This window comes from Argentina silus (genome assembly GCF_951799395.1).
Source record: "Argentina silus genome assembly, chromosome: 12".
In the NCBI taxonomy this organism is placed as follows: domain Eukaryota; kingdom Metazoa; phylum Chordata; class Actinopteri; order Argentiniformes; family Argentinidae; genus Argentina; species Argentina silus.
The window spans coordinates 20,485,242-20,557,330 of NC_139666.1; the positions used below are offsets into that span (position 1 = coordinate 20,485,242).

At 45.6% G+C, this 72,089-nt stretch overlaps 4 protein-coding genes across 4 annotated transcripts in view; all 4 read right to left on the reverse strand.

Moving 5' to 3' along the window:
- tnfaip6 (tumor necrosis factor, alpha-induced protein 6) overlaps window positions 1-4,063 on the reverse strand; it is a gene marked incomplete at both ends in the record, with an annotated part of 7,076 nt that extends 3,013 nt beyond the window's left edge. Inside the window, 3 exons of the mRNA XM_083682642.1 lie at window positions 904-1,065; window positions 2,153-2,290; window positions 3,964-4,063. Of these exons, the coding sequence (XP_083538768.1) occupies window positions 904-1,065; window positions 2,153-2,290; window positions 3,964-4,063 (400 nt within the window). The remainder of the gene's footprint in view (window positions 1-903; window positions 1,066-2,152; window positions 2,291-3,963) is intronic.
- An 8,378-nt stretch (window positions 4,064-12,441) lies between these two features.
- On the reverse strand, window positions 12,442-50,632 carry itgb5 (integrin, beta 5). Its single transcript, XM_083682486.1, has 15 exons — window positions 50,059-50,632; window positions 49,342-49,427; window positions 48,577-48,784; window positions 47,681-47,930; window positions 46,729-46,897; window positions 45,474-45,635; window positions 43,888-43,983; window positions 43,692-43,781; window positions 40,927-41,061; window positions 35,038-35,464; window positions 18,060-18,282; window positions 17,080-17,180; window positions 15,543-15,662; window positions 15,044-15,210; window positions 12,442-14,320 (listed from the first exon to the last, which is right to left on the reverse strand). The coding sequence occupies exons 1-15, from the start codon at window positions 50,135-50,137 to the stop codon at window positions 14,225-14,227; spliced, it is 2,409 nt and encodes an 802-aa protein (XP_083538612.1). The 5' UTR covers window positions 50,138-50,632; the 3' UTR covers window positions 12,442-14,224.
- Window positions 50,633-52,712: 2,080 nt separating this feature from the next.
- On the reverse strand, window positions 52,713-59,697 carry rbm44 (RNA binding motif protein 44; the record flags this gene model as incomplete). The annotated part of the gene is made up of 12 exons (XM_083682643.1): window positions 52,713-53,009; window positions 53,176-53,443; window positions 53,665-53,738; window positions 53,844-53,917; window positions 54,035-54,154; window positions 54,262-54,376; window positions 55,340-55,505; window positions 55,895-56,065; window positions 56,572-56,633; window positions 56,731-57,920; window positions 58,695-58,769; window positions 59,568-59,697. The coding sequence occupies 12 exons, from the start codon at window positions 59,695-59,697 to the stop codon at window positions 52,713-52,715; spliced, it is 2,742 nt and encodes a 913-aa protein (XP_083538769.1).
- A 5,646-nt stretch (window positions 59,698-65,343) lies between these two features.
- The window catches only part of etv5a (ETS variant transcription factor 5a), a 13,896-nt gene continuing 7,150 nt past the window's right edge, over window positions 65,344-72,089 (reverse strand). The window contains exons 8-13 of the mRNA XM_083682487.1: window positions 71,354-71,640; window positions 69,307-69,372; window positions 68,618-68,686; window positions 68,090-68,259; window positions 67,656-67,757; window positions 65,344-67,432 (exon numbers count right to left, since the gene is read on the reverse strand). Of these exons, the coding sequence (XP_083538613.1) occupies window positions 67,202-67,432; window positions 67,656-67,757; window positions 68,090-68,259; window positions 68,618-68,686; window positions 69,307-69,372; window positions 71,354-71,640 (925 nt within the window). The 3' untranslated portion in view covers window positions 65,344-67,201. The remainder of the gene's footprint in view (window positions 67,433-67,655; window positions 67,758-68,089; window positions 68,260-68,617; window positions 68,687-69,306; window positions 69,373-71,353; window positions 71,641-72,089) is intronic.

Consider the following 72,089-nt stretch of genomic DNA (forward strand, 5'->3'; position numbering starts at 1 on the left):
CCAGCCTCCACTGCTTTGTATAATACTAAGTTTCAAGAAAAAAGAGCCATTAGTTCTACAATTCATTTCTCATTGGCTTTTCACCTCAAGGTGTTGCTCTTTGTTTGGTTTGGCTCTCCAGCAGCGCTTTGGCAGGGCTGCACCAATTTAGAACCCCTCCTAAACCTTGATCTCTTAAAAATTTCACAGGCAGTTTAGTTGGGTGTTATATAAATAATATTGCTTTTGACCACTTTTCAGATGTGCTAAGAGGGATTGGAATGTAAATATCTTTAAACGACAGAAAACGTGTTGAATGTGCCCTGTACAAAGGAATCTTGGTGAAATGAATCAACATTGGCCTTTGGTGTAACTTCCCCCCCTGACAGCTTGAAGGCGTTGAGTTTTCGCTCCATCTGCAAGGCTTTGGTGAATCATCGGAGTGCTGAGGTTTGCAGCTGTACGTCACCCCCTCCCATAGACCACCCTCTATTTCAGTTATGACGTCTCCAGTCTCCTTACTCATGGAATGACTGACTCCTTATTCAGACCTCAACGCCCAGCCCACATACAGTAGACCAATGGCCCTCTACACCAGGGGAGGCTGGTGGAGGTAGAAATCACAGGACGGGCTCATTGTAATGCATGGAATGGAATGAGGAATGGTATCGAACCCTACCTCTACCTCCACCAGCCTCCCCTGCTCTACACTACCATGAACCACAAGTAACTCTCTCTCATTCTGACCATGTGTGTCTCATTGAATGTGTCTCATTCTACCCTGGTGTGCCTCAACCTCGCCCATTGGGACCAATGGCTTTCTGACTTAGTCTAATGTACTCATCTCTCATGGAGACTCATGGTCAATTAAGGCCCTGCCCAGGATTGCCTAAGCAGCCATTTGTCATGCTTTCTACTACTCACTGTGTGGGTTGTAGCAGTAGACGTCCCATCTCTCACTCTTGTTCAGTCTGTACCCGTAGTCAATGATGCCAACCTTCCCAAAGCCACAGTTGGCACCAGCTTTGACAATGGGGTAGCCAACACGCCCTTTGTCGAACCATCCAGCTGCACACACGTGAAAGCCTATGAGAGAGAGAGGGAGAGAGAGTGACATGTTGGTCAAAGAATAAGAGGGTGATCTGAACTGGCTCTAAACAACTTGGTTTCAAGAGCTTATATACAGTATGTCCCTGTTATAGTCACAGATAAAGCACTCTCGCAATGGTCCATTCACTATTGGAGTCTTATAACAAAACTCTGTCTTTGGAAATGTCTGACAAAAATATGCCCTCTAGGAATAAACGATCACAAGCAAGTCATTAATGTGGGGATAGGGGTGGGGGTGGGGGAGCGGCATATGGACCATATATGCCATTAGTGGAGACTGGTGGATGCAGAAATCAGAGGATTGTAATGCATTGAATGGAATGAGGAATAGTGTGTTTGATACCATTTTATATGTGTCTTTGATACCATTTCTCATTCCATTCCATGCATTACAAGTAGCCTGTCCTCTGATTTCTACCTCCGCCAGCCTCCTCTGACTGCCATGTATCTAAGCCTCCAGTTCCAATCAGCAGCCAAACAGCCATGAGAGGGGAGATAAAAACAGACCTCCTAGGATGATTGCTGCTAGCTCTAACCACCACAGAAGAGGTTCTCAGACGCAGGGCCTGTATTCAATCTGTGTAACTTTACTGAGCAACTTTACTGAGCAGGTCAGGTGTTCTGGTTCTTGCAATACTCCTGAGACTCCATTTGAGATGCAGTCCCACAGCACACAGCAGTCCCACAGCACACATACAGGCCTGGCAGTACATCTTTGATGGAGTTCATGGGAGAAAGGCAAGGTAAACACACCCCTTCCTGTCACTGCTTGAACACATGGTTGGCTGCTATAAACTGTTTGTTATAGGCATCATTAATCAAACGGTATATGGTCTTGCCTGAACTCGTGGGGCCCAATCTCTAACCAACTTATATTGCTTATGCTTATATTAAAGTCAGCATTGACAGAATCCAATTGGAAACATTGTGCATTGCTTGTGAGTTATGGTACAGTGCAGAGACGTTTCCTGAAGTAAATTCCCACTGGCACCAGCCTGGAGAGAAAGAGGCTGGGGCTAGGGGTAGGGCTGTGGGGGGGGTGGAGATGGAGGTGATTATAGACCTATTTGACGAGCAGCCTCCAGTTGGTCGTAAGTGGCCAGGTTTCCTCCTTCGTATTTGCACACGGCTATGGCCTCCTTATAATTCAGCTGGTATCTCCCTTTACGCGACTCCCTGTGGTAGACTCCAGCGGCTTGTTCTGTCCAGGAAAAAAAAAAAAAAAAAAAAACATCTCAGGGAGCTAAAACAGACAAGCAACCAAAATGGCATTCATTCAGAAAAAAGGGAGAAAATGCTGAATCCAAGAAACACAAAACACACATGCAGTGGGTAGACCTATCATGTGTAGTGTGCTGTGCTTGGATTTGGAACATTACACAACAGTAGCTAACTGTTTGGCATCTTCCTCTTGGCAGTGGTCATATTCCTGTGCTTCCCAATGGGGAGTACCTATTTGAGCCTGTTTTGATGTCACGCATGCATGACCGTGTTGAACTTCCAGAGTCCATTCCAAATTAGCCACAAGCCAATGTTTTCAACTCCTTAACCTCTCCCTCTGAGGTGCCTCAGCCTCATTAGGGTCCTATAGTGTGTGTGTGTGTGTGTGTGTGTGTGCGTGTGTGTGTGTGTGTGTGTGTGTGTGTGTGTGTGTGTGTGTGTGTGTGTGTGTGTGTGTGTGTGTGCGTGCGTGTGTGTGTGTGTGTGTTTCCCTGTTGGTGCAACCAAGCGATATGGGGGGTCATGTGACACAATACTGTAAACATGCAGTTTATGTGTTCCAGATGTCTGTTGGTATGTACAGGCCAGCCTCACTCATTATCTCTATCAGAAGTCCTACCTCACTGCTACCACACATCCCATTCAAATAGGTTGTGGCAGATTCAGTCTTCTTTTTCACTTTATTAAAAAACAAACTTTGGTCCATAATCAAAGACCTGTTACAAAGCCGAGGAAGAGACAGTGGAGGTTATACAAGAAGTGGTGTCTGGGTTGTACAAGAAAGTAAGCTTGTTCATGTGTGTTTAAAATCCCTCAGACAAAATGAAGTAATTCTCCAATGTTTACATGCCAGCTTCATGCCGTGCTCATTCGTAAATGTGTCTTCCACTGTGTGTACCCACTCTCAGACACACACACACACACACACACACACACACACACACACACACACACACACACACACACTATCACAGACATGCACCATTTGTTATAGGCTACACATGCAAATGTTTGATTTGGGAACAATCCCTTGGGCCAGTCATGCTAATTATACAATTGTATCCAATCAATCAATCTCTGTTGTGCACTATTGTGCCAATGAGTGATAAACCTATATGTGGAGCAGGAGAGGCTAGTGGAGGTAGAAATCGGAGGATACGCTCATTGTAATGCATGGAATGGAATGAGGAACACGTCCACTGATTTCTACCTCCACCAGCCTCCCCTGATGTGGAGGTTAAGAGATGTTAAAGTACAAGTGAACAAGTATTGTTTTGTATGTAATTAATCAAGTAGTAGAAGTTAGTGAGTCAGTAAAAACTTTGGGCTCAGTCAAACCGCCCCCCTGGCTACCACTGATTATTACAGCTCTAGCACTACACATCAGACAGAATGAAACAATACAAACAGCACGCATTCAGCATTTCTTGTTTTAGATAATCAGCATAAAGTGACAAATATTTAATATGCCATGGATACATAGCTTTCCAAAGACACAGATTACTTTAACCATTATTTTAAACCACTAACTAAAAACGTTCAGGGCTTTGCCAACGGTCGTCGACATGCGCGCCGGCACTGGCAAAACCTTGTTGAAAATAATGGTTTTAACCGCCAATACCTGATTACCAATTACAAAACCACGTAATTTACCCAGCCATATGGAGTTATGCAATATTCCATTCCGGAATCCCCACGCTTGCGCCTCCGTCAAGAGGAAGCCGATGGTACAGATGACAGCAAAGAAGCGCATCCTTCTGAACGGTATTTCTCGTGCGCTCCGTGCGCTTGTGTCCTCTCGCCAGCTGCTACCGCGGGGGTTGTGCTTGTTGCTCATCTGGCGACCCGCCTTAAATAGCTGCCCAGTGTCTCCAAGTGTGCGTGTCATTGACGTTGCTCAACTCAGCGAATTACTTAGTCCTTTTGGGTTATCTGGAAGTACAGGGACGTGGTATATGGTATTGTGCCAACATGATTTCAGCATGAACCGTTTTACAGATGTTTGCTTTTACATGGTACCTAAAAATTAGTTACTGGGATAGAGCAAATTTGTTTTCTTCACAGTGTTGCCTGGCTATTGGCAACACAATGACAATATCCTCAAATGCTCTTCTCATCCTAAAAATGTGACACTGAACTCAAAAACGTTATAGGAACCTTTGGCGTGGAAGTAAGGCTTTCTCATCTCCTTTGCCCTATCATGTCCTATAAATATTCACCAACTAATTGTATGTTTTTCTAGAAGGTCAAGTGAAAAATACTATACTGTGAAAATGTCATTCCAGCTTTCCTCCCAGAATAATACCATCTTAAAAAGGTTGACATATGGGCCATTGGTACTGACCAAGAAGGATTCTGATATCTTGGGGATATAGTATACAAATCTTCTGTTTTACTGTGGCAGAGCGTCTGAACAGAAGGGGCTGTGAGGTTGTGGAGTTATAGTTTGTGGACCTATTTGTTTTCTATTTGTATTGCCGGCCATAATGAGTTGTGTCCACCAATGTATGGTTGCTTAGCAAAGCAGTTTCCCACGAACTACGGAATAATTCAAGTTCAATCAACTGGCCAGCCAGTAGGGGAGATCAGGGACAAATGTAACAGCGGTCAACACCTCACTTTTCTCCAATCAGAAACAAGTTAGAGAGATGAAACTCACTCAGTACATCCACAGTTAGGTTTACGTCCTGCATGTATGAAAACAAATCAATCAAATATCTCACCATCTGGTTTTATTAGGAAATAGGCTGTATTGTGTGTTTGAGAGGTAAATGTAACTTTTTTGATGTACAGTATTTTCTTCTACTCTCTTAAGGTTTAATATCTATGAATCCTAACTCGTATCAACATGATTACCTTTCTGTTGGCTACAAATTTACATGATTCACATTTCAACATAATTGAACAGTGTTCTTGCCAAATACTTGTCCTTGGGGAATATGTCTTCTCCGTCTCTAGTGAAACTTACGCCCATATGATCATACAGATGTACGTTTCTGATATAAAAAAAACTGGTCTAGGTTGAGTGGGCTCTTAGTATTCGAGTTAATTGCAGATAATGTTACAATTGCCACCGGTCTCCCCTATTTTCCCACAAAGCCAGGTCTTGAACGCAGGCCTAAAACATGACAATAAAAGTAGGCTTCTATAATACCAAGGGCCGGTTTCACAGACAAGGCTTAAGCCTAGTCCTAGACTAAAAAGCATCCTATGTGGCAATTTGCCATTGAAAGTGTGAATTAGTCCATGTTACAAATCAGAGCTAGTGAACCCAAATGCAGAGCACAGAGTCTGGACACAGGTATAAAATAATAGAGTATTTAATGAAGGAATTGGGGGAAAGGGGAAGGCAGGGTAGACTGGGCATGCAGGTAGGCAGGGCAGGCAGGCAGGCAGGCAGGGAGGCAAGCAGGCAGGCAAGCAAGATAGCGGGTAGTCCAGGCATGGGTCAATACACAGGTAGACAGTTCTAAGAAAGGCATATAATCCGACAGGGAAATCCAGGCAGGGGTTGAGACACAGGCAGGCAGTTCTAGGGAAGGCAGATAATCCGACAGGGGTTAGGCAGAAGCACAGTCCAGAAAACACTTGTAGATCCGAAACCACGAATCAACACACTAGAAATGCTAGGACATATAGGTAGGAAGTACTATGACAAACTGGCGGAGAATTAATGAAAAACCAGAGTATAAATCACAGAAGGGTGATGAGGAGACGAGTCACAGGCGTGTAGATGATGACGTTACTATTGGCAGCCACACACACACACACACACCAAACACCCAGGCTGGGAAGAGGGAGAGAGACTGACACTAGGTGGAAGTGGAGGGTGTGACAGTCCAGGACTAGGCTTAAGCCTTGTCTGTGAAACCGGCCCCAAGTCTGCTTAGGGTCTTTCTGGTTCATGTGGTGACACTCCAATTGGTCACTTTTAGGTCTAATTGAGTCTCATTGTAATGTATATCAGGGGAGGCTGGTGGAGGATGGGCTCATTGTAAAGCATGGAATGGAAGAAGGAATGGTATGAAACACGTTTTCTATTCCATTGCATGCATTACAATGGGCCTGTCCTGATTTCTACCTCCACCAGCATGGTGTAGAGGGCCATTAGTCTATGTGGGCAGGGGGTTGTGGTCTGGGTAAGGAGTCAGTCTTACCATGAGGTTTATATCTTGACCAACCTCCTCTCGTGTGGACAGTATATATGGTTCTGAGATCTGTGTGATGACTGTTCTGACTTGGTTCCAGAACTGAAAGGAAATGAGCTGTACCTTCTTAACTCCCTCCGTGTGTCTCCCATTTCAACCCACACATGGAAACTCTGGCTCAGACAGTCTCTTGTTGTGCAGGCTACTCCTGTAATTTTATAGGATATTAATCATCATGACAGTATACGATATGACGTTTCAAACGCATAATTGCTTGCACCGTGGACGATGATAATAAAGTCTATGCTACATGACCTGCTCTGTTGACATCATTCATGGCATATTGTGAATATTGTAATATTCCCATCTTGTATGGTGAAATAGTTTCCCTCTAAAAGAGAAAGGTCCAGATTGTGTCGGAACAGTTGTAGATATTTCCATGTTTTGATCTCTGATGTCCCCCTGCTGGTCCTGCCTCTCCCTGCCTGCAGACCTTTGTGTTCTCTTCATCTCAGTGTTTCAACAGTGTTTCAACTGTGTCAATCAACCATCATTCTGTGTCCGCCTACTAGAGTGTATGTCAGGGGAGGCTGGTGGAGGTAGAAATCGGAGGACAGGCTCATTGTAATGCATGGAATGGAATGAGGAATGGTATCATGTTTGATACCATTCCTCATTCCGTTCCATGCATTACAATGAGCCTGTCCTCGGATTTCTACCTCCATCAGCCTCCCCTGGTACAGTGATTGCTTTGATATTTCCCTTAGTAATGTCAGCTGTTGTACAGTAAATAGAGGCTATACTGCACTGTAATTACATCCACCCACAAGTCAAACACATTCTTGGACTTGTGTTCTGTTCACTGTCCAGTGTCACTCTGTGGAACACAGTAGGGGTGGAGAGAGGGAGTGATGGAGAGAGGGAGACAGAAGGAGAGAGGGGATAAGGGAGTCTTTGTTCCAGGGCCGTTTTTACTGTGCCCACTGGCTGCCACTCCCTGACTTAACATCCTGCCATTGGCGCGTGCCAAAGTGGAGGTGGTGGTGGTGGTGGGGGGGGTGGTAGGTGGTGGGACTTTCCCTCTGTTGGTCCACACCACACAGTCTGATTGCAGCAGAGCTGGGGCAAGGCCACATATGGCACGGACACTGTGAGTCAAATCAGGGGAGGCTGGTGGAGGTAGAAATTGGAGGATGGGCTTGCATTGTAATGCATGGAGTGGAATAAGGAATGGTATCAAACACACTCCGTTCCATGAATTACAATGAGCCCATCCTCTGATATTATTCCTAATTCCATTCCATGCAGGGCAGCCCCAACAGAGAGTTAATGTGACACACAGGGAAGACTAGTGGGGGTAGAAATTGGAGGGCAGGCTCATTGTAATGAATGGAACGAGATAAATAATGGTATCAAATGTGAGGAATGGTATCATTCCTCATTCCATTCCACGCATTACAATTAACTTGTCCTCCAATTTCTACCTCCACCAGCCTCCCCTGATGATACATCACATAGGCCTACTGTACTACCATCTAAAAAGATCACAATGATATTTACTCCTCTTTTTATTTATTTAAATACATAGAATAACTATAATGGGGCAAAGGTTGTATAAGGTCTTCCTCAAACCTGTCCTTTAAAGCTTATTCCCTTGACCATTCATACTGTAACACTCAATTAGTGTTACACAGACATCAAAGATATTAGATGTCAAGCCTACTGCAACAAAAGTGGATATTCTTGATAATGACTATTCTCCAGCAGATGGCGACGAAAGCCAATATATGGGAGAGAGGAGTAGCACTCCTGATACCCCCAACTCATCAATGTATGTAGAACACTAGTATCTGTGTAAAATGTTGCTTACAAAACATGTGGCGTCTTTCTCCTTGAAATGTAATTTGTCTAGTGGATGATTAACATGTATACTCTTGACACTATTGCTGTGACTGCAGGGGAGGCTCGTAGAGGTAGAAAACGGAGGATGTGGTCATTGTAATACATGGAATGGAATGAGGAATGGTATAAAACACATACCATTTCTCATTATGTTTCATACATTCATACAATTAACCCTGTCCTTCGCTTTCTGCCTCCACCAGCCTCCCCTGTGTGACTGTCACCAGAAGCCTTCAGGGTTGGCCGAGGATGTCCCCCCCTATAATGTCCAGCTGGTGGAGCCACATGATAAAAGATGACTGCAGATCAGGAAGAACAAAACACACATGGTTTCATCAGGGGAGGCTGGTGGAGGCAGAAATCGGAGGATGGGCTCATTGTAATGCATGGAAAGGATCAAGGAATGGTGTGTGTTGGATACCATTCCTCATTACATTCCATTCCATTCCATGCATTACAATGAGCCCGTCCTCCGATTTCTACCTCCACCAGCCTCTCCTGGTTCTCATCTAGTTCTCCATCTTGTCTCTTGTACAGTATCTATCTCACTCTTTCTTTGCTCTCCCATTACAGATAAAACATGTCAGCTCATTTAGTGTACAAATTCTTCACCCTTAACCTCCTTAACCCCCTCATGAACTGGTATAAAAGAGAGGTGATTGAAACCAATTGTGCACACTAGCATACTACTTCGGATACTTGGTCAATACATTGCTTTATTCTTTGTAGTATGCTCGTGTGGATTTGGAGCTCAGCCCAAGCCGAGTGGGGAAGTGCACAAGTACACACTTCAGATAAAGGTGGGTGAATTAGGACACAGCTGAGACTCAGGAGGTCAGCAAGGACAACATCATCCTACCCAAGGTCAAAGGTTATGGTGATGTTTCCTGGTCTATGTGCTTAACTGATTCTGCATGTACATCAGGGGAGGCTGGTGGAGGTAGAAATCAGAGGACGGGCTCATTGTAATGCATGGAATGAAATAAGGAATGCTATCAAAATGGTATCAAATAGTATCACACATGTTTGATACCATTCCTTATTCCGTTCCATGCATTACAATGTACTGTACTACTATCTAAAAGGATCACAAAGATATCTACTCCTCTTTTATCATTTAAAATACATAGAATAACTATAATGGGGCAAAGGTTATGTATGGTATTCCTCAAATGTATGCCTTAAAGCTTATTCCCTTGACCATTTCATACCTCCCCTGACGCATTGGTATATTTTTATATAGTGTGTATGCAAATGAAAGATCAATATACATATTTGATGCTGTGAAGCACACGTCCACATCTAGAATGACGCAAGTAAACAATACAAGCATTCAAAAACACAAGGTCAGGAGAAGTCAATCACAATAGCATCACTAATGAGGTTGTGATGGATCACAGGGCTTAGTGAGGGAAACTGGTAGCATGCTCTGTTGAACACGGCACAACACAGAGTTGGCATGGAGGAGAGCATGGGCATGGGAGCACAGCGTGATACGCATGGAAGCGTGTGGATGCCAATGGAGAGGCCTGGTGATGGGCAAGCCAGTGACACATACACACACACACACACACACACACACACACACACACAGACACACACCCAAAGAAACACGGGCCTGTGTGAATGCCTCCCGTTGCCCATATTGTCTGTGGATCGGGACATGGGAACTAGGCCATAGTTTACACAAAGCATTTGCATCACAAAGAGATGTTAATCCTGCGATGAAAAACTAGTTGCTGCACTTTCTTCTCTCCGCTGCCCCTCAGAGGGATAAATTGGCTTCATTACGTTTTAATGGAAGCATTGGCTTCATGTGGGGTCACATACTGTTAACAATGTATAAAAGCATGAAAAGGCAATGAGTGTTTAGAGCTGGTATGACAATAGAAGCGTTGGAGCTCAATAAGAGTGTTAAACTTGGGAGAGAGAGAGGGAAAGAGAGAGCCATAGAGAGACACATAGAGAGAGAGAGAGAGAGAGAGAGAGAGAGAGAGAGAGAGATACTGGGACAGGCTGTGAGTGAAAAGTGAGTGTTTTTGCGGAGTGGAATTTCCCTCAGAGGAATACAATGGCAGTGTCTCGCTAGTGAAGCTCATTTTAACATTCCCCCAATTTCAACTGTGTCAGTGATTGTCAGTTATTGAATTTCCCCGTCGAAGAGGGAGGGCAGTTAGAAACGGTAATGAAAGTGAACGCATCCAGATGGCAAATTGCATACGCTGCAGGCCTATACTTTCTCTCTTTCTTGAACTGAGTGACACTTGCTTAAAATGATTGTGCAATGGACTGCGTTAACGTGAAACCTCTGATTTAAGAGAGAAGAAGTAGCACAGAACTAAAATGAGAGAGTAGGGACAGAAAGAGGATGTCTACCAAGTGGAAAGAGGAAATTAAGAAAAGGACAGGGAAACGAGGGGGAAAGCAGAAGGACGAGGAACAGAGACAGGGTGAAAGGGTGAAGATGTGATGGCAGCTGTCACATGGGAGCAGGTTTATCATGGGAGTGTGATGAGAGGTGACAGGGTCCAGAGAGAAAGCACTTTCACACCAGCCTGTCACTCTCCTCCAAAACACACACACACACACACACATGTGCAACACACATGCACGCAACACACACGCACGCGTGTGCACACACACACACACAGCTCTCATAAGGCTTGCATTACGGTGTGTGTGTGGCATCAGTCAGTCAGAGTTTGAGATATTTAGTGGCACTAACCGCTGACCTCTACTCTTTACAGCAGCCCCATTCATTCCCAGCTCATTTCCCCCCAGACCCTCAGTCAGCTTGAGTTTGCATCACAGTCCAGGCCAGTCGATGGTGGTTCATTAAAGTATTGATTGCGTTAATGAGTGTAGACTTCCTCACAGCAAGACTGGTGATTGGGCTTAATGATTCACAAGCTCTGTATTGTTCAGTACACTGCACGCATGTGTGTGTGTGTGTGTGTGTGTGTGTGTGTGTGTGTGTGTGTGTGTGTGTATGCGTGTGTGTGTGTGTGTGTGTGTGTGTGTGTGTCTGTGTGTATAGTCAACCGCCAGTCCTCCTCCATTTTAACCATGCTCTGTAAGTCCCTGTGCTGTTCGGCACGCTAACCTACTTTTCCCCCCAGCTGAAACCTGGGCCCCGCCCAGAGCCAATGACTTCACATCTGTCTGAGCTGTGCAGGCTCGCAAGGGAAGAGAAGAGGCCCCCACCAAAACACCAGGAGGGAGGGGGGGGGGATTTATGACCTCACTCCAGGCTGAAATAACAGCCCATCCAGTCCCACAGACCTGTTCCATGTCCCAGCATTAGTCCACCCCTGTAAGAACTTGGTATCTTCCCCCACACCATGCAGTTAGCAGTGGACAAATAACATGCATTTTCAGGCTTATAGAACAAAATGTGAACGCACGCCCTCTGAACTGAGTTAATATTAAGTGCCCAACAATATGTGTACTTATATTGGCATTGCCTTCTGCCTTTGTCATTCTGTAAGCCTTAATTGAAGTTCAGGCAATGATATTGAACACATGCAACTGAGGACGCTGTTGAACTAAGGTAACTGTTGAATTAAGAACGCTGTTGAATTAAGGAAGCTGTTGAATCCAAATCTAAAGTAGCTAAGGAAAGATGCATGTGGCAGGGGGGTCTTCATGGGCGACAGGGTGGGTGTTGACCAGGGAGGTGTAAATTACATCATCAAAAGGAGACAGGGAGACCACCCTTCCTGCCTGGGTGTGTGTGTTCAGAGGATATACATACATGTGTATGTGTGGGTGGTGGACTGATGCTTATTAGTGGGACAGATGTGTTTGAACACATGCACACACAACTGTAGGTGGAAGGGCTGTTGCAGAGAAACAGACCACCACCAAGTCGTACCTCCCTCTTAACATTGACTGATAGCTTCACACACACACACACACACACACACACACACACACACACACACACACACACACACACACACGCACACACACACACGCACACACACACATGCACACACACACGCACACTCCCCTCTGTCCCTGCAGAAACAAACCAATGCGTTGATACACATCTAAACAAGTCAAATAAGTGGGCTCTATTTGCTTTGAAGTCATCCATTTATTGATATTTTGTATATCTGTGGTGTGTACAGTATTACATATACAAGTAGTAGTGTTGTAAATCCATTGGTGGACTAAAGGTCAATACTGTACAGGAAGAATGCTGGAGCATTTCATTACTGTTGAACTCACACAGGTCTGGGCCAATGCATTTCCTCACACGGTGCCAAGCCACACAAGTAAGCACAAGGCAACAGTGAGAGTTTTATGTGATTCTTATTACTTTTGGCAGTGCACACTCACAAAATCACACACACTCACACACTCACAACTTGCTTCCCTACCAGCCACTTAAGACCATGACAGAAAAGGCGACGGAAGACATGTCACCCTCCCCCAGGCACCCCCTCCCATCTCAAACTGTCCTCCTCTCCTAATCCCTCCGCCATTCCCTGTCTTCCTCTTCCCGTGGGAGTGGGTAAGGGAGAGTTATATTGCTTGTCAACACCCCTCAGAGACTCTTTAGTCTCCCCCACCCCTGACCCCTCCCAGGAAAGGCAGGGCGGAATGGTGCCATGCCAGAGGAGGGTTATTGCGGTCCTACTGTATGCAATCCCATCTCTCCACCCTTATATCCTGAAGTATGGACTTGTGCACTTCCTACACATAGATTTAAAAGCATTAGATTGGTATAAACTTGGGATTTCACATCAATTCATTCCTTTTAAACTCATTTAGTGGTGAGGGTGAATAAAGTCAACCTTTATTTTCTTTATTCACAAAAAATGCATAAATGATGATGCTTGACGTTGATGGTGATGACGTTGCTAGATAAATACCACAAAACACTTGGCACCCTAGGTGTTGAGTGTTCCGGAATTCTTTGGCAGTTAGTGAGTTTTAAATCCTTGTAGAGAAGTGCACAAGTCCATACTTCAGGAGAAGGGTGGAGAAATGGGACACAGCAATACTGAACTAGAGTGGAAGTGTACATGTACAACAAACACAATGACAATAGAGTGAGATTCTTTAAGTCACTTTATGAGACTGACTCCTAATATCTTATCTGCTGTGCAAAACAAGGGTAAGAAATGTATCACTCTTTTAACTGTTAGTACCACGACATCAGTCATCATCACCAAAAATATGTGCTTTTTATAAATCTTATAAATCTGGAAGACTCTCGTTGTTGTTGTTGTAACTTGTCTCTGTATGAATGTCTGTTTGTTAAAAGAGGATGCATAGTTTGCAGTGGGGGAAGGCATTTTTTCAGTTTAAAAAAATATACATACAAATATAAGTTGATGCCTTGCTTGTCTGTCTGTAACAATGTACATTGCTGCTCATGGTGGAGGAGTTATGGTTTATGTAAGGTTGGCAAATTCACTCAAATTGTCAGAGATGGACAGTGTTCCATTGTTCTGTTGACGAGTTCGCCCGGCTTATATAACATCCGCTTGTTACTGGAGGAAGACATGGAGCACAGATGATCTCTGTCCTCTTCTAAACAAGCCCCATGAGTCCATGGGTCGTTGCTCATCATCCGTTGGGCTGTCCTGACATCAGCAGATCACTCAGACCAGAGCACAAGTCACATCACATCATGGTGGTCACTTGGCTTCACCTCAGGAAGAGAGAAACAAGGCCACAGGTTCCCCAGAAACAAACTCCACTATTTTCACTTCTGTATCAGCCCTCCTTGGTGGTTGGATGGTTGTGTTCATTCCCACCCACCCTCCTCCAGGTTCTCTCTTTGGACCGGTCCTGCCGTGCCCCCCCTGACCCCACCCCCAGCCACCCATCCCCTCAGGGTGGGGGGGGGATCAGTGGACATCTCCGTTGTAAGACTTGCCGTACATGTTGAAGTCTGTCTCAACGGGGTGGCTGGAGATGGGCTGCTTGTAGAGGGGGTTGGAGGCCTGGAGAGAGAGAAAGAGAGGGAGAGAGAGAGACAGAGACACAGAGAAATGGAAGGAGGGAGAAAGGGAAAGAAAGAGAGAAAGAAGTGGGTCAGGCAGTTCATTAGAATGCACACCCTGAAGGGTGGACGAGTCACAGCCTTGGGACAGTCCCTGGAAGCTAAATGGTTCTCCAACAACTGACAGCCTTGTGGTTTCTATGGTTCTCCAACAACTGACAGCCCTGTCATCTCTATGGTTCTCCAACAACTGACAGCCCTGTGGTTTCTATGGGTCTGATGGTTTCAATCAGCACATGATGTTTGTGTTCCAGCGGATGCGTCCATTAAGGCTAACGACAGCTCACACTGATCATATTTAAGCTGTCATACAGAACCCATCATACACACAACAGCTCTACTCTCACATGATGGTTTATTTTACTAGCCAAGTGGAGATATGGAAACGGTTCAGACTGTACATTAAAAGGAACCACAATAGGTTTTATGCCCTTGGAACTCCAATTCCACAATTCTACATCTCAGACATAAAAGCGTACTGTAACTTGTAGGTTTGGCCCAAAAACAACCAGTCACAGTCATATGGTCAGAAGTCATATGGTTGAGATTATAATAAATAAGCACCCCCCTCCCCTTTCACTCACTCACTCACTCACTCACTCACTCACTCACTCACTCACACACACACACACACACACACACACACACACACACACACACACACCATCTCGTATCGTGCCCGGGAGCGGGCGCTCTGGAAGCGGGCAAACTCTCGCCGGTCGTGGAAAGTAATGACCAGCTTCCAGATGGCCAGCAGCACGATGCCCACTAGCAGGATGCTGCCCACCACCGCCAGTAGCACCGTCATGGCATCCGGCGCTGCGCCACACTCTGAGAGGAGAGGGAGAGAGAGAGAGAGAGAGGGGGGGGGGGCAAGAGACAGAGAGAGAGAAGGGGAGAGTCAAAATCAGGCCATGTTAACGTGGACATTAAACAGTTTTCAGTTCTCACACCTGTAAAACAGTGTGTCGAAAGCATCTACAGTATAGCTTTTAATCAATCAATCAATCAATCAGTGATACAGTCCATGGCCTCCTCTATGACGGTGCGTATTACAGTGTAATGTTCTCCCTGTGTTCCTCTCCATTGGACTGACAGTGTGAGCAGCAGCAGCAGCCGGTGCAGAAGTGTTTACTATGGAGGCGTGTGACCGGGCCACTGACCTGGCTCTTTGAGTGCCGTCAGGACAGACTGCCCGTTGGCGTGCTCCGAGTAGGTGAACTTCATCACACAGTCGTTGTCAGTCTTGTACAGGCAGAGGACAGCGTTGGGGTCCTCCGTTTCTGGAGGAGGAGAAAAAGAGAGAGAAAGAGATGCACGGAGTCAGTCTCAAGCAATAAAACAGCTGCCTAGATGACTGCTTAGGGGAGAGAGGGAGGAGAGGGGGATAGAGAGAGGGAAAACAAGAAGGAGAGAATAGCCTGCGCTCCCAAAAAACCAAACACTTTGCATAACGTCAAGCTGCATCGCTTTGTTGTGAAATCAGGTCTTGGACGTGGGACCACATTCCACAATAAGGATGGTGAGGCTTTGCTTGTCCTAATTTTTTTTGGAAAATCATTATGATTCAAATATTCTAACTACCATGGGGGACTGAGCAGGCCAACCAGTCCCAGCCCTGGCCCCTTCCCCCCCTCCCTCCACCCTCCTAGCCTTAAGCAAGAACTTTCCAGAATGTACATATGGTGTCCATTATGGACAGTCAGATGGCTGAAATAGCAGAGAATGCTATGAAAGAGCAGAGATCTGGAACAGGCGGGGTGTGTGTGTGTGTGGGGGGGGGGGGGGGGTGACACGGAAGAGCATTTAAATAATTTAACAACAAGATTCAACAAAAAATTATTTTCAAAAAATAAACCCGAGTGTCTCCTTCGCCTCCATGCACGCCAGCATCACTATGCCCCTGCAACATTAACTTATTAATACATTCCTAGACACAAGTTAAATATCTCCCTCAAGGCTTGGGTGAAGTAAAAAAGCTTTTAGGAGAGGAGCCCAAACACTGGGTTCTACTTACTGGCCCTCGCTCTTAAAAATACAGCACATGGCGAACGGCAGCGCTTTATGGGAGCAGGTAGAGTTACATGTTTGTTTAGAGGGTGGGTGGGTGTGTGTGTGTGTGTGTGGTTGAGAGTGTCATATTTTAGTGGGCTGCGTTTTTTTAACCAAATGAGAGGTTCCAGTGGCGCTGGCTGCCCGTTATGACACGCTATGTTTGGGGAGTGAAGATGTCCGCTCTGCTGTGCCACGAGAGGACCAGACTCACACCCGCCAGATAATTACATAAACAGAGATGCCCACTCTGGAGAAGGGATATTATCATGTGTAATGACAGTAATGACAGACATATGACACATGTGCTGTTTTAGTACAGAGTTTGAGTGTGTGTGTGTGTGAGTGAGTGTGAGTGTGAGTGTGTGTGTATATATGTGAGATAACCTGTCAGAGGGGCTGGGGTATGTCACGTCAGCCCAAACAGTTGTACGGTGTGCTTCGGGGAAAAGCCCTGCTAATCAGGAACGGGAGAGAGCTAATAAACAACGGCGATGGCGAGGAGGTGCCGGACGTAACGCACGTGAGTGAACCGAGAGTGAAATAAAACTGTTACAGACACCCCAGATGTTAACACTCCTCTCTGCATGCCAGCCCAGCTGATGATGATGTCGACGCTGGGGGAAACGTGAGCGTGTGTTTACTCACTAAGGGTTTCCACGGTGATGATCTCGTCCTTGCAGAGGCGCTGGCAGGTCTGGTTATCGGAGAGCCTTCCGGAGTTGAAGAGCCGGCACTCGATGCATTCCCTGGAGGGCAGAGCGGAGGGGGATTAGGGTTAGAGAGAGAGTGAGTCAAAATCAGAATCATGTCAATATGGACATAAAAAAAACATTTTCACACCTAGAGAGAGAGAGAGAGAGAGAGAGAGAGAGAGAGAGAGAGAGGGCAAGAGAGAGAGAGAAGTAGCGGGAGAAAGAGAGAGAGGGTGAGAAAGCACGACATGAGGTGTTTTAACACACAGCAGTACAGTGATGCGGTCCTCAGGTTAAGGTTGGGTCAGAGACAGGGTGTCGCCTTTTACCTCTCCTAATGGGAGCCATGTGTGTCTATGGGAGCCTGTTGTGAAGGTACCACCCACAGTTTAGACTGAAAGCAGAACATTCCCTGGGATGTATTGCACTGATACGCACTGGGCCCCATCTTCAAGTGACCTAGGATGAGTGATGAGAACGTGGACATAACCCCCATTCCATTCATGACCCGCATAGATGAAAGGTTACGAAAGGTTATCTTTCTCATGGCTTGCGTCTTTCAGAGTGATTGATACGGAGGCTTGTTCTTTGACCTTCTCCGCACTGGGGTAAATGGGACCTCTTATCATGGGAGCTCACAATGTGCCAATCAATCAGACAACCATGGTGTCTTGGGACATGGCTGCCACACAGCTCTGAGCACTTTCAGAATCTTCCTAATTGTGCTGATCTGGTGTCAGTTTTACATTACTCGCTTTAATAGTTAAAGTGAAGATTTGGGGGAAGGTCTGATCTGATCCCAGATCAGAGCAGAGGGGGCAACATCAACATTTCTCTGCCTCTGGCCCATGTTGAGGTTCAGAGCCAACAATGGGATATTTAATGATAATATTAACAGCCAATCAAAAATGCTGTCCGTCTCTGTCTCCATACCTCTTGGTGCCACAGGCGTCAGGGCAGGTGGGGCATTTCTCACAGGTGTCCCCGAAGGCCCCAGGCTCAGTACACTGGCACCGCCCACATGCGCAGACGCCCCTCCCGCTGCAGATCTGCCCGTCGTCAGACACACAAGAGGACGTCTCCGTGGAACAGTTGCAGTTGTCTCCGATGTAGCCCGCGTGGCACTTACACTCTCCACAGTGGCATTCTCCATGACCTGGGGAAGGAAGAGAGAGAGAGGGGAGACATGAGTACAGGTCATTGTGTAGACATAAGAGATTCATGTAATAGTACCAACATGAAGCCATATGTTAGCGCAACGGGGCTTTGACACGATACACAAGACACATACTGTATGTCATTCTTAGACAACAGGAAATGAGCATGCACGCAGGCACACTTCCTTCAACAAAACTAACCATTATACATAGGTCAATAAAGTCCAGTCCATGCAATCCCACTAAAATACACACTTCCTAATCCATTTAGAACAAGTGGTTATGGATCAGAATCAGAATTCTTTTATTTGGCCAAGTATATTTGCACATACAGGAAATTGACTTGGTGAGGTTGGTGCATGGGACATAAAAAACAAGGGCAAATATAATATTGACAAAATAGCTAAATAGATCAGAGAGGCTGTCCTTGGAGAAAGGCCCAATCACAGCCCTCCCCCAGTGGTGAACAACTGGACCGGAGCACACTCAGGCCTTCCAGCTGGAGAGCTCTGGCCGGGGGGCCTCTGGTGCCGCCAACAACCCAACCCAGAGTATGAAAGACTGGGACAAACCCCCAGGAGGACGAAGCTTATCGACATGGGAGGGACGCAGGCCAAGGGCAGCGGTGAGGCCCAGGAAGTGTGAGGTCACAGTGGCGAAGATAAACACTGTTCAAACACTGATTTGTCCCAGAGGTCCACATGGCAGATATCACAACACACTGGCTGCTTGTGGACGAGAGACAGGCCTTAATGTGGAACTGAGCAGCTGTAATTAGGGGATCATCAATGTGCCAAGCATATTTTACACCAGTTGTTCACGGCTGCACAATGAACACATTCATAGTTAGACGACTTCGCTATTCTCAGCTGAAGAAAGCCAAGAAGCATTGAGATATGACCAAAGCCTCATCAATGTAACAATACATTCATTTATCTTCCTTTTGATTGGCTGTTTAATATAACATTAAATATCCCTTCAACCTGACTAATATGAAATAAAATAAGCTAACTTATTGTGGAAAATTGCTTAAAAACGGCCACAGTTTGACTGTGAACTCCAACTTGGGCCAGAGGAAGAGAGCCAGGAGGACTGACCCAGAAGAGCAGGAGCCCAGCTTCAGCCTGCTTCTGAGGAGCTCCACCACAGCTGGTAGCACTATGGGGGGGGGGGGGGGTGTCACTGAGTTGGGGGGCTGCTGCTGTAGAGGAGCAAACAAGGTAGACGGCTCTCAGATAAGCCCCGACAGACAATAACCCTGTGCTATTGAAATAGGAGCTCCAGTAAAAGGAAGGATGTCTTCTTTATAGAGAACGTGACCTCAAGGTTCTGCACCTGCGATGCTCATCTCACTCAGACAGTTAACCTTGGAAAGTGGACACTGGGTCTCTTTCTTGCATGACAACTTTTCTTAAGCCCCTCTAAATATATATATATATATATATTAAAAAAAGGCCGGTCTTGTCTAATCTTCCATAACGCTAATGCAGTCCAGGTGTTAGTCTGCCCCATAATAGCAAGAGAATTCCACTAGGCTGAGGTATTAGGACTAGAGGAGCCTTACCTCATTTGGTTTATGATGGACTTCGTGGAATAGACAACAGGGGTCTACCGGCATTAATGCTATAGGACAGAAACTACGCCAGAACGCGAGCGGTCGGCTGTTTCATCTTTAAGGCAGCATTGAATTCCTTTTCTTAAAGTTGTCCTTGAGGGGGATAAAAACAGTACTTTTCTGTTTTGGTGGAGATGCCTACTGACAGGAGAATGTTGGGCCGCTCACAAACTGAATTACTGCCGTCTATCTGGGAGAGGATGTGCACTTTTGTTTTACAGACATATGTTTCAATCAGGGATAATAGGTTCCAGGTTGAAATGCCCAGTGGAAACACGACTGAGGGGACCAATAAACAGACAGAGCCCTGTTGTCTACAAAAAAAAGGACACTCTGTTAAAACACTCAATTTGATCATAAACAAACTTGTGGGTAATTAGATATAATATTTGTATCATATTCAATTGGTATGTTTTGATTTATATTCATAGATACCCTGAATGCCTACAAAACACTGGTACAGTATAGTACTTTATAAACAAGTGCCCCATGCATGAAGCAAAAGATTTATGCACAAAGGCCATGATTTAAAGGCTGTTGGGGAACATGTTTTTTAAGAGGTGGAAAAGTTGAGACTGGTCAGATCTGGTAATCCCTGTGGTCTGCAGTGAAAACGCCACTCCCAGAGACAGTCCCTGGAGGCAGGAGCCAATACCACCATGGCGGGGGCCTCCTGGCTGAGTCACAGGCCTGGTAAAGTATCCTTAAGCTGGGGCCCTGCTGGGAAGTTCACAGGGTGCGAGGCAACATCCATCTTGATGGTGTGGTGTGGTTAACGCTCACTTGACCGTCTATACAACACTGCTGCTGCGTTGTCAGTACCCCTATGAGATGTGAGATTGTTTTCAAACTCGACAAGTCCTGATGCGTTTTGCCATCACACCTGTTTCCTCAATCCCCCTCCGCTCAATGTGTGTGTGTGTGTGTGAGTGTCTGTCTGTGTGTGTCTGTCTGTGCGTGTGTGTACACACTACAGACAGCGCAAGCATTTCCTCCTCTGATACTATCAGGTCTATTTACCTCCTGATTAAGAGATCAGTGCTGGAACTGGATCACGGCCAGAGGGCCTGACTAACGCTTGTCCCTGTGTGACCTATCCATCCCATTACATGACCAGTTACATATGATGACTGATGTATAGTTGATTTACTTATTTTCAACAAATATACTTATCATAAGTCGCTTTGGATCTAAAGTGTCTGCTAAATGATTTAAATGTCAATGTAATTTACCTAATGCATGGGAGACAATCATCATCCTTATAATGCAGTCACATTACAGATATAAAGCAGAAATATGGGTCATTCCATGTCAAATCAACAAACAAAAGAGGATTTCGACACCCACCACCTCAGATTGTTCAGAAATGGTTTAAAGATACAATCAGTATTCCTGCATCACTAAAGAGTGACATAAATAAACGGTTCTAACTTAGTAGGCCAACAACCATGGCCTTTGGATTTAGCTGCACATTCGCTGTGTGTTCAAAAATAAAGAATTAAACACCATCCCCAATAACATGTAAGCACACATTCCATAATCATCACCAAATTCTCCACGCACCCTAAAACAGATGTTTGGCACATTGGGTACTTCTAATGTTATTTATCACGCCGTGTGGTTATCCAGCAGTTATTTCTCTTATCAGATTTGGCTAATTAACTTGGTCATAATGATCAAACATGGCCGCCAGATAAACAGAGCAGTAATGAGACTTGATCCCAGACATGCTTGGCATGCTGCAGCCCTTCCTCCCCGGCCGCGCTGCGCAGCTACAAGCTAGCGTTCCTCCCTCCTCCTCCTCTCCTCTGTGAGGATGTAGGTCACTGAGTTAATGCACATCTCGCATCGCTGCCACTCTGACTGGCCAAACAACATCTCCCTCAGAGAGCTGCATAGAGGAGGCAGGAAAAGGACCAAATACAGCACATCCTCTTTCAGAGAGCTAAAGCCCAGCCCAGTTTGACTCAGGCCAAGTAAAACCCACCACATCACCGAGGGAGATACGCAGGGCAGGAAATGGCAGGAAAAGGACCCACAACATCCATCCTTTTTAAGAGTTTACACCCAGCTTGGCTTCGCCCAGGCCAAATAAAGTAAAACCCACATCACCCTCTCTGAGGGAGGTACAGTACCTAGGGGAGGCAATGACAGGAAAGGACACACAACATCCATCGTCTTGAGATTGAGCCCAGACCAGCCTAGCCTGGCCTGGGCCAAGTAAAACCCACCCTATCACACGTGGGAGTCCAGATCCAGAGAGTGACACACAGAGAGAGGTAATTAAAGCAGAGCCAAAGTGGCAGCTTGGTCCGAGAGGGCTGCCTCCCTCAGTGCTGTGGTTAGCATCTTCTGCTAGCGAAAACTAGCTCTCAGAACATATGAGACAGGGTGAAATACAGAGCTCAAGTGTTGTGTACTGAGTAAGGCAGAGTGGAACACTAAGGCTTGAGGGTGTCGAGTATGAGCCTGTGTGATTGGCTGACTTCAGGCGAGGATAAAAATGGCATCTTAAAGTGTTAGAGGGGTTGGAATGTAGGGTAAATGTGTCCAAGAGTGGGGGATCCACTGTTTGAATGTGTCGAATGAAGTGAGATTGGGCTTTTAAAACAAACAGGAGAAAGGTAAACATCCATCCAGCCGGTTTCATAAGAGGCCCCCAAAATAAACAAAATGTTTCCTAGACGAGTTATTTCTGAAGTCTGGACCGCTGCTGCATTTCGAAATATTTCCTGTCTGTTGCCTGAGAGTGTCCAAAGTGTGCATGCTTGACTCACGATTCTCTGTCCTTCTCACGAGAGGGAGAGGAAAAAAAAAAAAAAAAAGCGAGCAAGAGTCATACAACTGATTGCACTCAGCTGCCATGTCTGTTCCACGGCCCACAACACTTAACAGCTGCAGAAACTCATGAAAACATCAACACTAGCCCTCTGCTTTTGATATCTTCAAGCCTCTGCTGTTGATGTTCCACTTATGGCAAAGCAACTCTTTTATGAAAACATCAAAGTTTTTTTTTTTTTTAATTTGGGTCAATTTAAATCTGCCCATTAAAAGGGGCAAAGGGAATTTAAATATCACCAGTAAAAAAAAAACAGTACAGGGGACACACGTGTGGTCTCATTTTGACAAGACAAAAGTAGCACGAGTTTCAAAAGAAACTGCATCCCTGTCAAGTGTCTGTTGCAGCATTTTTCATAACCTGTCGTTGTGTGACGTCCATGAGAAGATTACAATCATGTGGGTTTAAAAACTAAACAGTCCAGATACACAACACAAATCATGTATCGTTTGCATTCCAAACAAAAGGGCAAGTGATAAGATCCATCTTCACTACAGCTTTTTTCACATCACCACAGAGTCTATGAGGTCAGTAGAATGACCTTGCGAACTCAACAACCCTGGTTCCATATCAACTTCCTGGTATGCAGAGGCTGCAGAGGGAGGCTGCAGAGGGAGGCTGGTGGAGGAGGCTGGAGGGGGAGGCTGGAGGAGGAGGCTGGAGGAGGAGGCTGGTGGGGGAGGCTGGAGCACTCAACATGGTGACACAGAGATATTTCTTCCAGAAGCAGGCAGACCACTGACCCTGCCTTCCTGTAGAACACACACCCTCAGGCCTCCTTGGCTTGCGTGTCCAACAGGAAACACTTCCTGCCTGAGCAGCAGCGTGGTGTAGGATAGTGCCTGTCCTAAGGGAGAAACCACATCTTCACATGATGTCAGGGCTCAGCAAAGGGTGGTAGGGCTGATCCATGCAGCAGAGATGGAGGGAAGAGGAGGTAAAGAAGAAGAGGAGGATGAGAAGATGTAAAGAGGGGAGCAGAGCCCTGCTACTGTACGTCCTCCAGTGTCGAAGGCTTTGGCTGCACACACACACACGGGGGGGGGGGGGGAACTGAAGAAATAAGCTCCTGTTTAAAGCCAAGCCTTTAAGCTCCTTTTATGATCTGTTCGCTAGATATGGAACAACTCATCATCATGAATATTGCTGGGAGCATCATGGTGCAGTCTCTTATGTACAGCAGATGAAAGAGCGTTTCTAATACGTCTCTTCAAAGGGCATTTCAAGTGTGTGTGGAGTCTCTCATGCAATCCTATTCAATCCAGTTTGAATGCCAACATGCGAAACTGGCTACTGGCTTTGAAAATCATTTTCAAAGGGGTTAGATAAATCTATTATTGCACCCTGCCACTCCCTGTGCTTGGGAAGTCTGCGCAACACTGCCTCTAATGAAAGATTTGACAGCAGAACAATATCGCGAAGCCGCACAACTTAATTATATGTTTTTGAATTAGATTATATATATGTGTCGCAGAGGCCTTTGGTTGCAACAAAGAGCTGGCTCCCGGGGTGCGTCTTTTTTTATTTTTGTTGTCGTAGAATGAAGATAAACAGGGCTTCTTCCATGCCTAGCGTGTGACCTCAGTTGTGCTATGACCCTGGGTTACATCACAGTGGTTTGTGGTTATGCCATTTCTTTTTGATGGTTGCTTTAAAATCAGTGGAGGCTGGCGGAGGTAGAAATCGAATGAGCCCGTCCTCCGATTTCTACTGCCACCAGCCTCCACTGCTTTAAATAGGCCCTGCAGTGGAAACGCAAACAATCTGCCTGTCTACAAGTGTTTTGAGCATTGGAGGATAGAGAGCTTATTTATATGACCCAGGGCTAGGGGTTCCTGGCTGCTGTACACACACACCAAAAGAAACCATCAAGGGGTGGGAGGGGGAAGAACACTCAGCTGCTATGCTCAACCAAAGAGATATTCGTTGTTCCCCATCAGACCACACCACCATCAGCCAAATAACCACAGTCAGCATTCTGTCAAAGAGCAGAGAGATAGTTTCATGAAAGGGTGAAAACCACAAAAACAAACTGACAGTGCAAAATCGCAACACAGTGACATTAGCTTCTGTTAACACATCCACAGCCTTTGACCCTCTTCTCCTTTAGCAAAGGACTACACTGAAGATAAAGTTGAGGGGAGGCAATTTCGACTAGAACTTGTCAGGGTGGATACTTAAAGCATCCTCTTTGACCTCCAGCCTTAGAAATCACCAACATAAATCTTCCCACACTGGAAAAGAGATTTATCCCATCGTAACAAATTATATAATGATGACTTAGAAAAGTCAACACCGCATCTGGTCTGACACGCAGTATGAGGGTCACAGTGCAATATTGTTGTGAAATAGAAATCTCTTTCTTTTGGGGAACCTTCGGTACATTTAAAAGACCTGCCTCAGAGGACCAGAAGGCTCGTGAGGGGACATAGGACACCAAGGATTCCAAGGGTGCTAAGCCATTAAGAGCCTTAAAAACAAGTAAAATAATTTTAAAATCAACTCTAAAAGACACAAGGAGCCAGTGCAGTGCAGCCAGGACAAGGGTTATATGCTCTCTCTTCTGAGCTGCAGAGTTCTGAACCAGCTGTAGCTTCTCAATTGTCTTTTTAGGAAGGCCAGTAAAAAGAGCATTACAATAATCAAGTCTGCTTGGTATAAAAGCATGAATTAGCATCTCAGCATCCTGCTGGGTTAAAAACGAACATACCTTGGATATATTTTTCAGGTGAAAGAACGCTGTCTTGGTCACCCTATTTATGTGGGGTTCAAAACTCAGGTCAGAGTGCAAAACTACACTGAGGCTTGTTACCTTCCTAGCCTTTTTGACAGTATATCTCTTTTGTTCTTGGGGCCAACCAAGAGAATCTCTGTCTTATCCTCATGTAGTTTCAGAAAGTTATTATTCATCCATTGATTGATTGCAGATAAACAGGCAGTCAGGAAACAAAAGGCAGTCAGATTGTTCGGCTCCATGGAAATGGACAGTTGCGTATCGTCAGCATAACTATGAAAGCTGACATTATGTTCTCTGATGATATTACGTAGGGACAGCATATACAATGAAAAAAAGAAGGGGACCAAGACAGGCTCCTTGTGTAACCCCAAAAGAGACGTCATATCTCTCTGACTCGTAGTCTCCTAGACTAATATAGAATTGCCTCTCTGTACAGTGTCTGTCTGTCTGTCTGTCTGTAGCAGCTGCTAATCCATCTTCATTGCTGCAGGCCACAGCAGAGATACAGTCCTGTAGATTACAGAGAAAGAGAGCGAGAGAGACACAACAAACAGCCTCTTTGTACTACTGACTCCCAAGGTCACCACTACTGGCCATTGTGGGGGGGGGGTGGGGTGATAATAAATGTCATCCAGTTTTAGCTCAGGATAAAACATCAAATAAGATTAACTGAGTCAGAGGACGGGAGCAGCAAACCCTGCACTGACCTACTGTGTGTGTATAAAAGGCAGAAGCCACAGCTGAAGAATCACAGAGTAAAAGCTTACTGGCCCTTTAGAAACAGCCTGGAGAGAGACGCTGGGTGATGTGGCTCAAGGACAAAGAGGAGAAATAGAAGCTTACTGGCCCTTTGGAAACAGCTTGGGGATGATGATGATGATGTGGCTCGAGGAGAAGGACAGAGCCGCAGGAATGCTGAGAGGAATGTGTGATGTCCTCAGTGTTATGACAGGGCTGTGAGTGAGCGAGCTGCCCTGGCCTAGTTACACAGAGAGGAAGGCCTGCTGGACCCGGGAGAGAGACGTTTGTGGTCTCTCTGTCAGTGAGGGAAAGGGTTGGGGGAGTGTGTGTGTGTGTGTGTGTGTGTGTGTGTGTGTGTGTGTGCGTTCATCGTGCGCACGTGTGCGTGTGTTCATCCATGCGTTTGTTCGTCTGTGTGAGAGAGAGACAGGCCTGTGGTGCTCTGCTCGGCTCCTCTCAGCAAGGCGGCGTCAGCAGCAGCAGTCCAACCCACGGAAAAACATCTGCTCCCACCATCCAGTCGTTGGGCGGAGCTCCTACACCTCCCTGGACACCAGAGGAGCACAGGCGGTGCCGAGGCGGACAGAGGGCCCTCGCAAGTGACTGTATAAAAACGCAGAGGCTAAGATGTAAACAAAGGCTGAAATAGCTCTAATGAAGGCCCAGGAGGGAGGCCTCTAGCCCTCGCTGGAGTTAGCGTGGACAGGCTTCCTCAGTGGCCATGGAGGACACTGTGAACCTAGCTGTGACACACAGGGGGGCAAGCATGGAGGTGGTGAAGGAGGAGGAGGAGGTCTGGTCTGGTCTGTACCACACACTTGGCTCCACTCAGCCGTTTTATATACCTCCCAAACTGTTCCCATATGTTGCTGCCGTGCTGCTCCAACCGTTGTATTTGAGTCTGCTCTGATGTGTGAGCCATATAGTATGAGTTATTAGACGCGAGCGATATGTTAGCCTTCCAGGCTTCCCTACCCACAACAACTGTTCCATCTCCCAATGTGGTTGGTTGGTTCTCTTTGTCTTCCTTGTTGGGGGGAGAACACAGAACACAGACGAGTGCTCTCTCTCACGCTCTCTCTTCTCTCATGTGTTCATCGGAAATAATACGAAAAGAACTTAACGTTGAGGAGGTCTTAAATTAGTCTCTCTGTCTCTCTCTCTCTCTCAAAAAAAAAAAAACATTTGTATACACTGTTCATTGATGGCAGATCACTGGCAACAAAGTTTTTGCCTTCAAACAGCCATTGTGGAGAGCTCTTAAAATCTATAACCACACAGGAGGGTGACACTGGATGTAACTACCGGTACTTACAACATTGTTCTTAGTTAGCACACACACATGACAAACATCACATGGCCCAACAGACAACAGCAATTACAGACCGATAAAGAATCAGCACAAAGGGCAAATACACCTCTGCAACCTTGCATTACCACAAATGCCTGACTGCTGTGTGAAAACATACTGAAGTAACCGGGGTATTAACACAGACAGACTTCTGACTCTCATCATCATCATCTATCATTTACCTGCACTGGTTGATGCTTATACTGCTGAGTGGGCATGTTGGCACATTCCCGTGTGCCTGTGTGTGTGTGTGTGTGCCTGTGTGTGTGTGTGTGTGTGTGTGTGTGTGTGTGTGTGTGTGTGTGTGTGCGTGCCTGTGTGTGTGTGCTGAGACATCATTCTACTGACTCTCAAACAGTTAAACAAGTGGTACTTCATATAACTCTGATAAAAAAAACTATATTTCTTCTCAGGTCCCAACACATCAGTTATAACTTAATCCCTTCTGTCGAGCACCTGATCATGAACAGGCATGTATGATACTACAACTCATCTCGCGTCGCTGATCACTGATTTACAGTAAACGGCACAGAAAGAGAGTGAGTAGGAGATGTAGTGCATCCTCCAGCCCCAACCTGACCCCACAGAGCTCAGGCAGTCAATCAGCACCGTGTTTGGAGCTACTCGCCCTCACCTCTGAGACGAGGAAGACAAACAGGCACATTCATCCATTCTAACACAGACTAAAGACATCTAAAAACAGACTAGGAACGATACCCAGGCCTGCACTCTTTCTGTGGGTAAACACTGGCAGAGGAGGGTGTTCCTCCTACTCTCAGAGCCCCATTCCTCAGTTAAGACTTAAAAGCCACAAGAGTCTCCTGTTTTGATTTGCTTGGTGGAGGTGCCTCAGGCCAGGGCTGTGAACACGAACATGAACACGAACACACACACACACACACACACGAAAGAGTGCCTCCAATTCTAATAGTAAGAAGCATTTTTACAGCTGTTGCTTTTTATCTTGTAGAAGCAATTACAGTCGTGTTTTATAGGCCCAAACCCACTGGCTTGACCCTTGACCTCCAGGACTCATGAAGCTGGAATTAATGCACGATAACGAATAAAAAAGTAATGCCTACTTTGAGTTACCATTCAGCTCTACTGGCTGGAGACCTGCCCATAGAGTCTGACCAAAAATAATAATGTAGGACCAGGAAATATCCTGGATACGCTAATTACAGAGAACTTTTATAGTCAAAGTAATCAAAGCTGGATACATGCATCTACAAAAAGTTTAAGGCAGCAGCCAGCGCTGCGCTATTAGCTGGATCTGGAGAAGGGAGTATGGATTACTACAGCTACACTAGAAATGGTTTCTGCCCTGAGGGGAGTAACCTCAGATCACTGCCTGGACTAGGAAGTACATGCCTGTGTTTCAAGTTTATTTCGTTTTAAAGTGCTTTTTTTTTTTTTTTCCAACAAGGTCTCAACACACTACTGTACATCATATTAAAACCCAAACACATTCACAAAACACATAACATAAATAAAAGCATATCGGTACACAATAATCTTGACATGGGGAATGCGGAAAGGCAAAGGCCCCCTAAGGAGGGCTTGAAGTTCACAGTGCAGCCCTGCAGCTACCCCGCCTCCACTGCTCTACAATGGGGGTCTTACTGAATATTTCAGATGTCTCCATCTCCGGGAAGCTCAGCAGGACAGGCTGGGTGTACTATACTACACCACCACCACTCCTAAAAGGCATCCAGATGGTGCAGACAGAGCTGTATGTTAGCAGCAGCAACACCTGCAGGGCTGCACGCCACTTTACTACTCTGAACAAGGCAGGCATGGGAGGGTGGGGGGATGGGGGTGGAGAGAGCTGAGAATCCACCATCTAGACAGTAGAGTAGGTCAGGTCTTTATCATGGTCAGGTTCCATCAGGTTAGAGGGGGAGGGGAGGTGGCGTGTGTGTGTGTCTACAGTATTTGGGGCATGGGGGGAGGTGTGGTCCTTGTAGTATTTCACACAGGAGAGAGCTGATAAACTACCATCCAGAGAGAGAGTAGGTCAGGTCATTATCATAGTCAGGTTCAGTCAGTTTAAAGGGAGAGGGGAGGTGGTGTGTGTGTGTGTGCTCTGTGCGTGTGTGTGTCTCCTTGTGTGCGTAGGTCTCCTTGTATCTACAGTACAGGAGAGCTGAGAGTCTCAGATGTCTTTGTGGTGGTCAGGTTCAGTCAGGTTCGAGGAGGGAGGTGTCACTGTGTGTTTGCTTTAGCTCCAGGGCTCGGTGCAGGACTGGGAGCCCAGGTGCTGCTGAGGTAGCCACTGCCCCTTTGGGGAGGAGGGGGAGGGAGGGAGGAATGTGGTGAGGGACAAACCATCAAAGAAATGTGTGTTAGGTAGGCCTGACTTTGTTCCAACACACTGCTGGAAGCCCTATGGTAGTGAGAACATGTCGGGCCGTCTGCCAACCGCTAACCCAGAACAGGTTTACTAATTGCTGGGTGTTCGGCTTACAACAAATAAAATGCTAATCTATTCCACAACAGCCATGCCAAAATGTTAAATGAACTGAGCTGAACCGCTCAGCCTGATAGAAGCTGAGATACTGTGATTACTCAGTATCAATCAAAAACTACAGCTAGAATATGGCTTTGTTTGGACTTGTCCATGTTCCTGTTTTTAGGCCTATCAACTTGCACTTGGCGTGTCTGCTAATCCTAGTGTCTATCACTGCAGGCTAGGTTTTAATACAAAGACTAAGTACATCAGTATAGCAACCCAACTTTCAACTTTGCCTATGGGCACCTGAACGTTCGCCCTCATTCCTCTTCCATGAGTCACAACCTGGGAGATTATCCTTAGTTTGCAGTGTTATTTGTTAAATGTGTCTAGGAGGAAAGAGGGCGAAACTCACAAACAAACAGACAAAGGCCTCGCCTTTAACAATTGGTAAGTCAAAACCCATAAAACGCTCAAAGTTCTCTCGATGTTTTAGACAAACTGAACTGAAGAACTAACAGGGTCCATTTTCAATAACAGAGCAGCCATAGGGGAGACGTTGAAGGCCTGACAACAGCTCTCACTTCAAGCCAAGGCCTGGTCACAGTCATGCCAGGGACACACGCATTCATAAACACACATGTTCCCATTTACCCTTTCAATCCACCATCTCCACACACACACACACACACACACGCTCTGAGGCTGCAGATTTATGGGGCAAAAGGGTTTGTGGGAAACGTGCGAGTCTGGAAAAAGAAACCCACGCTATTTCTGGCATTTTGTGGTATGGAACAGTTAGATTGTTACTCAGGACCAGCTGCAGATGTGTGACAGGAGACTACAAAGTCAAGGTTTACTACTGAGGCCTCGTCAAGAGCAGCCCGTTGCTCATACACACAGGACTTACACACAGGTCTCCCACCACCACACCCACACACACACACACACACACACCTAAAATCACCCTACTGTAGGTTACGTGACAGAGACTAATTCTATCCATATAGTACCCATCTGTCTACACTTACTTCACCCTGCAGCCATCATAACAGTCCTAGGCAGCATGGGCCTCAGGGTTGAGAGGCCGGCCTGGCTACACACTGAGGAGGATAAGATTGCAGGAGAACACAGAGACAGAGAGTCTGAACACAGGGTCAGCTGACACAGCCCCCCTCCCCACCACTCAGCCCCCCCCATCCCTCAGCCTCGCCTCTTGGGTAGCGATACCTCCCCCCATCTCCCCTGTCAGACCTGCTAACTTTAGCAGCTGATTAATGATCCTGACCTCCCCTTACATCCCTGCACTCATGTAAAGTTGCACAGAACTGCAGAGTCATTGAAGGTTCTTTGCCCAGAGGGCCTTCTCTCTGGGGCACCAATTTTGACGCTATGACCGTTCCACACTGACTACGCACGCGCACGTGCATGTGCACACACACACACACACTACACACCCGCATTCATAGCCCTGCATGCCAAGCCAGCTGTGGAAGATAAGACCAGTGAGTTTACCTAAAGCGGAAAAGAGATAGCTTTCAGTGCAGATCATCACAACAAAAGCTAATCTGAGAAAGGTGTGCGAGAAGACAAACATACACAGCCCTCACAAACCAACACATCTTTGTACAGGGACTATACTACAGGGTGTGAGCGGTTTCGGACGATAGGAGTACAATTCCAGAGCCAGCGATTCTATTCCATGACATATGACCAACACTAGCTGATTTAAGCCTGTGTGAAGTTCTGTGTGGGTGTAATTGGTTGAGACGTGTGGAGCTGGGTGACAGTGCCGCTGGACCAGAGAGGACTGTGTAGGCGCTAGGCTCTGTGGAGGTTTGGCTTGCTGCTGCCTTCCGTTGCCACAGCCACAGAGCAGACATGACCAACAGTTGGGTGTGGAGCGTGGCCCGTATCCTCACACTCAATGTCTGCGCAAACAAGAGCACGGCTGCTAAAGACATCAAAGACCTCTCTTCCCAGAGGCAGCAAGCAGACCGTAACAGAGCTACACCCCAACACAACAAAACAGGGTAAATATAAGGTCAATATGCAGTAAATGATAGTAGTACAGTACAGTATTGTTACTACTACAGATACAAGTTACCTAAGTAAATATAGCCCTAAAACAGTTGGGCAGGGTTAAGCATCTGTGCATTAAAAACAGCAGTAAAAAAGGGTTAGGTTAAAAAGGGTTACTATAACCTGTGAGCTCTGTTTACAGTGGGGCCCACTCCTAGCATCCAACACAGCTGTCTTTTGAGTCACCGGGAGCCAATCGCCATGCAGGAATCTTGGCATCCCTATTGGCCCAGTGACAGTAATTAAATCTGACCGGTGGAAGGAAGAGTCTAGAAGGGCTTCATTGAAGAGGAGCTGTTCACAAAGCAGGTTTGTTACGTTACTGATCTCCAGACCCTGAGGGAGGGCATTAATTTAATGCCAGTATCAACAAACTCAGCCTTACGTAAAACTGCAAACGCCCATTCATCAATACTGCAGACACATGCTGTTCTTCCTCCCTACCCCATTCATCAATGCTGACACACACAGGTGACTGCACAACTGGCGTCAGGTGCAAGCTACTACTACACTGCACTACTATACTGCTCATATACTGATATATAATCTAATCTAAGCTACAGTTTGTTCAGCTCAGATCTGACTGATAAGGTGGTGCAGTTTAAAACTACTATTGTAAGATCCCCAAGATGTCTTCCAGACCTACAAATGAAAACAGCAAGGCCATACAACGCTCTGAACTTAGAAGAAACAAAAAAAACACATTCAGGACACTATGCCAATTGAATACTGGTTTTAATGAAAGCCCCAGTGCCTTTCAGCAGTTTATCAGTCTGGATCCTGCAACTCAATCCAAACCAGCTCTCTTAGTTCCCCAACACTGGGTAAATGAGCTGCTTTTCGGTGGAGTGTAACCAATCCAAACTGTCCACAATGCTGTTTACAAGGCATTTTTACAGGGGAGAGAGGCCCCAGAACAGTCCTCCACATTCACATCTGTGGGTTTAGGGACCGGTATACTCTAGGATCGGTTTTACAACACTGTTTATTCTCTCTGACAATGAAGTGACTGCACCACGGAAGTGAGGAGAGGGGCGATCATTCAGTATCATTAGGAACTCATTATACACAGTCAATCATGCTGAGAGAAGAGAAGTGGGGCCACACGTGAGCGTACCGGACTGTTAACATTTAATGATCGTCCGCCAGTCATCATCCTACCCCAAAGGGTCTGTTTATGACCGCCCTCGCTTATGACCGCCCCCACTAACAACAAATCCCCATTTTGTGTTTGTCCGGTTGGTCATGCTGACTAAACAAAACACACAGCACTTCGCTGGGTATAGACCCACACATTGTATTTGGGAACACACACAAAAGCGAGCCTTGTTACAAAGCGTCCTCTGTGGTTTTGTGGAACAGCCGTTCCAGGCTTGGGGAAAAGCCAGTGGGCCGATCTCCAGCAGGTCTCGACCCAGAATGCACAGAGGCTTGGACCCGGTGTTCTGGGAAATCCAATAGGACCGCCTGTTTAGTATGTCACTCAGTTCCACCAAGCAACCCTGCAAGCTTACTGCCCAGCTTGCTCACAGTCTATCTAGGGCATGAGGCTTAGAGCAGAGCCACAGGACGGAGAACATTGGGATTTGTGGGTTGGTTGACATCAGCGCATGCATCTTTTATCAATGGAGCACATTAATGCTCGGGGACGAATACAAAAAAACGAATAAAAAAACAAAAGAGGGTAAAAAAAGGGCAACGGTGCATCTCTGCTCAGAATGGAACTCTGGTTCTGGCACCAGGACTCATTCCTGCACACAGCCGCCACAACTCTCCTGGGTCCTAAAGCACTGAGTGTTCACGTCAAAGAGAACCCTCAGAGAGAGACAGTAAAAACATGAAGTGCACATTAAGCTCACCGGCAGCAGCTGTTTTTTAAACCTATATTTGGGAGGCTAGCCAATACCCCGCAGGTGAACATTTGAGCTTTCTTGATGATATAAAAAAAATAAAAAAGGGTTTCGGGAGAGCTTTAACCACAAAGACACACCCTGTGTAGGTATGGGTGAGCATTTTCCCAACACTGACTCCATACACAGTCAAACATGCAGGGTTGTGTTCAGCGTTCGACCGCTACCATGTTGCTCACTACTGGCACCTATGCTGTTTATCAACATTGTAGATCATTAAAGATAATGTGATCACATCTGAGATTAGCTTTTCCTCTCTGCTTCAACTTGAAACCAAAGGCACACCCTCTATAGTCAATATACACTCACCGAACATTTTATTAGGAACACCTGTACACCTTCTCATGGTGCAGGTGGTGTAATGGTGTGGGGAATGTTTTCTTGGCACACTTTGGGCCCGTTAATACCAATCAATCAATCATCTCTTGAATGCCACAGCCTATTTGAGTATTGTTGCTGATCATGTACATCCCTTCATAGCCACAATTTACCCCTCTTCTAATGGCTACTTCCAGCATGATAATGCACCATGCCACAAAGCAAAAGTTGTCTCAAACTGGTTTCATGAACATGACAATGTTCTTCAGTGGCCTTCCCAGTCACCGGATCTGAATCCAATAGAACACCATTGGTGTGTGGTAGAACGGGAGATTCACAGCTTGAAAGTGCACCTGAAAAATCTGCAGGAATCGCGTGATGCAATCATGTCATCATGGTCCAGAATCACAAAGGAATGTTTCCAACTTCTTGTGGAATCAATGCCATGAGGGATTGAGGCTGTTTTGAGAGCAAAGGGAGGCCCTACCCAGTATTAGTATAGTGTTCCTAATAAAGTGTTCGGTGAGTATATATATGACTTCTGGTATATTTAATTGTTGCATGCAAATCTTTGAATAGGCGTGATGTCAGCGCACGCGTCCCTCAGTACTCAACACATGCATTTCTAAGAAAACCTAAGGTTCTGTTATAAAGGGTGCTGTGCTGCATGTGTCTTGTGTGGCAGTGAATGGCAGCAGCGCCCTCTCACCGGAACAGAGGATGCCCTTGTGACGGGCGCAGGAGAAGTCGTCGCACTCGCAGAAGGTCCCGTAGATCTTGCCGAACTCCGACTCGTAGCAGAGGCACTGGTTGCAGCTGCACTCGCCGCGGCCGCTGCAGATCTGCTTGCCCTCCGACTCCCTGCAGGCGCTCAGATGCAGGCTGCCCTCGCCCTCCTGGCACTCGCAGCTGGCGCCCAGGTAGCCCGGCTCACAGCGGCAGGTACCGCAGGTGTAGGTGCCAATGGAGCTGCAGCGGGTGCTGTTGGCCCGGGTCTGCCCGGTGCAGCCGCAGTCACAGCGGTAGTCCACAGACACCTCCAGCCGGTCCTTGAAGCCCCTGGTCTTGATGGTGAAGCTCTGCTGGGTACCTGGGGCCGGGCAGCCTCGGGCCTCCACGCTCACGTTGAAGGACACCTGGAGTAGAGGACGGAGACATGATATCACGCACTGTAGATAGCAGGGGAGGCTAGTGGATGTAGGACTAGGAGGACATTAAAATGCATAGAATGAGGAATGGTATCAAACACGCATTCCATGCAGTACAATGTGCTTATCCTCCGATTTCTACCTCCACTGGTAGATAGGCATTCTTACATGAAGGGGCCGTGTTTTGCACAAACCAAATGGCACAATAAGGAACCAAGCAGCTCTCAGTACTAGAGCCGTTCCTCAATAGTTAGGAACACGATTCCTTGCGTCCTCTCCTCCACTCGCTTCGTCCTCATAAAGAATCGTCCGATTTCTACCTCCCCCAGCCTCCCCTGCTATCGACAATTGAGAAAAGGCTTAAGTCTTCATACAGCCTTCCACGACCTTTATCCATCACACCATCTCCTTCACACACGAAAAATATATCGTACCCATCCCAGGTTTAGCACTGGACTCTCTATGACCCTGCTAGTGTTGACACATGTGGACTTCTCAGGGGAGAGTTGATGTGGCTTTGACTCAGATAAATCACAGGCGATTGAGGCAGATGACACAGACAGGACCTGACCTACACCCATCTGATTGCTCCTCTGAAGAAGGAAGTCTTCAGAGGAGCAACTCCACCCTCCCCTTTGCTTTGATTGTTTCAACATGAGCTGGGCTGTATCTGTGTTTTTCTGTTTAGCTGAGCTGCCTTAGTCACCATCCTCCTCACCTCTGCCTGTCATAAGTAGAGTGCTGTGTTGTTACATGCAATATGTACATGTCAGTTTCATATCAACACTTGCTACACAACCCTATTCCAAAGTACCAGAAGCAAAAAAAAGTCCCGACTTCAAAAAACTAAACAAAACAAAAACTGGGAAATTCTGCCTCAAAGATACATAAGGACTGACCACAAAAGCATTTCACAGAATCCGAAGGAAATATGGTTACATTTTTCAATATAGACCTTTCTACCACATGACAGGGGAAAGCTAATCTAAAAGAGGTTACACAAACATGACGGCACAAGGCATCTATGGAACAGGGGAGGCTGGTGGAGGTAGAAATTGGAGGACAGGCTCATTGCAATGCATGAAATGGAATGAGTTTGATACCATTCCTCATTCCGTTCCATGCACTACAATGAGCCCGTCCTCCGATCTCTACCTCTACCAGCCTCCACTGCTGTAGAAGTATTTCAGAGGTTGTCCACTCCACAAGTGGGTTTGGTACTGTAAGGTTCGGTCGGGGCTACAGATCAGTATAAAAGCAGGAAAAAGTCCTGCTTTTTCTCCAAAGTCTCAGGAGGCCTGTGTGCTATAGTGTGGAGCCCTGAGGGGACTGAGGGAGGGGTCCCATGCTGGGTTTTGTAGTTCACAGCAAAGCTCTGAAGCCCACAGCCTTAGCTTTGGACTGAGGCCCAAGCCAAACACTCAGCCGTTGGCTGCAGCTCTGCACGCAAGGACCTGATTCATCGGGGAGGAGAGTGTCACCCTGTCACTCAGAACACTGCAGCTCTTCCCTTTCATATTTCCCACCCGAGTCTAGTTTCATGGGAAAGCACAGTCTTAGTCATTAAAAGGTCACAGACCCTGCAAGGAGAGCCTTTCAGTGACATAAAGGCCTCTATACCTGAGTAGTAACACTGTAATTACCATAGTAAAACATTGTATTAACATAGTAGTTACATGCTATAATGGAGTTGAACAGTTTGTGTTATTATACAATAAACAGTATTTTCTAATGGAAAGAAAGCTATTCAACACAGTGACAGTCTTCCACATTCACATGGCAAAGAAAAGGGCATGACAGCAGAGGAGTTGTGGAACGTTTCTATTGGTCAGAAGACAAGACGCCAGTCAGGATACAGGAAGAGCCTGTGTAAGGTGCGGAGGGGCCTCCTATCTACTCTGCCTTCTCCACTACAGCATGGCTCTCCTAACGAGGTAACGAGCGGCTGAATTGGATTTACGGGACGTGAGTCACGAGGAAGCCAGTTGATTCAACCATGTGGCTTGTTAGGTTAGAGCAACGTTGAGATGCTGGAGTAAAAGGGAGGGAAGCAAAGTAGCTGGCTATTAGAAGGGTCTGGGGAGTGGAGAGTGAACCAGAGGACTCACCTCAGCTTCACCTTGAACTCAATGAAAGAGTTCCGGTGTGACAGTTGGCTATCTGTGTGCAGTGTAATGCAATATAAGTGATCAACCTTGCTGAGAGGGGTAAGGAGAGTAGAATTAGTCTAAATGCTTGAGTAGTCTGATGGTGTGTTTATCAGGGGAGGCTGATGGAGGTAGAAATCGGAAGATGGACTCACTGTTTGATACTATCAAACCTCATTCCATTCCATGCATTACAATGAGCCCAACCTCCATTTTCTACCTCCACTAGCCTCCACTGGTGTACAGTAGGCATGATGCAAGAGGTGGCATGACGTGTACAAAAAACACAATGACTTTAAGAAGAGGAGACATTGTCTCACTGCAGTTTTCCCACTGAATGTATTCTCCAATTTCAAGGCTTTCTAAATCATATGAGATTCTCATGACCCTAAAGGGACTTTCTTTCAGTTGAGTCATCGTTGTTACCATGGAGATATCATTTTTATAGCATTCTTATGACAAACCACATTCACATAATCAGGAGATGCAGAACATCTCATACAGTATCTGATTAAAATGCCTCTGGTTTATCTATGGGTTTGTCTCATTCACTATGGGGCTTGGACCACATACCCACAAGAGACAGGGAGGGTGTTGTTGTAGGCTTAGCCAGCCCAATCTGTATGTATGGGACTTTTTTAGTAGTCGTAAGGGTTTGAGAGAGTGTTGCAGTGAAAGGGATGTGGGCTTAACTTTATACACTGGTCCTAACATTTCTGTTACCATGCTCTTTGTTCTCCATCACCTCTGGTGTCACCAGCCCTTCCCCACTTTTGTGTGAGGTCATTGAGATGCAGCGTCAGGCTCCGTGGTGAAGCTGCAGAGCCTCTTTGAGTGACACCTGGGCTCAGGCCTGCACCGTGTCCTCTTTATGAGGGGAGATTGGCACTCTGCAGCCCTGCACCGCAAATCCCCCCAAATGCAAACAAAAGCCAGAGCAGTAGGCCCATCACCCTGGCTAGAGAGAGATGGGTTCCCCCATTCACTGGTGTTATTCTCCAGTCTTCCCCCAGCCTCACTCCCTCCGTCTCCACCCCATCCCTACATTCAATCAGACAAATAAGGAATGAGGGTGGGAGACATTGGGGCTTTGGGAGATGAATTCCACAGGGTCAGGATCGCTGCATGGTGGCGTGTACAAAGTAGCCCCTTCGCTGGTGTCTCAATAGGCTCTGTACAGATCCTCATTGTACCCCACTGTGGAGGGGCCTGGAGATTGGAGCAGTGCAAAACTCAAAGCGATTAAGATGTGCAATGATCCTGCGTCACCTGACCTTTATTTATGTTCCCCTGAGACAAAAGGGAGAATGCATTCCACGTTGTCAACGGTTACAAACACGTTGAACACAGTTAACATAACAACTTAACATAGCAACTAAAGAGAATCAGTCTCTCTGCCAGTATAATTATTATTCTTCCTCCTACACAAACTCCCACTTCATGTTGATAGAATCCACTAACAAACCAACGTGATGTCCTCTGTACCCTTCAGGGAGCCATCCAAAATAGCTTATTTGAAAGAGAAAGGCACAGCTGATGTCCCATTGCGGTGCCCAGCAGTCAATAATAAGTCATAATAAGTGAATGGGCCCAGTAATAGCCTCTAGACCCAGTAATAGTCTCTCCCACTGCTACTATAGTCTATCCAGGGCCCTCCCTGTGCCCCAAGCTTCATCCATCTCTCTGCAAATGATCAGTGTCTGGCCGTACACTCCTTTTCATTAGGACAGAATGAAATTCCCAGACAGAGAAATTAGATCTTGGATGGCCCGGAGAGCAACAGGAGAATTACAAAACCTGAGACACTTCTGGGGCCTGAATGAGTGAGTATGATATATCGTCACATATTATTGTCACTCTGGGAGCAGGAGGAACTATGCCTCTAGAATGGCCAGCGTGTGCCAAAACGACTGTGCGGTCACGGACTGTGTGTTCGAGCTGGAACAGACACAGGACGTTGTGTCGTTCCAGAGAATGGACACCCGTCTGTTCCAGTGTTTCCAAATGCTTATTTTTCCAAAAAAACAACGGCATTTTCTGGTGTCCTGACGTGTTTTCTTTAGAGGCACCTGGTTTCATTTGTCGCTGGTCTGCTCGTGTACTTTTCAGATGTATGAGACGTGAACGCAGCGTTTTTCCTCCGAGGTATATTCCACTCTTGCATGGATCTTACTTAGTCTGAGGAGTCACAAACCATCTGGGATTTACATAAGAGCACACATGGAAACACTAAGGATGTACACAAACACCACACATGCTAACTGTTTTAAGAGAATAACGCAACACAACATCGCTGTCCTGAGGTGAACTGGAACCGTCTACGTCAGCTAACCACCTCTCTCTAGGCACACAGCCTGGGTGAATTTCATTAATTGTCCAGTGTGTAACATTCAAGCTTTCTAAAAGCTTTCTTTTATCGGTAGTGATCAGGGAAATGAGATCCCTTGAAATAAATATTTCATATACAAACGTTGTTTTGGTCCAGAGAAAACGCTTTCTAAAATGGAAACCCAAAACTGGGTTTGCATATGAACATGTTGTTACTGCCAGGGGTGTTCTAGGGGAGTGGAATCACAGATTTTCGCCTTTCTGTGTCTGGCGGCTGCCTCTTCAAATCGTGGTGCATGCAGAAACACAACAGCTAATGTCTGACATTGCTGTCCATTACGGGGGGTAATATTATTATTAGGGAGGATGTTGTTGTTTGGAACACTCTCCTCCTTTAAGCCAGGCTAGTTCTACACAAGGCCTGTATTGCTTCTCTCCTACCAGGAAGATTGACTGAGAAGAGAACTCTCCTCCCAGCAACGGCAGTTTGATTTATACAACAGGAACTACACAGTTAAGAGGATAGAAAGGTCACACTGTGTTTGCCAGAGTCGTCAAGTCACAACGTGCTTTCCTTAGTCATTTGCTATGTACATGATATCCCTTTCTCGGCATTGAGGGTAGAAATCTGAGGATTTCTACCTCCACCAGCCTCCTCTGCTTCTCAGTATAGTGGAAGAGCCTTCAGCTAAGTCTAATGAATCTGTCTACAGTCTGGAATTACATCCTGAAGGACCCTAGGGTTGCATCATCCTAGACCATGAACATACCTCAGAGGTCAGTTCCTGTATATTGAGCAGACAGAGGGAACTTATGAGACACACTACAGTCCAACCTTACAATGCTAGCTGGTATATTTTCCTTTCACATTGTCCTATCAAGCACTGTTGCAGCAACTATGGTGTATGCAAAACCAGACTGAGTACAGCTGAGTTGGAATGGCTCCGTAGTGTGGTTAGGTTTTGGGAGACTCACTGTGTCTCCTATCTTGAGATCGGAACACTTCCTGAGGCCCGGGAGTGGCTGTCCGTCCTGACAGGTGGCAGTGAAGGAGAGACTGATGTCCCCAGGGTGGTTCTCCACAGTCAGCTCAACCTGGGACCGGATGTTCTGAGATACACAGACAAAGAGAGAATTAAGTTAAACTACCACATACAAGTGCGCACACACACTCACAGACACACACACACTTTGAAAACAAGGAGGATGGTCAACTGGTCAACTTTTCAAACCAAACTACTCTGAATCTTAAACAAATTCAACAACAAATCACAAAGAATCAGAGTCTACAATAAGAGTTGGCACAGAGTGCTGCCGGTGGTAACCACGGTAACCACCCGATTTGAATGTTAAACGTTTCCAGCGCCCTGAAAATGGAGCCACTTACTTCAAAATACTGCCACTCAGCATTTTATAATAAAACCAGTAACTGCCTGTTACCCAATCTGTTTGCAGTCAGGGTGGAAAAGAGAGACACATGGAGAGAATGGGGGGGGGGGAGAATAAAATGCTTTGGTTAGGCAGATTTATACAGTTAATTCTGTCTTTTTCTAATCCCCCCCCCCCAAAACCACAGCGGCTGGGCATGGATGGATGCGGAGCGTGTGTGAGATATCGAAGCAACGCAGCGTGCCAGGCTGCCAGCTGGGTCTGAGCTTCATGTGCGTTCACTCAGGCTTACTGCTTTAAAACTACAGAACTGAGACAGGCGTAATCAGAACCACATCATGATGCGGGAGAGAAACACATGATTGATCACTCTTCTTTGGCCCATATTGGAAAAGAAAATGACATTTTTCTTCTCAGATTAAAATTGATGTAAATAAAGAAATAAATTGCTTATGCATTAAGGTCATGACCCCCCCCCCCCATGACAAAGGCGGAACAACAAACATTTAAGATTTGAGTCTTTGATCAGAGTTGTTGATTTGAATAGTTGACCGAAACAAATAGCTGTTATCTGTGTGTGTGTGTGTGTCTCATTTGGCAAAGAGGAATATGATTTAATGTCATGTCACATAACTTTTTCTCCAGCTAACCAGGTCATCCCGATCGGATGTCTCATAAGTATCTGTTCTAGACTAAACCAGTGTTCCTTTCCTTCACAGTGAAAAAACCAAAGTTGTTGTTCCACTTAACCACAGCGAGAGAAATGCTTAGCAGACAAAAAACACAGCTCATTTGGAAAAGATTTAGGGAAAATGTGACTAAATTGAGAACATTATTTTGTTTCAAAAACATTCAAAATATACAGAGGAAGACATTCTTTTCTCTCTTGCATGGTTGTTTCCTCACAAATACTCCAGAAAGTGAATTATATAACTGCCTGCCTGAAGCACATTAACATTCAGATGGCCAAACCCTGAGCCACTGTGACAGAGTATTCGATGACGTACATTCAGGTTTTTGTCTCCAGAACCACAGCTTAACTCTATTGGGAGGATGATGGATGTTTTAAAAATGGATTATAAGGGTGTTTTATGACAATTATAAACCCCAGCGTCTAATTGTAGCTAGAGGTCTAAGCTTAACTTTAAGTATGAGATAGATTATACTGTACATTTGGCAGAACCACTACTGGTGAATCAAATATCCTCGTCTTGCAAATTTCCAAGATATTGTTTTATGTTTCCACGTACAGAAAAAGGAAATGACCATTCTTATCTGGAGGACAAATAATATTTTTTCTAAATCTAATACTGTAGCACTGCAGACTAGATGTTGTCCAATATAGCAAAGCTGACCTCGATATAAATCTAAACAATGTTGCCAGGACAAATATTCAACAAACTTACGAGAAATAAAATCAGCAGCACAATGTGTTTCTGGCTCTCCAGTTGGGTTCTTGGATTAAATCTTGTGTTGAAAATACACAAGAATGTGGACCCCCGCTCTCCAGCCCAACCAGAACCCTTACTTGAACATACTGGAATCTATTTCCTGTGTGGTGGGGACTAGTAGGGGGTCTCCATTCAGTGCCGGTGCAGAGATACACACACAGGATCCCAGAGTGAGGGCCAGGAGGCCTCCCCAGACCACAGCAGAGAGGGCTGGGTGAGGGTCTCCTCCGCCAGGAACCCTGGCCTCTGAGGCTATTCAATCACCTGAGACTTCAACCAACGGACGAATAATATTCCCTTTGGTGTCCATCGTGTGGCATTTCCTCCAATAACGCACATTGGCCAGGGGCTTGGTTTGGGGTCTTGTAAATATACATACTAGTATTTATATGTTCACTAAGAAAGAGAAGTCTTGGTCTCTGGCCACACAGCAGTCATTGTGTGCCACCGTCACAGTACAATGTGGCCCAGGGGAGGCTGGTGGAGGTAGAAATTGGAGGACGGGCTCATTATATTGCATGGAATGGAATGAGAAATGGTATCAAACACACTGGTGTTTGATTCCATTCCTACCATTCCTCATTCCATGGATTACAATGAGCCCATCCTCTGATTTCAACCTCCACCAGCCTCCATTGATGAGGCCCCACTCAGCAGCAGGCTAAGACACCAGCTCTGCAGTCACACAACCCCCTCCTTGGGATGTGCAGGATGCATAAAGGATCAGGCTTGGGCCAATGGTTCATTTCTTTACTCACAGCAGGAGAGATTAGTTGAAAGACTTTTACTCTCTTTCATTCTTTCTTTCTGTCTCGCGCTCTCACACACACACACACACACACACGGGAGAGACTAATGGGCAGACCAAGGACTGAACCTTTACAGCGTCCCTTTACTTACATTGTAGGCATTAACAATCAGTTGGATGATGTTCTTGGAGTCTTGATCCAGGATCTCCACTGTGGTGCCAGGTATCAGAGCAGTAAAATTCTTCAAACACGAAAGACAGAGAAAATGTTATTCGGTACACAATGCATGCAGCAGTTAACATAACATCAAAGGCAACCATATAAACACACACAGCTGACAGAGGTACCTTGTAAATGACATATAGTCGCTTGGTCACGGCAAAGATGAGATAGATGTTGTTCTCTGCCAGCTTCTCCCCCAGGAGAGCCAGGGAGGGATAATCCTACAGAGAGATATAAAACATGGAAACATGTTAAACGAATTCTTCACATGTTAAAGCCATTTCTTCACACTAGCCCTGGCTGGCTCTGAGGCTGTTAGATCCCAGCTCCCTGTCAGGAAGTTAGTGAAGGGAAGTCATCGCTCTTCTTATTCCAATGTCATGTTTACATTAGAGTTTCCCCTGACATTTCCTCCTCACGGGTGGAAAGGCCTGAAAAATTATGCTTGAAGTGGTTTATCCAGATTAGAGGTCTTGATTACAGTACTTATGAGTAAGCAACAACTTTCCCACTAAATGTGACATGAGATTTTTTTTACTTTGGCTGTGATCTTTAGCTGTGAAATTATTCCCACTGTAGGGGAATCAATCAACAGGGAGAATTTCAATTGAAATGGACCATGAGCGACATTTGGCTTTTTACAGCTTTTCCAGTTCAACGGCCACCCTGAAAACAGAACGCTGTTCCAGGAAGCTCGTATTCCGTCCCACAATCAGATGAGAGGAAACCATCGTAGCCTGTTTAGGGATTAGCCAAGCTAAGGATCCATTGACATACAACAATTTTTTATTTGTTTTGGAATATCTCCACTCAATTTAATGTGATAGACATCTAGACTAGTCATCTCGACTAGGTCAAGTGACATACATGGAAAACTGTTGTGATTTAGAGAATAGACAAAATACCACACTTTTAAATCAATTTTGATATAATTGAAATCCGCATGATGCTAATTAGGTTTTGATTGCATTAGCTATTGGCCTTCAAGCGACAATGTAAAGGACTACAGATCAAAAGCTCTCTTCATCGGATTCAATCTCATAATACAAACAGTCATTTTGAAAAGTAAATTGGCCTCACATGGGTTTTGCCGCTTCTTACACATGTCCCCATTCAAGCCTGCCCCCTCCTTATTGCGTACAGTAAGTGGCCTTCCACTGAGGTTGTTAAAACTTTAGCTACATTTAGCATGATGCATATGCCTGACAGGAGTTAAGCAGGGCCAATTGGGCATGAAGTGAGTTCCTAATAAAGTCATTTAGAGTTACTGTAGGATCTAGGACCAAAACCATGCTGAGCTAGTCAATTTCCAGACATTGCTTCCTTCCTTTTTATCAAAATCTAGCCCTGGTCACTATCAAAGAATCAGACACATGCATATGCCTGACAGGAGTTTCTAGGATGGTTTCAGGTCACAGTTTCACAGTGCTGTGTCTGCTAGATAAATCTTGAGTCAGTGCTGTTAGCTTAGCCTCAAAGCAAACATCTTTATGTTCAAAGTCCATTTGTAAGCTGCTCGAGTACAGAGTGGCAACGGCAACTATTAAGGATACAGTATCTTAGCAACGCTTACTCAATCTAACTCAGAATGTGGATTAAAAAAAAAGAGCCTAGCTGCATACTCCAAAGGGTAGACTGTATTTGGTCATTGTGTTTAGATTTTAAAACCTAGGTTTTTCTTGAGGTAAATAGATCAAATGTCCCCTCTTACCATCTTGGTGGAGCCGCTGTACTCGTTCTTCTCATTCAGATGACACTCTCCGTCATGGGGCTGGACCAGGCCCCCCAGCTTGCCATCTAGAGCCAGGTGGGGCACGTCATCAGTGGCAAACACCAGTAGGTGGAAGGCCTCCTTCCTCCAGCCTATCCTCTCCTATTAATTTATACAAATAAATGAGATTGATTGAACATATCATCATATGACCAATTTGGGGTAAGTCCATCATTCTAAATCCTCAAATTCATTCATTCATTCATTCTCCATAAAAGACAACTCATACACACAGTGAACAATAGGCATGCGGTTTCTAGGATGGTGACCATTTAGGGTCAGACTACCGCCACTATCAGAAATCATTACTTCATAAAGGTGGAAAACCCCTATCACTTTCCACAAGCTTGAAACCACTGACCCACAGATGATGAGATTGTAAGAGCTGGGCAGCAGACATAAACAAGGAAAAAGACAACACAAGTGCTTTATCCAGAAGGCCATTGTCAATGGGAAACAGAGGCAGACAAAGGCCAGTGGCAGACTGAGCAGTGAGCGTTAGTCTCAGAGTGCTGACTAATGCCATGATGCTAAACCAATCTGACCTTTGAACAGGCGTGGGCATGAAGGCTGCCATTTGTGACGCCCCGGTACATCATGTACTGTGCCACTGTATACAATAGAGATGTGGGCTAGCATCAAGATGTGTGCTGGCATCGAGATGTGGGCCAGGCCTTTCTTGGAAACAACAACATTGTTGTTTTCTTCTTCAGTTATACAGTGTGTGAAATAAAACCCGGGCTAAATGATTGTTTATCATTAGGAGACAGTCATGTTGCCATGACAGCTTCCTGTCGATAGCCGTAGGAGGAAACCACATTTTCTTAACAGAGAAACTTCAGCGTTACGTGAATGGTAAGGAATGTTCAGCAATGTGAATTACTGATAAAAGTTGGTAGTGAGTTAAGCAAAAATGCTGTATATGGTCTTTGAGCACCAAAGTTCAAGCACCAAACTTGAGAGAGACTGCTTTGCCAAATTACAAGGTAGCTGCCATTGAGAGGGAGTCACTCTCTTCCCGTAACAACAATTGAACTCCCAGCCAAACACTGGGACCTGACCAGGCCTGTTTCTGACTAGACCTCTTGTTTAACCAGCTGCAGCAAACTTCCTGTTTAACCCCCCCACTGACGCTTCTAATTAACAGAGTTGATATATGAGCACACAGTCTATGTCTGTTTGATTGACGACTCACCTTGCAAACGGCAGCCTGCAGGATGGCATCGAACCCGCCCTCCGGAGCATCCCGGTTGCGAGACACCATCTGCTTCTGCACCTCCTCGTTGAAACGGTCCACCTTGTCTGTCAGGGACAGGAGGTGGCGGAAACCGAAGGATGGGACGCAGTTGGGGAACAGCTTGTATCTGTGTGGAGAGAAAACAGTTAAAAAGGGCTTAGCTACAATACGTAATAGTTTCCTACACAGAGGATGACCTCATGACATTCTCATACACTCTGCATCTGACTCGACACACATCCTGAATGTAGGACTAAATGTTTTGAATATACTGGATGTATATATTCTGAATGTAGGGCCTGAATATGTTGGTTGTTTCCGGGAGGGGTGGGTTATTGGAGATGACAAATGAGGCATAGACGTTGTCATCTGTCCCTTTAATGTTTTCCTGCAGTAGCTGTGTGACACACACACACACACACACACACACACACACAACCCAGGGCATAACCTACTTGGGCAGTGATGCGTAATGAAGCAGTAAGTTAGTGCAACATAATCTCACCCCCAGGGCAAATGTGGTTAGCGACCGGCTGCTTTTCAGCCCAGTTCTATATCTATTCTGTTTCCCTTCAGCCTACTGCCATCACACACACACGGCCGGTGTCCATTTTGTGAGCCTCGTTTACGGTATCTTAGTTATCCAGAATCAACGCTTCCACATCTAAAAACTCCCCAACTGTCAATCATATCAGAGAATATAAGAGAACTGGTGCAGATATTTAAGACGCAAAGCATCACCTCCCTTTTTGTAAGTTAAAATATTGATTTCACGCTTAATCCTAGATTAGAAACGCAAAACCAAAACATTGCCTCAAACAGCTGCACTGCTCCCCATTTAGTTCCTACTCCAAACCCATGAGGACGAATGACTGTATTATAAAAGGTTCAGTAGCAGTGTCCCTCTCACCCATTGCAGGGGTTGTCCTGGTACTTGGCCGCCGTGTAGGAGAAGGGGGACATGTTCTTGTCCACGAAGGAGCCGAAGCCCAGCCGGAAGTTGCTGGTGAGTTTGCCCATCTCGTCTGCCAGCTTGGTGCCCAGGTTACGGATGGTGTCCAGGTCGTCTTTCATGGAGAGGGAGAGGTCCATCAGGTAGTACAGGTCCACAGGGTAGTCCTCTACCTGGCGTACCTGCATCCCAAATGACGTCTGATCACCTGGAGGAGAGGAGGGAGTTGTGTATCATTGCACTGCTCAGTCAACAGATCAACCAGCAACTTTTGTCTTTGAATATTATTCTAAAAAGAAAGCCTTGCTGTTATCAATAAGATTCCATTTACCATTCTAAGAATTCCATTCTTAAGCTGCTTGAGTATAGAGTGGCAATGGCAACTATCAAGACTACAGTATTTTAGCAACACTTACTCAATCTTACTCAGAATGTGGATTTAAAAAAGAACCTAGCTGTACATTACAAAGGGTAGACTGTATTTGGTAATTGTGTTTAGATTTAAAAACATAGCCTATTTACCTAAGAAAACCCTATCTTATGTCCCCTCTCAGTCAACAGATCAACCAGCAACTTTTGTCTTTGAACACATTCTAAGAGGAAAGCCTTGTTGTCATCAATGAGATTTGCTAGTTTGTTTGTTTTATAGCGTATGTCTCTTCCTGGTTTTAAATGTTGCTGTGGCAGTACGCAAATACCTCGGTCAAATTACTAGCTGCAACTTTGTCACAACCTGTCCGTTTTAAATCCTGTGGCCCTGGCCACATACTGTGTTCTGGGAGGCTGAACCGGGCTTACCTGGTCTGAGAAGCTGAACTGGGCTTACCTGGTCTAAGAAGCTGAACTGGGCTTACCTGGTCGGAGACTTAGAGAGATCTTCTGGGGCATGATCTGGATGACATTATACTGGGTCGGTCCAGAGCCTTTAGTGCTGAGGGGCTCGCTCCTCAAGACTCTGGTGGTGCTCCTGGGATGCTCTACGAACTTGGCCTCACAACCCCTTTTCTGCAGGTTCTGAATTAAATCACACCGTGACATCAGGGTCCGGACCCTCCCAAATTCCTACGAAGGGGAAACATTGACACAGAGTTCACCTGACTGTCATTGAATGTATAGTACATACAGTACATTGTGGTCTCACCCAGAACATAACTAGAATAAGATGTGAACAGGGTAAATATTATTTTGTCTTTTTACTTTTAGTGGTGAGATATTGCTAGTGTTTTGTCCAGCATGTACACCAGGGGAGGCTGGTGCAGGTAGAAATCGGCTCATTGTAATGCATGGAGCGGAAAGAGGAATGGTATATTTCTACCTGCACCAGCCTCCCCTGATGTACACATAACAGCGATTGCAGAACTGCACAGGTATTCTCTTACTAACCCTAACCCATGTTTTGTTTTGGTTCATTAAAACAAAATGTCCTCACTCCTGAGCTTTCTTTTTTCCCCCATTTCATCTGGGTTTGAAATATTACACTACAGTCCTCAGCCCAGAGTCAGCCAGCTATTGCTTAGTTCGGCATGACATATTTAGAAATGTAGTTTAGGCATTACTGCCACTTCGACACTAGGGCATTGTAAACCTCACACAGTGTAGGAATGTGGCACGTGCGCTACCTCTTGCGCGCACCAGGCGCAGCTCGGGTGAATGAGGAGGCATTCTTCGCAGGATGTTGCGCTGCCACTCATACAAACGTTGAGGCCTGAGAAAATGAGAAAGTAAACCATTTTTTCAGATTGAATTTCTATTTCTATTGAATGTGAGATGATCCATAACTCTGGTTAATGGCACTTGATGTCCGCTTATCAAGAAACGTGTGCTTATGGAGAAGGGCATAAACAGCTGAACAATAAATGCATGCATAAATATGTCATTATTACATATTTCATATTTACATTAAATATGCCATATTATTACATCTTTACATTCGTTTGTGCTCGAGCACAGGTGCAAGAAGACAATGTTTACAAGTGAAAGCACTGACCATGATAAGTGCCAGTAATAGATTATGTTGTTGTTTATACATGGCTCATACGATTTGTAATTACTCAGGGACAACAACAATACCAAACTTTTCAATTTTAAATTCCTACGACAATCTCAAAAGCAATTTAACTTCACTGGAAACAATCGCGTGCTGGTGGCAACATAGTTTCAGGAATTTCGCGGCTACTGTAACAACTGTCCCGCTGTTGTTACATTGTTGAGCGTGTTTGCCCAAACTACAAGTGGTCACCGCGGGATGCATTCTATGCAAACTACTGTATAATACACCACTAGAGAAAAAGAAGTGCAAAACATTTAAAATTCAACGCAAACTAACTTTCTCTTACCTTTAACATTGTGCATACATATTTCCAGGACCATGCAGCCGAGAGCTGTACGATACACCAACAACCACGGGGTCCACATAATTCCTCGTTTTTGAGTCCGTTATTCAATAATCTCTGTTTGTGAAGTTTTCCGGCACCGGTGTGACTGTGATGTCGGCGGTCGGAACTTTCATTAGTAGATCCACGATCTGCCCTCGTCTCGGACGATGCAGAATAGTAAGACCGACTCCTCTTTGTCCATTTCAGCTCCAGCAAAGCGTTGTGGTCTCATAATGTACACGCACCCTCTAAACAAATATTACTAGTCATTGTTCCTCTGAAACATTCCGCAAAACAAGGACGAAACAAAATGTTGTATAGGCGCTAGCCTACTAGGTCGAAGTCAAGAACTGTGATTTTTTTTGTTGATAGTTATGCAGCCTACCATGTTCAGAGTTCATCAGAGTTCATCAAACACTGTTTGTTGTTATTTTCCAATACTTCTCCATCGGTTTGAAACAATTAATGTCCAATTCCTTTGCTTTAATTATTAGAAAATACGAGTCTGGCGTAATTGCGCACAGAAATCAAGGTTTACGAGCGTTTACTAGTGTCGCTTTTTCAGTCTCCACTGAACTAGTCACACTCGGAGTCTCCGCCCATTCGCAGACGGGGGGACGGACGACCTTTCCGGAGCACAGTACACAAAGGCGACAGCATCATGACATTAACCTACACACAGTCCATCAGACTACATTATCAGAGTGAAATATAAAGTAAACAACGGGCAGTAAGTGAACACGATGACTGCATGGACAGCTGTCAAGTCAATACCCTACAGCCCTACACAACTGCCACCGTAGACAACTCGCGCTGAGTCGGCAGTCGTGTGACCCCTGTTAATTGGATAATTAGGTTACCACCTGTTACATACGACACAGCGCGTGGATCCCTCATAATGTAATGATCAACATCGGATAAATACAATTTAGATGTAGTATCAAGGCTAGGAGGGCATATTAAAATGTCTATGCCTCAAGAAAAATAATGTATATATTTAGTACAGATATATAAAGATGCTATAAAGTGTTCACAAAAAGCTAGTCCCTATTGCCTTTACATAGACTGTGTACAGTCCTGTGTTTACACACCTCTATCCACATCTATCCAAGTCCATGCAGAGAAAAGCTGGAGGCCAACACCACCTACTGTACAGTTCATAATGAGTTCTGGACTAGCAAGCAAATATGTTGTCCTCACAAATGATGAAACACCCCTCCTTGTGTGAATTGGTGACACTTATTAAAAGTTATTTTTTGTGTATTAATGACAGAGGGAATATGTATAAAAATTAAATAAATGACATGCCTGTAGCTCAAACAGGGCAAGAGATATGCTTGTTCAAAGTTTGGTGGGGGACAAAAAGTCTAATTAGCAGACAATCTAATGGGCAGAGCTTATAGGTCCTTATGAGAAACTCATGAGGGGCTGCAAATATGTACTTGAGCTACAGTCATAGTACAGGACTCCTGATTTCCTGAGTATAGCTCAAACAGGACAGGAGATATGCTTGTTCAAAGTTTTGGAATTTCAGTTGTTACTATAGCAACCCCTTAGTGTAGCCAATTTGTGTAATTTTGTAAATGCCAGATCTCAATGGCAACACGCATCATTCACCCAAGTTTCGGAAAAAAATGTCCCAGTGGTGTCTGAGATACCACAATAGACAGAGACAGAGGCACTGTACCCTCCCCGATTTCATTGTGGGGGACAATAATGTGTGTTTACACTATGCACACAAGGAGCTTGTTTTGGCATGACTGACATTCTTGAACAGAGTAACGGATTTGGTATCATGCCATTATCAGCCATCAGTTGGTTGGGCATAAACAAACCCACCCACACCCATGAAACCAAGGCAGAGCAGCGAGATGGACAGTGCTATTCAGAATGCATGACAGATCACATTTCTTGCAAATCTAAATTCTCTTTTATTCACAAGAACAGTGTATGAAACAAAGAAACATAACAATGAAGAAGCACAACCAACAGAAACTCTGAGGAGCTGTGACGATAACAGCAGTGAGGGAGGGATGGGACATGGGAATGTTGTCTTCAAACACCCACATACTGTATTGAACAATGTGAACAAATTGCCCTATAGACAAAGCACATATAGGACATTCCAAGCATCATCAGCTCAAAGAACATTTTGGATTTACAAAAACATAACTGACTCTGGAATCCAAGAGCAACATTTAAGGAATTTAACTGAAACAAAACATAGGCCTACTGCAAACTGCCTACAGTGTGCAAATTCTACCATTGCTTTCAAAGCACTTTTCAAAAACAGTAACAAAATAAACTTAAGCATTTCAGAAACACTCATGTGCAAATTGTCATGAGCTAAGGCACTGTGGGGTAAATGCAATTTAGAACACATTGCAACTGAAACTTTTTTTTAAATCTTTTGTTGCACCTTTTCAAAAGGATATTTACTGTATACCCATTTTCTTCATCCTCTCAGAGGAACCAAAACAAACAAAACAGTGGATGAATCAAAAGTAGTGATTTTGGGCAGTGACCCAAGGCAATCAAGGTAGTAACCTGCCTTACAATATAATAGAACATAACAAAAAATAAGGTTGTGGATTGTGGTCCTGCCTTCTCAGATCTCAGATTACACTGGGAGGTTGCGTCAGAAGGTCAGAGGTCATCTCTACGATGGTCCTCAGGGGGAGGCCACTGAGGAAGCCCTTGTGCTTGGCCCTCAGCTCCAGGAGCGCGTCCACGATCCTCTGCCTCCCTACCTCCGGGTGGCGCTCTGACAGCCGTGCCATCAGCGTGTCGAAGCTGCCCATGGTGGCGTAGTGCTGGGGGACGCAGGTGCCAGAGGCCGTGGGCGAGTCAGAGATGGTGGTCCGCTTCTCCGGGCTGCAGCGCAGGGGCTGAGAGACCATGGGAGAGACCACCTGGGCACAGGTACAGACGTAACTTATACATGGAAATAAGCTTTTTTCCCCCTTGTTATTTCAAGGCTAAATCACGGACAATTAAATCAGTCCAGAAATAACAATATCTAAACTATGGCAAAATGACAGAAATCAATTCTACAGTGGAAAAGGATCTTCTCTTCACCTTTATTGGGCTGGTGTTGGAGCTGATCTTGGAGTCTTTGGGCCCCGGGGCGTCTCCTGGGGGTCCGGCTGTCCTGTGTCTGGTGGAGGTGCCCTGCTGGTGAGTTGGCTCCCCCTGACCCTGACCTTCACCCTGGCCCTGCTGGCCCCTAGCGCTGGGTCTGTGGATGTGCTCCACGTGCACCGTGAGGCCCTGCATACTGCGTCCATCCATCTCCTTCACTGCTGCTTCAGCATACTTTGGACCACTGACAGTTACTATGGCAAGTCTGAGGGGACATACAAGGTATCAGCTTTAGCATAGTGCTCCACTGCTTCATTTAATTGAATGAACCCCTTGTAATACAATAACACTTGTATTGATGTATTGTAGCTGTTGTCATTTATATTTATATATTATATATTTATATTCTTACACAAATTTGGTCTTGGGACATTTGTAGATTCCTAGACCTAATTCTAATCTGTTGAGTCATTGTTTGTTTGTTACCTGAGGTTGTTGCTGACGGTTGAAATGCTCACTTCTGACACCTGATACTTTTCAAACCAAAGCATCACTTCACCCTGAGAACACATACAGGAAACCTTTACTTGACTATGCTGCCCCCTGGTGGTCAATATACATCGCATACAAATTGTCAAAGCTTGTTTTGGTAATGGAGACATTACCTCAGTCACATGGCTGGGTAGGTCTGTGACGCACAGGAAGGAGCTGTGACCCTTCACCCCCTCCTTTATGGCTCCTAAAGGAATCAAATTCATTATAAAAGACATAAAACATTGTGTGAAACGATGCACATTACATGAAACATCTTTGGATCTTTTGAGTTTCAGAGCTTTATCCACATCCCAGTACTAACCGTCTCCTGTCCTCTCCACTACCACGGCCTCAGCCTTCACAGCTGCTCCTGCAGGTCCCAGGTCCTCCTCAGCGTCAAACCATGCCTCGCTGGAGTTGACGTCTTTCCCTCCCCCTCCCCCTGTGAATGGGTGAGTTACAAAAGGTAGAGAATCAGTCAATTTCTCCAATTGATGAATAAATCAAATAAGTAAATGTTGAGGTTTTACTGCCCTGCTATGCGTTTACCTGGCTTGTGCCCACGGTTGGTCCAATTATGCTGGGGGACAAGGGTGACTGCCTTCCCAGCTATGCTGCCTTCTGCCTTGGGGAGAGTAACTGGACCTCTACCTCTTGGACCCTCCTGTTAAAACGATAAGTGGATGACAAATATTTGTTTTGTATAGTTTTTTTTGTTTTGTTTTAAATTTGGATTTTATCTTTTATTTTATGCACTGAGATTATATATATGTATATGCGCTTTATAAATATAAATTATTATTATGACTGAGGGACTGACTATATTGGCGTATGAATGAACAGAGGGCTCTAGGCCTTGATTTGATGCCACTAAAACTTTGCAACCTCCTAAGACAAATTCCTATCCAATATGCTTCACTACAGCTTCACTACAGCTACCCCAAAATACATGGACTATATTTACAAACCTCAGATTAAATTCAGTGAAATTCAGTGTTGAGTGCATTACTTGCGACATGAATGCTGACATCGTGTACCTGTGAGAATTCACCACTCCTAGCAGGAGGGATGATGTTTCCTCCTCCATCACCGCCTTCACCGCCATCCTCTCCATATAAGTGCTGGAGTCTCAGATCAGAGGCCCTAGCAGCAGTCATACAAACATGGATGTTTATCTAACATAGGTAAAGGAGTAATACTGGATCCATTCCAGAGTTCTAAATAGTACCTCTCACAGTAAAATCACAGACAGTAACTATAATTTACTGTAGACATGCCCACTGTGAAATAAAGCACCATAATACTTACCTAGGCATAACACTTCCCAATGACTCGCCAATTATCTGAAACAGAAACATAAATTGTATTATTGCATGAACACCAGGGAAGGCTGGTGGAGGCAGAAATTGGAGGACAGGCTTATGGTAATGCCTGAAACGGAATGAGGAATTGTATCAAACACGTGTGTTTGGAATGAGGAAACACGTGTTTGATATCATTCCTCATTCCGTTCCATGCATTACAATTAGAACCAATCCTCAGATTTCTACCTACCTAGATTTCAGCCTCCCCTGATACACACACAAAAATGTTATTTCATAATTGATACCTGCGGGAGCTAGCTAACCTGTGCAGGGGTGTAGCGGGTGCCGGCGGTGATGGTCTGGGAGTCCACAGACAGGGGTTTGAGCTGGTCCAGGGGCACCCCTGAGAGGACCTTCCCCCTCATCTCTCTGTAGTCTCCCTCCAGGACCTGCAGCACATTCATCAGGGTCTCAGGTGGGCTCTCACTCCTACTGGGGGAATTACACATGTAGTAAATAATACAACCAGCACTCTCAAATAGAAAAATAAATTATGGATTCAATGCATAATCAGCATAGTCCCAGCCTTCTTCAGTTATTACCCACTCGACTAGACTATCTACACAGGGACTTGTGGCAAAACAAGGACAAAAAAAATAATAAAAACAATCCAACTAAAAAATACTTCTGAAATTCCCCCTAAACTGATGATTTAGGATTAAAACAGGTCAGGGCAGGTGTGACACTTATGATACTGTGTTAGCAGGATTGTGATTGGCTAAGAGGAGTCAGCATGAAAAGGGTAATGGTTATGATACCAGTCCTCATTCCATCTCATGTGTTACAGTGAGCCCGCCCTCCGATTTCTACCTCCTTACCCTTGGACGACACGGTCTCCCTCGGGGGATGTGTAGTAACGCCTCCAGCAGTGTTGCTGGCACATCCCATACTGCAGAGCCAGTAGACACAGCTCTGCCCGCTTGGCACGCTGGGCACAGTCACAGCCCTGCTCCCCATCACAACCCCCACCTCTCCCAGCCCCTGGAGAGCTGAAATAGGCACATTTAGAAACTCTTTATTCATCATTTATTTTATTTACAGGGGAGATCTTACTGAGATCTGAGTCTCTTTTACAGGAGAGCCCTGTAAGAACAAAGTACATGGGGATAAAAGAAACATCCAGACAGACAAAATCCCTCAATGTTTCAAGGAAATAAAAGCGGAGGGGAAACACTTTTTAATCTACAAGAGAATGAACGGAAAAAAGAGAAAAGATTAACAACGATGATATAAAGCCTCAAGACATAAGCACAACCAAGATACAAAAAACAATGTGGATAACATAATACAAATCCACAAATCAAAGTTAAAAGTTTAAATTCATACATCTGCTAACATTCTCTTGAGATGGCCTAAGGTGACCTCACTTTAACTACAAAAAAAGAACAAAATGAACTAAAGCTGTAACAAGTGTATACAAATTCGATACATAAGTAATACTTAATCAAAAGTAATTGATTGCAGAGTGCAGGTGTTTTAATTTTGGCGTAAGTACCTTGCCATTTTTTCTTTCAGCTCCTTCAGTTCCTCTTGAGCAAATGTCATCTTGATGAATTCCTTCAACAAAAAAAAAAAGAGAAAAAAAGTTCAGTTAATTGAAGAAATTAGTGTACTTAGTAGGAGTAGAGAGAGAGAGGGAGAGAGAGAGATGTACCTCAGTTAGGTAGTCCAGGTCTGCCATATGGACCTCCGTGTTGACATCCTTCTCTGCAGTAGACGGGCCCTGGGTCTGGGTGTGATGGCACCTTCTGAGGCTCTGCTCTGTACCAACACAGACATCATGTTTGGCTACTGGGGGCAGTGTGTTAGTGGAGCCGTCTGCTGTGCTCCAACCTCTGACCTCTGTGGACTTGGCAGGTGAGAGACTGAACGTCAAGTCCCTGCGGGCTCCTGGTGTCTGAACCCCAAGCCCCTCCTGGACACTCTGGGTGAGTGGAGTGTTCTGAGCCCTACCAGGGCCTGTGGACATGGACCTGAAGGAGCACTCACCCAGAGACTTCTCCTCCTTCATTGGCGTTTGAAGAGCACTGAAAACCCCTCTGGACAAGCCGGACTGATCCATCCTGGTTTGGCCATGTAGGGGTGGCGTGTTAGCCTCAGGAGAGCCATCATTTGATCTACACATTAGAATACTCTTATCCTCTTCCATGATGCTGTGATAGTCCTCGTTCTCCGTCTCACGCCTCAAGCTGTCCTCATTGACCAGGTTAACCGGGCAGTTGTTGTGGGTCCAATCACAGGACTCTGGACTGTGGCAGTACTTGCTCCATTCCTCTGCGCAGGACGACGCTACGCTGCTATCGTGGGGCTCCTCTGCACTGCCCCTGGTGGCCATCAGTGAGTCACTGCGGACAGACTCTGCCGAGTGGCTAGTGGTGTTGTTCCACTGTGTGCGGTCCAGCCTGGTGCTGTTGAAGCTGTAGTACTCTGGAGGGGTCTCCCGCTCCAACACAGGGAAGTCTACAGTCTCCTCATGCACAGGCACAGACATGCCCTGGCCTTGGATGGAAGGCTGGTGGTAGTTAGCCTCCACTCCAGTCTGGCAGTGCATCTCCAGCTCCATGTCTAGAGAGAAGCTGGCCTGGGCTGAGGGGTCCTTGCATACGGCCACCACACCGTTGCCATCCTGCCACGTCCCTTCTTCCGACAGCTGGGAGAGCAGCTGGACCTTGCCGCTATTCACCTCCTGCTGGTCTGTTGGCTCCTCTGAGATGTGGGTGCAGGTGTCGCAGGCTGACTGGAAGCTGCTGTCCTGCAGGTCAACCAGGGGATCCACAGGGGAGTCCACAGAGAACTGGCCACCCTCAAGCTGCTCCAGCGCCACCTGCTGGCGTACTCCACTCCCTGTGCAGGGCAACAGGTTTAATTCCTCCCAAGTTGTTGGAGGGGGTAGACCTAATTTTCTTTCTTGTTCTATGAGGCAAAATAATGGTCAATGTTCCAAAACAGGAGAACTACAAAAAAATAAAAAGAACAACAAAGCAGCTAGTATGGAGGACAAGGAACATTCCACCCTGACTGTCAGTAAATCAACCACATGGAAATATGACTGTTTTGTATGATGGTTTTAAAGGAAAGGAGAGCAGCACCTGATGAACATGTGACTTCCTTCTGGATCGGTGCACTACAGCGTCTGCACTTCTTCGCTCCAGAGGAACAACTGGTTCCACAATTGCAACACTGAGTCACAACGTAAAACGTGGGCCGTCTGGATCTGACAAGAGATTACAATAGCATAGGGCTCAATATAAGCTTACATACAAATATTTAAAAGTAGAAACATGACACAAAGTCCATGTTTTCAGATTGTTTTCATATCCAGCATTACAAGAGCAGTAATTTGCAGTGATGGGAACGTACTTGTTTAGGTTTGAGGACATTGTCTGTTGGTGCATGCAGTTCCTTCTAGCCTGTTCTGTACAGCATTTAGGAAAACAACAAATATTTTGTATTATAAGTTCAATAAATATAAGTTTATTAACAGTCTTTGTTTTAAATGTATGATAAAAACTGATCTCAGAGTAAAATGTTTTGTGTTGCAAAACGGGGAGATGGTTTCTTTTTTTAAAGATTGTTCAGCCGCGACCATGTTGTCAATCAATCCGAGCCATAACTCACGTTTCACAAAAACAAATTGTCTGGCTACTTCTAGTGCAGGATGCTGTTGCAGAAATTGGAGGAGTCCTCCTTCCTCTGTGGAACGGACAGTGGAGAAGAAAGTTGGACAACTAATCTTCAGCAAAATTGTCACTGAGAATATATAAACATTACTAATATACTGATAGCTATGTATTTGTGCCCCCACCAGACTCAACGTTGCCCTTGCATCACTGATGCTGCACTTTAAAACCATTATTATGTTTGTATCCCTGCTTATTCGATTTCATGTGTGTTTTTTATATAGCTTTGTAATGTTTATGTGCAATGTCTTTTATACAGCTGCAAACCAAATAGCCGACTGGGACAATAACTTAAATACATTTTCAGAATCTGAATAAATATAAAGGATGTGTTTCACAACAGAAGTGAACATCACTAAGCCAGATGAACATGACTTCAGACATTGAAAATAAAATAAACACAATTCTACTTAATGTACAGCTATTCACTTGGCATGGTGCATGACAATGTTCCTTTACTAGGCTTATATAGGAGGTGAGGCCCCGTTAGTTCATATAACTCAATCATGTTCCTGGTATTTCCCCCTCTACCCATGTCAGAAATGTATTGTTACTGTAGCCGTTACTAGGTTGGGGACACAACACACCTACCCTTTGTCCATCACAGAGAGCAGTGGAGGCTGGTGGAGGTAGACATCAGAGGACGGGCTCATCGTAACGCATGGAATGAAGTGACAAAAGGCATCAAACATGTGTTTACATGTGTTACAATGAGCCTGTCCTCTGATGTCTGCCTCCACCAGCCTCCACTGATAGAGAGTGGGGCTTTGAGCTGGTGTTGTTCTCCAACACAGACGTGTTAAGTCCCCACCTTGTATCACTCTCCTGTCCTCTGCAGGCAGGGACAGGTACCAACACAGCAGCTTTGGGTCTGTCAGCTCCAGGGACTGTGTGGCTTTCAGCAGGTCAAACACTGACCTGTAACATGCAGAGTTACTCATAGGCCTACACCAGGGAAGGCTGGTGGAGGTAGAAATTGGAGGACAGACTCATTGTAATGCATGGAATCTAATAAGAAATGATATCAAACACACATGTTCGATATCATTCCTCATTCCATCACATGTATTACAATAAACATGTTTGATACTATTCCTCATTCTATTCCATGCATACAATGAGCCTGTCCTCCAGTTTCTACCTCCACCAGCCTCCACGTAGGATGACAACAGTTCTTCATAGCCTATTCTACAGGGGATGAGCATGTGGCCTATATCAGTAAGTACATCATGTCAAACTATGTTAAACAAAGCCTGTAGAAATAGTTGTCTTTGTTTGTGTTTGTGTAAACAGCATGTGTTGACATGGGAGGATCTATACCTGTTGAGTAGGAATTTCCTTTCTTCCTTTATCGACAAATAAGGGGCTATTGAGGTAGAAGTACATAAACAGAGGTGGAAGTTGTCAATGTATGACAATGCACAGTTCATAAGACACACAATACATACACTGTATTGTGGTATATAGAGTATTGCTATTGTTTTTGTATTTATTTTGGGAAAGCTCAGTTAAAAAGTGAAAGTGCATTCCATTGAAAGCATGCAGACTCCCCGAAAAACTGTCAGGTGGAAAATCTCCCAAACAACAGGGTATCTTTCACGAAGGGAACGATCTTCCGTTCAGAGACTTTGTTCACACTTCCCCCATCATTTGGGACTGACTTACTTGAACTAGGCAATTCCTTCATTGCAGTTTGAAACAAACCATGGTGAACCGGTGCCATATGTACGGTACCCATACCTGAGACATATGACATATCTGACGGGTTCTGGGCCTCTTGCGCGCATGGCACCGCTATGAGTAATGGACAGGGATACCACATTTTCTGAAAAACATAACCGGATCATGAAGACACAACTAGACACACACTGATTTTGAATGTGCCATGCGCGTTTGAATGCCACGGTCAGGCTAGATATGCCTGCATAAAAGTTACCTACCAGTATATAATAATTTCAACAAATGCATTTTAATTTCGTTCAACATCAGTAAAGAAGGATAGTTCATCAAAACGGGAGGCCTAACAACATCGCATGGACATAACATGTCTGGCGTATGAAATCACCACCTTGTAACATCACATGAAACAGATTTTTCTTTACCATATAGTTGGATAACGACTCCATTGGTTTCTCAACCAATATAAACGTGCTGTGCTGTTTCAGACAGTTTACCTTTGGGCGAAGTAGAAGCCTGCTCTGCTCAGACTAATGGTTCAGGTGTTCAATTAGTTGCACGTGTTATCTCCTCCACTCACTGATCGATTGATTTGACAGCCAGCCAATCACGTTCCTCAAAACAGAAACCCAACCCACCCAGGTCGCTCTCTCTCTTGATGCGTGCAGCATGCATGAGTGGAAGCACTTTCACCTTTTAGCTAGCCTGCTAACTGTTTGTAGACGATCATTGAGTCACACGAACTTAGCTAGTACATCAACATCTCAGAAAGTTTTATACAAACATTTCAAAGCGAAACAATGAAGGTCTTAACATAGCTATCTCATGTTATTAAAGAACAACGGATCGTTTGCTGGCAAAAGCTAGCTACTCAATCAGTGCCATGTGAAAAGACCTCAATAGCGAGTTAGCAAAGCCTTCTAACCTCAGTTAAAGTTAGCACTGATCAGCACTACAACTCTGACTGAGCCAGCCTATCACTATTGATTTTATGAGAACGTTTTGTAATTACCAAATTGATTTATCAAGCCCGATTGCCTCTTTTCAATTAATAGATATTGGTAGCTGGAGTATGTTGCTGCCTACCATGTCCTTTCTGTTATGGTTGATGCAGTAACATATCTTTTCCATTGGAGGGCAGTAATGGTTTATTGAGACAATAGTGGATACTACTGTACTAATCCGCCACAGGATTTGAGTATTTTCAGCGTTTGAGAGAGAAAGAAGAAAGGGAATGAGAGACAGTGTTTGTATGAGTTATACACCTTCCTAAAATTATTCGCATCCTCACCAATCCATAATTTTGATGGATATCTGGCTTTAGTGTACGCGCATGGCAAGAGAGATTCACCTTTTCCCCTTCTTTAGTGCTTGCATGTCTGTGACTGTGCGTGTATGTGTGTTTGTGTGTGCGTGTCTGTGGCTGTGTATTTGTTACTCTAGGTCTAGGACCAGGTAATGTAAAGTCTCTTACGTAATGCTGAGGATTGGAGGCACAGGTAATGTAAAGTCTCTTACATAATGCTGAGGATTGGAGGCAGTGCTCCATCCCCTTAATAGATTAGGATTGTGCCTAATTAGTGTTGGACGTGGGGGTCAACACAGAACACACTATGCCATTACTGTTGTACTGCCGTTGAAATATACCATGATATTCACATTTCATTCATGAGTGTATGCCATGTAATGAAAAATACTCAGCTGTTCAAATATCAAGGTTTCGTTTTCAAAGCCTCTGCAACATTGTAAAAACCAGGAATTAGTGTGTGTGTGTGTGTGTGTGTGTGTGTGTGTGTGTGTGTGTGTGTGTGTGTGTGTGTGTGTGTGTGTGCGTGCGTGCGTGCGTGCGTGCGTGCGTGCGTGCCAGTGTGTTCCATGCTCAGTTCAGCCCTATACTTACTATACACTCCCACTGCATTGAAAGTAACTGCAGTAGTGGGCCTAGGTCAGGGCTAAAACCTATGCATTAGCTACCATGCCTTGTTCCTCAGTGAAGGATCAATAAGTCACTTTGGATGCAGTCATTAGCCTGTCTGTAGTGCAAAATGTACGTTGATGGACCGTCCATTTAGGTTGCGCACACACAGTGCACACAGTCATAAATTGCTCCCTACGTTGTTGTTTTTGCTCTAGTGAGGCTGTCGTGTGGTTTGTCTCAGGGTCTGATTAGCTGCCAAACCTCTGGCCTGCATTGTTATTTTCATACAAGTGGGCGGGGTTGAAGGTTAAGTGGCTTTCTTGAGTGGTGGGAAGGGCAGAGCCTGGTGGACGTTTCCAGGGTGATGTGACATCTGATCAGGCTCAATCTGATCACTGTCCTGGGTAAGTGGATCAAGGCCATCAAATAGGGATCAGTGCTAAAGCCTTACCGAGAGAGGATACACAGGGGGTGGGTGGGGAAGACATGCATGAAACTAAAGAGAGAAAAGAGATAGAGAGATGAAGGAAGGAATTGACGGAAATATGTAGCGCCTAACATCACAAAACCCATGCATGAACGCACACAGGCACAAACGCATGCACAAATGTACGCACACGCTCACACCCACACACACACACACACACACACACACACACACACACACACATCAATGTGAGCAGTTGCATATGCATATTGCACAGCCTACATATTGTGTAATAGATTAAACTACATTGACTCATATCTGTAATGCTGTGCCACTTGACATAGGTTAATGTGCCTACACAACTATTACCATTTGTTCAGCAACCTCTGAAAAGGAACCATAAAGTCTTCACTGTAAAGAGTTTGTTGTCCAATTGATCCTACCTCCCTCAATCAGATCTTGTCAATTTGCCTTCTCTTAGTTTAAATAGTTTTGAAACTATCTCTACCTGAAATGTACTATCAACCACCCAGCAGGTTTCCCAAGAAAATCCAAAAATCACACAACTCATGTATTTTACATTAAGAAATGCAATTGAATGCAATGGCTCTTCTGCTGTGGTTCATGATCAAATACTATAGCTCAGGTCCCCGGAATACATTTACCATACTTGTACATCATACATTTTACATGAAAACAGAAAAGGGTTTTCACACATGCATTGTTCTACCTCGCACTAGAGAAGTGTTTTGCAGTTTTAATCCCTGTGTGAACCATTCTCCATTTGTGAGTCCTTAAGAGCTGCTCTGTAGCATGTAGTTATACAGGTAGGTATATAGGTCGGCTGTAGCGGTGTCTCTTAAAACTGAGGCGTCAATGAATAATTGAAGCTGTGGAAAAAGTGTTATAGCTACAGTACATCTGAGCACTGTTTAGATGCTGAGAACACCTCGAGGAAAAATACAGGGGCAGAGCAGAGTTTATTAAATAATAATCAGTTATGAGTGATGCCCCATAACCATCAGGGTTGACTGCCCCCCCCCCCTTCCTCCTCCCTCGCCTCTCTGAGTAGATGCTCTTGATGTCAGGGCAGGGCACCCCCCTCTGGGACAGCAAAGGGCCTTTAACAGCATTGAGAAGCACTTTTCTCTCCTTTTCCAATCGATAGAGAGCAGAGAGCCAGGCCATGCTGGAGAGCAAAGCCTGCAGACTGACACACTCTGAGCTTTTAAAGGGCTTTGAAACAATAAACACAGTGGAGAGTGTTGGATGTTGGACACAGAGGTCTCAATAAACCTGCAGCCTTGTGGAATAAGGAGCTGACCTGTCTGAAATGATTGTGCTTTTATACATATATGCATTGTATTGTGCTTTTATTTCATACATAATGGCATAGGTCTCACATCTCTTTGCAAAGCCTTTTCTTCCACTGAGTACCTTATACTATCTTCCTAATCACAAAGGGGGCAGTTCTACACTAAACCTTATAGGGAACAGCAGCAAACACAGTACCTTCAATACAAATTGATCAGTATTCAACAACTGTACGAGTAAAAGTCCCAACAACTTGATACCCCTCTGCCTTCAACAGATCCATGTAGGTCTACGCCTAGATTATGAATTATGTATTGGTGAGGTATTACAATTGGCTATGAAAAGCATAGCAATCTTTTATTCATACAAATATTGCAATATTTAATACACAGGTGCCTACATATTGTCAGGATGAGAGCGTTTCCTGTGTCATATGTGTTGTTTGCATCTATTTTTCCCAATTTCATACATAGTGAGGGAAGACTGAGAAATCCATTGTTTATAACTGTGTGTGAAATGTCTGTAACATGCAGTAGGCTACAGTACAGTATAGTATAGTATAGTAGGCTACAGTCTGAGTCTAGGATTGATGATAATGATATGTTTCCTATAACTTCAATCATGTTTATTATTACTTGTCAAATGTTTGTTTTGTTGTTTCTGTAACTTAGTCTAGTTTGTTATATAATGTGTTTGTTTTTACCATAAAGATCCACATACGATTTTATTATTACTTTTTATTAATAATGTGCAGTCCTCTGGGATCAGTTGTGTTGATGTATGTATTTTTAACTCAAATAATGGGAAAAGCAATGAGATCAGATCAGATCAGCCCCAGAAATACTAAACATTGTGGAAACTGTCTCAACAGAAGCTATTGTGTGGCTGAGGGGATGTCCCACTCCTACGCAGAGTTAAAACTAGCTAGCATGCGGAAAAATTAAATGACCAAGAATCCTTTGACATATCATCATCATTATGCCAGTCTAAAAAGAGAATCTAACTCTCTACTCTTGGTGTAATAGGCATTTCCTTTCTTCCAAGTTCAAGCTCAACTTGCACACCATTTGCAATGGGTGAGGGTAATCTTTAACAAAGGAAGTATTAAACAAAACAAAAAAGCATGTGACTTGTCACTAATTAGTGAAAGCACAGTGACCTCCGGAGGAGCCTGTCAGCTGACTATGAAAAGAGGGAGGAGGAGGGGAGGAGGAGGGGAGGAGGAGAATGATGAAACAGACCACAAACAAGTGAAGCAGAAAGGACAGTTTATTGTACCCAGTACAGATTATAAACTCAGCAGTGTAAGGTACACATTGTGAAGGGAGAAGGTGAAGCCTATACAAGTGCAGACAGCCCTCGGTCAGGGTGGAGAGGAAATGTCCCTTCATTTGTACCACGGTTGAAACTCCAGCCAACTTCTTAACCAAGACTCTCTCATTCTTCATTCATTTCACCCCCCCCAAAAAGGGACTTTTAAAAGCAACTGTCTGCAGTAATTGCGTCACAGGGATCCAGATTTTTTTTAAAAGATACATATCTGTTATAGGCAGAACTATACAGCTTATACAATAAAATCAAACAGATGCAGACTTAGCAAAAATATATATTTATATAAGTTTGTCTTTTTCCCATTAAGAAACAACATAAAACATGAACAAAATGCAGAGAACTTCACAATTTCATCTTTGTCCAGAATAAAGCGATATGTGAGTGGACAGTCTGTTTGAATACACCATGCAAAGAGAAGCAAGAGGTCTCTCGTCTTGACAACCTGTGATTGGCAGAAAGAGGAGTCCAGCGGAAAGTTGTCGAGTTTCACCCCTTTTGCATGCAAGGTCCCGATGCCCCTGCCATCCTGGCGCATTGAGAGACTAGTACACTGGCAAGGAAACATTAAGCACCAAAATAAAAAATAAAAGAACAATAAGTGACCTTTTATAGAATCACAACCTTGTTGGAGGAGTGATGTACAAATTCAAAAGCCTCTTGGGGAAAATACGGACTGATGTATCCCTTTTTGAATTTAGGATTTACAGTCTCAGGATAATACAAAAGGATTGGTGCCAGGTCTAGACTAGATGGAGGAACGCTGACACGTTAGAACTGTTGAGGAGATAAAAGGAGGAGTGAAAAGATGAAGTGTGGAGTGTCACTATGTGAGGATTGGGCCGGCCGTCCTATGAGGCTGATCACACAGCCCTCTGAGCCCGCTTTGAGCTCCGGACCTCTGACAGGTTATCTTAGCCCAGCAGAGGGACAACAGAACAGAACAGACATTATTATTATACTTGATAAAAACACCACTGGGCATAAAAACAAATGATACAAAATAGTAGGCCTCTGAATCTGAGGAATCCCGCCAACGAGTCTGAAACAATAGCGTGTGTCCCAGTGTAGGGGTCAAGGTACTAGGTCTAAATCCTAAACCAATTTTAGAAAAGCCAGCATACTAAAAGACATTTCTCAACCAAGTCTACAGAAACAAAATAGGTCTGTGGGTTTGAGTTTCTTTCGTTTTTTTTGTTTGTTTTTTTTGCAAATCAAAGCCCTTTCACAGATCACATCGTTCAGAGGTGGCAGAAAAATATATATACGGGGACCCAAAAAAGGCAACTATAGAACAGTGCTGCATTTAGATTTGTTTCTCAGAATTAAAACTTTGTATACTTCTTTGAATTACTCTTTTTAGAAAAGCAGATTGTCAAAAATTAGAATTGCTACAACTGGTGGAGTCTGCTCAGAGGGATCCGTCAGTCCTCCGGCCTCACGTGGCCTCTGGCCCTCGCTTCCTCTTGGTCTCCATAGCAACAACGCCACCTCAGAGGTGGGTTGAGCCACCGGGGACCAGTCCGCCCTCACTTCCACGGCCCTCTCTCCCGATAGATGATGCCAGAGAAGGTTTGTTTTGGTGCAGGTTTCTCCTCGTTCATTTTTGGGGGGTAGAGGGGAGAGGGGGAGGGGGTTAATCTGTAAGTGGGCAGGAGGAGGAGGAGGAGGAGGAGGAGGAGAGAGAGGGGCAGGTTTCCGGTTTGTTCCAGGCTGCTCAGTAGTTCCAGCTCTGGGTGGGGTTCAGGAGTAGGGGGGTGGCGGGTGTGACCACAGGGTGTCAGTATCCGTACCCATCAGGGAAGGGCAGGCCCGCCACACACTGCTCTCCCGCGTCCACCAGGTAGGGGGTGCTTTCGTCATAGTGGGTCAGGGGCAGGGTGTCATCGTCCACCCCCGGCACACTGTCTGGATCGGCCTTCAGGTTGGGCCTCTGGTTGTCAGGGAAGGCCATGGAGAACAGGGCCTCGGGGTCGCACACAAACTTGTACACATACCTCTCTCCAGCAACCTGCAGGAGAGACAAGAGGAGGGAGGAGGGAGGAGGGAGGAGGGAGGAGAGAGGAGGGAAGAGAGTTAGAGAGCAGGTAGACCTTGCAGCATCACCTCAAGGTTGTATTGTAATGTGTCTACAGACGGTGGCTCCGGGGAGGCTGGGCAGCAGGCTGTTACCAGGGAGGGAAGAGAGGAATAGGAGGAAGGAGAGGAGAGGTAAACGGTGAACCTGCCTTTACCTTCTGCATGATCCCCTTCTCGTAGTAGTAGCGCAGCGAGCGGCTCAGCTTGTCGTAGTTCATGGCCGGCCGGTTCTTCTGGATGCCCCAGCGCCGAGCCACCTGGGTCAGGAGAACATGGAGGAACACAGTCAGTCACAATGATCAGGCTTTGAATAACTACACATTCAAGAACCTAGAAATCGGGTTACATGTGTGAAACAGACTGCTCAGAGAAATTATATATATTGAAACCTCAAAAAGAAGTTCCAGACGAAACTTTGTGGGCTTACAAAGTGTTATTTTGGTAGTAGAAAAGGTTTAAAGATGTTTCGATAGATAGCTAGATAGATTTGCTGGGTAGTTGAAAGAAAGTGAGATGGTCTTATTATGGTAGTGGACAAAGTTAGAGATTGGTTGGATTAGTTATTCTTTTTATGTGGGTAGGGACCAACCTCCTCTGGCTCGATGAGTTTGAACTCCATGCCGCGGCCAGTCCAGGCGATGAAGTGTCCGTTGGCGGGGTCGTCCAGCAGGGTCACCAGGAACTGCCAGAGCTGCAGAGAGCCGCGTCGCTGGTAGGGAGGCCCGTCACGGTACACAGAGGGCTCTTGCTTGACCTTCCCTGTGTTCCACCAAGATAAGAGAGAGAGAGAGAGAGAGAGAGAGAGAGAGAGAGAGAGAGAGAGAGAGAGAGAGAGAGAGTTAGTGAGCACTGTAACCCCGTAGCCACAGTGTGGTGAGACATTCCTGCGAGCAAGCGACTGTGAAGTACACAGGCTGCTCATTTGACACCCTCCCGCCATTTCTACCCTCAAAGGAGACTCTTCTCCAGTGATGCAATCACTCTGCTAATAATCCCCTTCTTTCAAAGGCTGCCAGCGGCCAAGCCGAGGTCCCCTGCTGCTCTCAAAGCCCTCGTCCCCTAGGACATAAGACTATGTTCCTGGGGTTGCCAGTATGGGTCAAATGCTAAGTCTTACCTTCAAGTCTCTCAGGAACCACACAGGTATCGTCATAGTACAGGTGTGGATCTCTCTCGAAGGAGAAGCCTGTCATTGGAGAAGGTGAGAGAAAGACCTGGTTAGGTTATGTAGGGGCGGGGGGGCGTGAGAAACAGACCTCCATTTTGATGTAGAGGCCAGTTAGCTGTGATGTTCCAGAGGCGGGAAACTGCTTACAAAGCAATATAGCTGGGCAGCTTCCCAAGAGCGGAACATTCTATTGTGCAAACATCATGCCGGCAGCAGTGCGGCTGGGCTGTTTTAAACACACACACACGCATGCATGCACACGCACGCACGCACGCGCACACACACACACACACACACACACACACACACACACACACACACACACACACACACACACACACACACACACACACACACAGACAGGTGTGTGTCCTCAGAGACGTCATTCCAATATTGACCATGACTGTATCTCTACCACTACTGGCCTGTTCTGTTCCATGCAGCAGTTCTCATCAGCTCAATAAGTCACAACTCTAGGGTCAACGCAGTGTGTATGAGACAACTATTTTTACCGGCTGATGTAACACACAAGCACATGCGCGCACACACACACACACCAGCACACGCGCAAACACACACAAGCACACAAGCCCACACACACAATCCCCTCTGTCAAGATGGAAAAAACTTTTACTTACTGTCATGGTTGTTTTGGTTGTAGAAGTTTCCGGCTCTCCCAAACGAAGACTGACAGTTAGGCACTTCTGTGACACAAAGAGGAGAGGACAGTTTTGAATGACAGCCTCTTTCCCCCATAAATATTACATCCAATGAACCTCAACTTTGATTTGACATGGCATGGGTATATTTGGAGCACTGCTACCTCTTCAGCAAAGGGTACAAGAACCTTAGCTAGATCATTTACTTTACTGCAGGCTGCTGGAGACAGTTGGTCTTGGTTATATTAGTGCATATGGGTGTAGCAACAGCCAACCATTCAGATGGTATGGAAGAAACTCTGGTACCGAGGGCTCTTACACAACGAGCTAGCACTGATGCTACAACAACAGCTGGGCTGCAAATGTCAAGGCCCCACGCGCACACACACACACACACACACACACACACACACACACATACACACACATCTGGTGGAGGGGGCTAAGCCCCGATCAGAGCACACTACGTACCATGCAACATCAGTCGCATGTTCGTTGAGCCCCCCAAATAGGATTACAGATGGGGTCCAGATATTAAATCATGACAATCAAGTTACGCTTGTCCCCCAAGGGGTCAAGACCCGCCTTCCGGCTGCTGCTTCTGCTGCTGCTGTTGCTGTGTCATTGCGGCAGTGTCATCCCTGGCCCCCCCCCCCCCCCTCCCCCCACCCCTCTGTTTCCTCCTGTCAGATCTCTATCTCTACACTAGGGGCCGGATATCCTGTTTACATTGGTGCCGCATTTTGGGCCGTGGCACAGCATCGCAAATGCTCTGTCCAATGGCAAATCGTTTTCTGACAAGCCATCAAGGAGAGCCAATTGGCCGGTTGGTGGGTGGTTGGCGGCTACGCACGTATATATCCACCCTCAGACACACAGAGCCTGGGCCGGGCCTTTACTTGGCCTTTACACCTTTTACGCTGACTCGCGTATTTATAGGCTGTAAGAAGCTAAGAGGCTTTGGTATTACATCACCGGCCCCTACAATCACAGGGCTGAGAGGGAGAATTGAGAGAGGCACCGGACCGTGCAAAGCTGGGAGATAGATATGTCGGATGTTGACAGCAATAGAGGGACAAACAGCTGGGTGTGTGGGCGTCAGGATCAAAAGCACAGAGATTTGACTTCTCTTGTGGCTTCCCTATAGGCACACGGAATGTTTTGATTGTGTGTGTGAGGCTTTTTTTCGTGGGAACAACTGTATCTGGCAATGCATCTAATTGCATAGAGATTAACTCTGCGCATTTACTTTAGTATCTATCTATCTTGTGCCTTTGTAAGCAGGGCTCTCCTGAAAAAGAGACCCTGGTCTCAGAGAGACTCTCTTGTATAAATAAAGGTTAAATAAAACTAATAAATAGAAAAGATCTATCTATCTATCTATCAATCAATCTATCTATCTGTCTGTCTATCTATCTATCTATCTGTCTATCTATAAGTATGTTAAGGTTTCTCCTATATACAGTAGCTCCATCCACTAAGTCATGGTGGTGTCCTACATCTTCTCTGGGTATGGCTCCAGAAGTAGTTCCCTCTGACGTGGGGATGACCCATTTACTTCTTGCCCTCTGACTGCAGGCTTAAGCCCGGCTAAGAGACCCACTTTTTCTGCCGTGACAGGGCAGAGAGTGATTGGCGCTTAAGGAGTGACACACACGTACAGTGTGTTGCACAGGCGAGAGGTGTGTGTGTGTGTGTGTGTGTGCGTATATGTGTGTGTGTGTGGGGCTGTGTTTGCCTGGGCCCTCAGAGCGCTAAAACTCACAGCCGCGTGCCAGCACACAGAGCAAACAGGGACGGGCACATTCCACACCCTCTGCCCAGGCAAACTGACATGAAGCCTGGACACTCTCTCTCTCTCTCTCTCTCTCTCTCTCTCTCTCTCTCTCTCTCTCTCTCTCTCTCACACACAGAGAACACTGAACAGGACCGAAGACCCAAGACTCCCAACCCTCAAACCCAATGAGATCCCCATAGGTCAGTTGTACACCATGGCCCTAACTGTATAGACTAGAGAGCCACTCACCAGAATCGAAGCAGAAGTCGCGGGGCTCCTGCTTGATGGCCATGGGGTGGAAGGCAGCCTGGGGGGGGCCCATGGTGGGGACGCCCTGCTCAGCGTAGCGCGGGTCCAGCAGCTCCTGTTTGAAGCCCTGGGGAGGCACAGGGACCAAGGGCTCCGACATCTGGCGGTGGTAGGGGGGCCTCCCGTCCCGGGGCAGGGTGCTGGGAGCCTGGGGCAGGAACTGGGGGCGACCCTGGCTCTCAGAGGGAGGGAAAGGTAGACAGGGCTCTGACATCTGCCTCTGGAACCTGGGGAGAGGGACATACGGGAGAGGGTGGATGGAGGGTCAGTGGAAATAGTTTGAACATTTGAACACATAGATTTGACACTGATTTCACCACAGACACGTAGGCCTAGTTGATTCTGTGAACTAGGCCGGGCCAGTGCCCATGGATGGTTCCACCGAAGGGCAACACAAGCCAGTCTCTGGGCCAAATTGGCTCCTGTACGGCAGTGAAGCCTGCAAACACAAGCTGTAAAAGAGACGTCGAGGCCAGGTGTCACCAACACTGACGGATATAAAAAGATCATCCTGACTCCTTTTCTAAAGGAGCTCCTCGGCTTAGACGGGGCCAATGGCTGCTGCTGACGACATGCCCCGTGTGGCCCGGCATCCGCCCAGGAATCCTGCCACAGCAGGGGGGGTAGCAGGGGGCCAGGGGGGGCCGTTCCCACGGGGGTCAGGTTTAGACTCCCA

Excerpts from the sequence above, each read along its gene's own strand:
- itgb5 (XM_083682486.1), bottom strand. The coding sequence starts at position 50,137 with ATGTGGACCCCGTGGTTGTTGGTGTATCGTACAGCTCTCGGCTGCATG. Across the intron at positions 43,984-45,473 it reads ACAGCGGCTCCACCAAGATG|GATTATCCCTCCCTGGCTCT; the intron begins GTAAGAGGGGAC and ends ATCTCTCTGTAG. Across the intron at positions 17,181-18,059 it reads GACGCCTGTGGCACCAAGAG|GGAATGCATCGAGTGCCGGC; the intron begins GTATGGAGACAG and ends TCTGCCCTCCAG.